We start from the raw sequence: 72089 nt of genomic DNA, 5'->3' as shown, positions 1-72089 counted from the left end.
AAAACAATTCCTAACTTTGTAAAATACCAGCCATCAATCGATTTTCTGGGTGTTCTGGGAGTAATAAATTACTGCAGGTATATACATTTTCCTGATGAGTTGAATTATCTTGGGTTGCTTCCACGAACTCTTGTTTGTGGTAATAAATTTTTTTACTTCAAATCAACATGACACTGGAATAACACTTTTTAAATAGAACCCACTATCTAATTGAAACTCTGAATCCGCCACTGTAGTCGAATGTGTAGTCGTATTGAATGTGAAATGAACCTATTGTTACATTCCCTAAAAAGGTAAATAAATTTATAAGAATTTAATCCAATATCTAATTCAATCCTTTAAATTTCAGTTGGAAATTACCCAAAATAATAATTTTGACAAAGAAACAACAAGAGTGTATAAAATGGGCGGTAAATATCCACTATTACGGATAATTAATGTCAATTATGATAGGATTTTTGTTCAGGTGCATTTAGAGGTAAAAAAATTATTATAAATATTATACAATTTGGCTGGGCAATCGATGAACAAATTCTAAAATTTGTTCTACTGAAAAACTGTTCTCTGTTAGTTAATCTATAGTAAAAACTACGGAAACGATTTTGATGAAATTTAATTTATATAATAGTGTATGATCAGACTGAAAAATGGTATATTAGGCTAATTTCGTTAGGTTTTGAGTACTCCTCTTACTTTAGCTAAATTTTCATAAAATTTCTGATTAAGTCTGAAAAAGTATTCTAGAAGAGTCCAAAAACTTGTAATAATAAGTTTTACATAGATCTTTTCAGTGTTTTTCATAATTTTTTAGACTTACTCATTCTTTTAAAATTGTTTTTCAGAACACTGCAAGACAAAACTAGACTACTGGCAGAAAATATTTCCACCAAGGTTCAGCCTCAGCCACCCTAACTTTGAAATTTCAAATCGCCTTCTACTTTGTGATACCTCAAAGGGCATAAAATTTTCTATTCAACCATGATTGGTTCAAAATTCAAATAAGTTCTTTCTAGATAATTTTAGTAGCAGCGTCGCACCCTATTTTACAATTCACTTAGTTCTTTAAATTTTTAGAGTTTACATTGCTATGAACAATTGAAAACAAGAATCAAGTATGACATGATGGATGTTTATTATAAAATTAATGTTTATACAATTCATTGCTATACATGGGATAATTGGACATCCAGTTGGGCTGAGGCGGGATATGTACGTAATTTTTATGTTAATATTCTAAATACTTATGAGCAAAAAAGTGGTCCAGTGGTCAAAGCAAATAAAGACGTCTTAACAAGTTCGGCTACTAGCGGTTTTTGCATGTAATTATGAAAATCGAGTGGCAGGCGTTATCAATTTACGAATCTACGGCAATTGTTTGGACAGCTTTTCAAAATTGTTGTAAATTTGCATTTTTAGCCGGAAATAAAGAACGGTATTTTGAATTATATATACTTAGTTTTAAATATGAGGACTGAGAACCAATACAACCACGTAGTTCACATTTCTAAGCGTCTCTGGGTTAATTTAATCAATGAAAAACTTTTTATGGTAAATATTAGAGTAGGTGTAATATTTTTACATACTGATAATCATGACATAAGCATAAGACGTTCCAAAACTAGAAAAAATATCAGGCGTTTTCCAATAAAATTCGGAAAAAATACATTACCTGAATCCAAAATTGTCGCGTTTTCCATTTTTGAAAAGCACACCCAGTAACAAAATGACCACAAGGTGGAATCTCACTTTTGGCATCTGAAACAAAGAGTTAAAAACGATTTTGGCCACGCAACTTTTCTCCCAAGTTTGACCATAATTTACGATTTAGTTACGGATACCAAGATGTTCACGAAGTCTTCGGGAAACACGCATGGAGAGCCTTACGTGTACCAAACATCTAGGCAATAAAACGGTCATAAATTTAAAAAAAAAAAAACGCACTTAGGTACGGCTTATTTATGGGTACCAGGCCATTTAGAAAATCCTTGGATATATGATCAGTGTAACTGCATCGTCTGCTAAAGACATAATAATGTTTCGATTAACTTCTTTCTAAGAGAGTAGTAGTATCACTATCTACCAAAGATATTTGACGCATAGTTTTTTTTTTAATTTGATTTGATTGATTTTTTTTGTTAAAAACTGCACACCTTTAAATTTTGCAGTTATTTGGCTGCCAAAAATTATGCACACCTCCTGGAATGAGACAAACTCGGATTACACGTATTTAGGACCAAATACAGATATTATTTAGGACCAAATTAGATTCTATTTGATTAGTCTAATATATAAAAAGAAACATTTAAAAAAAAATTATCAAAATCGGAGCTGCTATTGAGTATTTTCTAATAATGCTATTTTAGGCATTCCTTTAAGCGACTATAAATACAAAGGGAGCCACTTTCCAATAAGGTAAGATTAGCTATATTGGCTTATTTTGAGCTACCTTCTACGTATAATCTTTGGTAGATTATTGAATCTTAAATGTTTAAATATGAAACACTTATTAGTTGCATATTGGATGCGTGGGTCGCGTCTGTTTCAAACTAAAGTTATATTTTATTTGAATTGTAGATTGGTGATGTATTTAATAATGGTAGTTTTATGTGCAAACATAGAAGCACACTTGCACCTTATGGTAACATATACACATACTCCTTCAAAGATTTATATCTAGCTGAATCACTTGAATTCAGAGCAACAGAAACAACAACAACCAATACAACAATTATGTCTAAACATAAACATCAACATCAACATAAAATTGAATACATAAACAACTATTGGATTAGAAATATAATGATTGATATTCTGATCGTTTTCACAATTGCCATGATCTTCACTGCGATACAAGAATGTAAAAATGATAAGGTAGCTACTTATAAACCTATTAATTATAATCAAAACTAAAATATTGGAATTCAATAAGCGTAGCAACACTTGTTCGTAGCAGGATTTTTTGTTTTTTTTTTGTTTTTTTTTTTTTATACCATGTATATATGAAATATAGTATATTAAGTTTAGTCCCAAGTTTGTAACGCTTAAAAATAATGATGCTAGGAAAAAAATTTTGTCATAGGTGTTCATAAAATCACCTAATTAGTCAATTTCCGGTTGTCCGTCCGTCCGTCCGTCTGTGGACACGATAACTCAAAAACGAAAAAAGATATCGAGCTGAAATTTTTACAGCGTACTCAGGACGTAAAAAGTGAGGTCAAGTTCGTAAATGAGCATCATAGGTCAATTGGGTCTTGTCTTTCCCTACTAAATAGATTTTCTTTTAAATTACCTATATATATATATATATATATCTTATATATATAGGAGACTTTCTATAGATATAGATAGATAGTCACTCATCACGATATCTCTGAAACTATAAGACCTAGAGAATTGAAATTTGGCAGGAATATTCCTTTTGCCAAGTAGAGGTCAGCTAAGAAGAGGATTTTACGAAATTCCACCCACAAGGGGGGTTGCGGGGGTGTTCATGAATAAAAAATTCATATTTTTCAATTATGGCTTTTAATAGTTCAAAACTTGCTCAGAATGTTTTAAATTACATTTAGAAATTTTTTTAACCTTCGGAGGGTAGAAAGGTGTAGCGAGAAAGTGGGAGGGAAATATCGAATATTTACAAATATACCTAAGTGGGGTATCAAATAAAAGAGCATGACGTGTACATTACAAAACTGTTATCCAACGCAAGGAAATGTGGAGGGAGGGGTGCAAGTGGGGATGTTGCCCAGCAAAGCGGGTAGTTCCCAGCTAGTATATATATATAATTAATATTATATAATTTTTTTTTTAGATTATTGCACAATATTTAATTGATAATCGATGTGACGAAGAACATGAATACTATGTTATCGTTGAAACAGCATCTTTACCGAATTCTGGAACAACTTCTAATATCGGTATTCGTATACGTGGATCAAACGGAAAAAGTCGCGTAAGTAATTAATATTATTTTTAACATAATTCTATCGGAATAATGTTCATGTTCTAGAATAGACCTTTTCATTTTAAAAAGTGATTAACTTTTGTTTCGGACAGTTAAGTTTTTCGGCGTCTTTGTCCAACTTATTACTGTGTGTCGGAATCAATAATGAATCGTAATTGAAATGAAAAGGTTTAATTATTATTAGGTGTAAAGAGTCATTCAATTCATGACTCATTACCGCAAATAAGCTTTTGAAGTAAATTGAAGCTATTTTTTCTAGTAAATATATATAACCGAGTGTTAGTTCTAAATCGAAAAAAAAACCTGGATCCCAACCGCTTGGGAACCAACAGTCAACAGTAAGTTTATGGAGACACCTTTTACATATCGGAAACGCTACCAGCAGAGAAAAAACAATGGGTTTTGGGGTCTAATTTTCTTGATTCGACGCGCGTTTTTTCTGTTGGTAGTGTTTTCGGTATGTTAAAATATATACCTACTTGAGCTTACTGTTGGCTCTGAACGCTTAAGGAGTACTTTGTTCGATTAGGCACCCCACCTCTAACTAAAAAACTGCCACTCGCGAATATATAGGATATTTGGTAATTGGATACAAATTTTAAAAGGGGCTATATTGTTACGTAATATTTGTAACATAGTTGACCAATAAACCAGGGGTTAAAAATTTATGATATTTGAAGTGGTGTAATTTTTATCTTTTTTTTTTATAAAAGCTATGACTTTTCGGGAAAATAAATAGTACAATTTCATTTAACAGATCTGCGGTCAAGCGAAGTTTTTCTGTGAGTAATTTCAGAAAGGTTAAATATTTCATAAATACTAGCCAGTTTTAGTATTCAATCGTAAGAATATTCCGCGTTCTCAAAGTGGGGGACATTATTTACCGAATACTAAAAAGAAAATGCTCCGTTTCGCCGCTTAAGCCCTTATTTAATTCGAAGCCACCCATCGAATATTGTGGATAGGGTGCTCGCTCCTCAGGTCGAAACCCATACAAGTGAATTGATTTTCTTTAAAATTAAAAATACATAATTAATAGCAAATGGAACATAGTTCCAAGCGGGTGTCCTACCCCAAGACGCCTTTCGCCCTCTTTTTATTATTACGAGCAGTATTTTCAGGAAATTCGAGAACTACAGTAGCCAAATATTCCATAATTACAACCAAATATACTGGAGCAGCAGCACTCGTTCAGCATAATTCCTTTTTCATAATAATATGTGAATTCTTTTCACAGAAAATTGTAATCCTTAGCCTTCTAGGCTCGATCTTGACTTTGCCTTGCTCTTGTCTTACTACCTTTGATCGTAATCCAACGGGAAATGTTCATGACCAGTCTCCTAACAGTAACACAGCTCTGCAATACAATAATTTTACACAAGTGCATCGTACAATTCCAAGCTTAAATTATATCACTGGAAGATGGAAGTTGTGGATTCGAATCGCTCTCCGCTCGATTGTACTTCATGTTTATATTCATGTCAAAAATGTTACATTTTTAACTTTTAAAAATAAATATAATAAGTTAGATTATTCAGACTTGTTGACACAACGTGGTCAATGAATCTTCTATTCTTTTGGAATCGAATGAAACGCGAGCCTATGTTGATTTTTTTTAAATACTCTTTGCTGTAGTGCAATTCCTCTGCGCTATTACCTATATTCATTCTTCAATTTATTTTATGACTGCTTTTACGTCTATGTCAATCATTTTAAATCTATTGAAAATATTTTAGAGGCACATTTTAAAAGGTGTACAACGAACTACAATATTGTCAGCCGATTCAACGGATTGGTTCATTTTAACAACGAAAGAGTGTCTTGGTAATATTAATTCAATTGAAGTTTGGTCAGATTTTTCGGGATGTCGGCCAGAATGGTTAGTATGGTACCTATATTATTAACTTTTTTACTTTTACTCATATAAAGTATCCACAAATTAAAAACAAATGTACCCTGGCGGAAAAAATATTTGAAAAAAGAATAAGTCTTAATAAATTGTCTTAAAAACTCTCAAAAAGTCTTAGAAACTCTGAAAAAGGGTGGAAAAAATATTTGAAGAGAAGTCTTAAAAAGAATAACTCTTACAAAGTGTTAGAAACTCTGAAAGCCTTAGGAACTCTGAATAACTCATAATTTCTCAACGTTTTTAGACTGTCTAATTCAGAGTTATTCAGACTTATTTAGATAGTCCAAAAACGTTTAGAAATTCAGAGTTATTCAGAGTTCCTAAGGCTTTCAGAGTTCCTAACACTTTTTAAGAGTTATTCTTTTTAAGACTTCTCTTCAAATATTTTTTCCACCAGGGTACAGGGTAAGTACGTGTGGTTTAATAAAAGTCCAATAAATAGTCGAATAACCTTAGAGTTTAAGCTTGTATTCAATCGAATTTACAATTATTTATAAGTTGTAGAAGATAAAATTCTCTACAAATTTCGTTTGAAACCTTTTTTATACGTTGAACCGTTTTTGAAGTAGAGAGACAAATAGGGAGACAAAAAGATGGGAAAAAATTTTTTTGAATTGCCAGATACATTGCTGATAGATTTTAATAGAATGTTAAAAATACCTAGTGATAAAAACAGTTTGTGAAAACATCAGCCAGAAATCCAGGGATATCTGCGATCCAAGCCACCCCCAAGTGGAAGAATTGATTAGATAAAAACAACGGCCTGATCCGTGGCTGATGTTTTTACATTGCGGTCAAAACAGAATTTTGAACGTAAAATTTGAACATGAGCCAGCAATCCGAGGACAATAGCCTAACGCACAGAGCCGGAAGGAAAAAATTTTCGTGGCTAATGTAAAAGCATCAGCCACGTCTCAGACTGTTCTTTTGATTCAATCAATCCTTTCACTTGGGGGTGGCTTGAGTCGCAGGTATCCCCGGATGTCTGGCGTTGCAAAAAAAAAATTTTGTTGCTTTGCATGTTTGTGTCTCCACTCTGATCTACTGTCCCAAATTGCCTGGCTTATGTTCCGGCATTTGTTTGAGTAACCTTTAATCTTTATTTTGCGCAACATTCACGTACCTGTTCGCGAGTAAAATCTGCATATCCGTCTTGCTCTTTATTATACCTGTTTCACAATCACTTAAATTATTTATAGGATCTGTTATCGAATTACCATAAGAGATTATCATAATTATTATACATGTGGTAAATGGTATTCGCATTGTATACCTGAAGCTTCCGAAGAAACTCGAAATCGAGACATAAGCGATTTTAATGAATGGATTTTTACAGTTAATAAACGATTTTCAGTTGTTAAACGTGGATGTCCCTTGTATTATTTTATTCGACATTCAGATTCTAAGAAGAATTGCTGCCAACAACTGAATCGAAATTATTATCAACCAGATCATTATTGGTTTGGTATACGTCACAAGTAAGTACTAAGTACCAATTTACATTCTACACAAGTAAATTATTAATAGAGTACTACACCAAGGATTTAGATGTAAGTAGGGTCATTTTCATTAGAAAAACATTTAGAAAAAATTCCATCCACTCAATTTTTTCAGTTCTTGCCTTTTGGTTAGGGTATACTCCTAAAAATGAAAAACTTTCAAAGAATGAAAAAAAAAACTCCACAAACCACATTTTAAGTCATAAAACATGAAAATTCAACATGGCGAATTCAGTTCAATGATTATTTCAGATAATACCAGGATTTTTAACCCAGAAGTGCCAATTTTGCTTGGGAACCGATTATCTTGGTCCAAAAAGCTCGTACGGGAATTTTTGATAGCTCAATATCAAGAAAAATAAACGAGCTTTCGAGTGATATTAATAAATTTGTTGCAAAATAATTTGTAAATTTTAGGAATAACATTTCTCATCATTTCAACCCTTTGTGCAAAACGGCAAGAGGTGATACAAATTTTTGAGCAATAGATTCCGAAACAAGGGAGTACAAGTTTTCTAATGAGCATGATAAGATTTTAGATAACGCTTTTTACGCTTCTAAACTTTGTATTCTACAATCTTGGTAAAGAAGACTGTATTTGCCGATGTTAATTAGAACCTTTTTACATTGTAAAGTATAATATAAATTGTTGTATCTTTCGCAGAGGCTTTCTTGATGTTATGTCAAAAAAATGGAAACTTGTGCGACTACTTGCGATGATAGTGATACCAATGGCATGTGTAATACAAAGTTTTGTAGAAAAGTCGATTAAAATGGCAAAAATACGAAAGAAATTTTATATTGACCATCATTTAATGAATATTTATAATTTATTTTATGTAGAAAAAACACGGAATATTGATGATTATAAAAAAATACATTGGATGAAAATGGTTTTGGCAGGAATTAAAGCTCTTGTCGCTACGATGGTTGTCGTTTATACGTTTAGTTATATTTATGCGTTAGTAAATCAGTAATCTTTTATGTATACATTGCGAGAGTAGAGGTAGTAAATTTAACAACCTTATATAATAGAAAAACAATTTTAAAGTATAGGATAAACATCTACAATAAAGTTAATCAAAGTATCAAAAAAGTTGTAAATAATATCATATCTCATATAAAATACATATATGCTTTTTAAATTTGCAACCTTAAGTCAGCCATATTTATTAAGCCACGCCTCTATGCCAATTGTCAAGAGAGGTAATTACATTTCGCTATGGATGATCTTGAAATATAGTTATTTTCAATACTTTTGCCCAAAAACTTCCATTGCACACCAAAAGTCATCCCAATTATCACGTTTTTAAGCCATTGTAAGAAGACGTTCAGATTTTGGTGGCACTATATTAAATCCAAACTAAATTTTTTTTTCCGGATATTTTCAAGAATTATCTACTAGGGAGGGGGTAGTAAATTTAGGAATGCCGTTGATACGCAAGGGATTAAATCTAAAGAAGTTGTTGGGTAAAAGTATTAAAAAAAGAAGTGAAAATAAACAGGTGGCTGAAATATGATATAATAATTGTTGAAATACCCAAATATAGGCAGTGATTAGCGAAATGTAATTTGCTCTTTGAGTTTTAGAGGCTATAAAACGCTTAAATTATAGGCTTAATTATACTCTTATAAAAAGAATCATTTCACATTTTTTCCCCTTAAAATAATAACGCGTAAAAGATGTTCATTGCCTGAACAACATTAGTCCATGCAACTAGTTATTAACTAAAAATAATATTTAAAAAATTATTCTTTGGCCCCGCCAATTTTTTGATAAAAACATTCCTTATGTTGTACTAGAAGCATATTACGATTGAAGGTCCGGAACACACATTTCGCGGATCATTTCGAAAAACACAATGTTAATATACAGTGTGTTTCATTTCAAAAGTATATCCACTCTTAATAACTCTTGACATATGATTATAATTTTGAGTGAAAATACGTCGATTTAGATATCGAAGGGGAAGTTAAAAAATGTTACCTATCATAATTTTTTTCTAGATTAATTAGAATTTCACCTTGTCAAAGAGTTCGAAAAAGAATATTGTTTGGTATAATTGGGTAAGTAAACGTATTAAATCTGCTTCTGGTATAACTTCGAATGGTTTAAATTAATTTTTTTTTTGTTTTTTGATTGTAGAATGATTTTCATTGGTATCGTGGTTTTATCAATAGCATATATTTTAATATTTGGATTTTATCTGGGTATCACAAAAACAAATATGCTTTATATAACATTAATTGTATATTATTTACTTAGTATGTGTGTTGAAACAATTCATGCAATTATACGCCACTTTTTATGGTCAAAAGGTTGCAGAATTAATTTTTACAAGGTAATTATATTAATTTAATAACGATACTAAACACGATAATCTCGGAAACTGAACTTTCAGTTCACTACAATGTTGCCAGTGAGGCTTAGCAAAAGTTACGTTGGCTAACCTGAAAAGTTACATTTTTATACCATGTATATATGAAATATACATAGTATATTAAGTTTAGTCCCAAGTTTGAAACGCTTAAAAATAATGATGCTAGGAAAAAAATTTTGTCATAGGTGTTCATAAAATCACCTAATTAGTCCATTTCCGGTTGTCCGTTCGTCCGTCCGTCCGTCTGTGGACACGATAGCTCAAAAACGAAAAAAGATATCGAGCTGAAATTTTACACCGTACTCAGGACGTAAAAAGTGAGGTCAAGTTCGTAAATGAGCATCATAGGTCAATTGGGTCTTGGGTCCGTAGGACCCATCTTGTAAACCGTTAGAGATAGAACAAAAGTTTAAATGTAAAAAATGTCCCTTATCAAAAATTAAACAACTTTTGTTTGAAACATTTTTTCGTAAACATCACTGTTTACCCGTGAGGGCGCCAAGTAGGCGGAAATTTTATAATATGTACTATATACTTGATTATCAGTTGTGTGTGTCACATGTTTGTATGTGTAATGTGATAAAGAAATCAACACTGACTTTGCATGGTATTTCAACAATTAACTCAGTCAATTGTTTGTTTTGACTTTTTTTTTTAAATTTTCTCACCGTGTATTCGACATGCTATTTTCGTGGGAGGTTTCAGTATTTTCATCCACATTAAATAAATAATGCTGTTTAATGAAGATACAAAATAATTAGGTATCTTTTTGACGCATTCTTCAAATTCAATTTCAACAGTGTGTGTGGGAATTTTAGTACAATTTTATTTTAATAGAGTTGGTTCTCTAATTTATTATATTCAAATTCCTACACACACCCTGACTAAATCAAGTTTTGTAATTTGCAGCGAAGTACACAATTTATTATCTTGTATTTGTAGATTTGTAATTAAGGATATTTTCTATTGATTTAAAATTGATTTTAAAATTGAAATATTTCAGCACAAGCTAGTTCAAACAAATATAACTTTAGCAGACGTCAGAATATGTGAAAATCGTTGCATACAAAATGAATTTCGTTTAAGTGAAATGCGCTTAAAATATTTGAATAAAAGTTTGTACCGCCCTTTACCAATTCTAATACAAAAGGTGAGAAATGTTTGTGTTTTAATAATAGCACAATAATATTAAATCAAAAATTATGGGAATCAAGAAAAAAGTCTTGTATCTTTGAAATTTTCCACAGTTACTCGTGGCGCTGGCATCTAAGCGTTAAAGTCCCATACTTTTGTCTGTTATCCAATTTAATATATTATCGTCTTATTAGACTATTTCCGTATTTAAAAAATTAGACATAATTATGCAACACAAGAATGACTTTCTTTGATTTTATCAATGACAGTTATTCATGTTCTGGCGGACGCTTGAATTATTAGTTATTAATTTCGGAATTTAGGGCCAGTCAATGAGTCTTTATAAAAATTGTTCGACTACATTATTTAAAGTTTACTTAAAAAAGTTAAAATAAAAAATTTGTGCGATCTCGTCGAGGGGGTGGGAACCTTCTTGGGGGTGGAAAAGTATATGTTGAAAATCAAAACGAAAATCGACAGAAGGATGAATTCTAAGCAAAAAAAGTAATTTAAGCATATTTCGAAAAGTCAATACTTTCCGAATTATTGGCAATTGAAATTCAGAGTATTTTATGGGGGTGGAATGGGGGTCTATTGATTCCCGTTGTCATTTTCAACATAAATTTTTCCATCCCCATTAAATACTCCGAATTTAAATTGCAAATCAATCGGAAAACATTGACTTTTCGAAATATGCTTAAATGACTTTTTCTCTTAGAATTCATCCTTCTATTGATTCCCGTTGTCATTTTCAACATAAATTTTTTCACCCCCAAGAGGGGTTGACTTCCACCTCCTGAGCATGATCGCACAAAAATTATGTTTTTAATTTCTTTAAGTAAGCTTTAAACAATGCAGTCGAACAGTTTTTAAAAAGATACATAGACTGAAACCGGATTCCGGATACAAATCTTACGGCTTTTTACTATATGTGGTTTATTAATTTTGTTTTAATTTCGAACAGTACTTACGAATACGAGAAATGCAGTTCTATTACTGGCAAAAAAATATCCCAAAAATATTTGCTCGTATATTATTTTTATTGAGTTTTGTGTTGCTTTTTAATATCAAAATTGGACATGATAGATTTTATGCTAAAAACGATATATACACTACATTTGTACTTGGCGAATATACAGATCATTTTGGAATTGATCAAGTTCGTACCGATGAAGAGTAAGTATTCATTTTAAGCAATTCTAGTCATCCTACCATAATATTCAATGCATATTTTTTACCTACACTTTTTGACTAGAGTTCATTTTTGTCACAAAACTCTTTTGGTATTTCCGACAAAAATTTAAAAAAAATTTGTAGAGTAATGAATGAATTTGAAGACCATGAACTTCACATTCATAATGTGCGTTTAAAAATTGTTTTGTTTCAGCTTTTGGAAATATTTTAGATCTACATTAGTAAAGAGTATCACGGAAATAGGAGAAGAAAAAAATATGCTACCGAGCAATTTAACAAAAGTGATTGGAGCTGTTCGGTAAAATTTTTAAATAGTATTCACGAACCATTTTGTAGTGTTTGATCAAATTCATGCCAGATGACTGACTCTGAAAAGATAACATCTTTGCTTTATTTGAAATAATTCAATAACTTTCTAAACCGGGTGTTTCTAAGAAACTTCTCGTAGGTGTTTGTCTTATTGTAAATATAAAATTAAAAAGTTTTATATTAACCCTTTGAATTCGGTCGCGTAGAGAAAATCTCTCACGCTTATTTTAAATCGTAAATAAAAGTTTAAAAGCTCAAAGTATAAAGAAAAAAAAAAAAAAAAAAATTAACTGCTGCGAGATTTTTTATCATAACTTCTTTCCATTCAATAGTGGCGCCAAACCTGACAGACCCTTTATATTTTATTTAATTTCTGGATTCTACACGTACGCCAGTCATATTCTACATTAAAATCGCAAAATGCGATGTAAAGTTGCTTTTTGGTATATTATTTGGACCTTTTAGGGGAGTGTGCAATAATGTTTTGCCAGCAAAAAACAGTTGTGCCACCTGCGTAATACGTGAATAACTACAAAATTTTGGGACTTTTTTTCAATTTTTTCAGTTCAATTCAAAAACTATGAGCTTTTCACATTAGTTGCTATTATCTTTTTGAAAGTATTATATTAAATTTGAAACAATTGAAGCCAAGTCAAAGCAAATTTTAAAGTTTTTAGGCTTTGCTTATGTTAAACATTTAGAGATAGAACCAAAGTTTAAAAGTAATGTTCCTTATAAAAAATTAAACAATTTTTGTTGGAAACTTTTTTTGAAAATTTTTGCTTAACATCTTTTTTTTCCCGCCAGGGAGCTAATTAGGGCAAATTTTGGTGTTCATTTTCTCCTAAAATATAAAAAGAGATAAAAATTTGTAGGTAGCTTCAACTAGTGAGTTAGCTTCAATTGTTTCAAATTTAATATACTTTCAAAAAGACAGTAAGTAGCAACTAATGTCAAAAGTTCATAGTTTTTTAATGCAAAACTAACTAGACTAAAAATTTTGTAGTTATTCACGTATTAAGCAGGTTGTACAACTTTTTTTTGCTTGTAGTAGTTTCACACAACCCTAAGGGGTCCAAATAACATACCAAAAAAGCAGTTATACATCATGTTTTGTGATTTTAGTTTTTTTTTTCTGTTGGATTTTACTGGCGTAAAGGTTGCTTACTTAGGTTGCCTTAGGTTGCCCCAAGCATGGAGCGCGCATTGCTTAATGTTTTTGTATTTGCAGTAGTCAATGACGCTAGATACATTTTTCTCGAAAGGTGCTGAATGCACATCCGAGAATAGCGATACTTGGTTCAAATTTGTTGCAAAAAAATTTAGCAATCATTAGTAATTTTATTAAAATTTATTTAACAAATGCCTTACTATTTTGCCTCTTTTTTGTTTCTATTCATTTATTTTGCCTGTAGATTACGTATGCTAAAAGTTATTAAATTTCCGTGTTTTCCAATTCCCGAGTTTCCAAAATATATTCAAGAGGAAAATTTACGCAAGTTTTGTAGTCCTGAATATAGAAGATCTTTCCTGGATATACACAATTATACATACATGGATTGGTCGGATAGATTAAAGGAGGGAAAAGCTAGTACGCCATCTGATTCTGATGAACAAGGGTGGACCTATATGAAGTCAGAAAAGACTGGAAACTACATCACAATAGGTATTTATTTGGCAATCAAATTTTTAATAGGAAAATGTACAGCTCAGTTTAAGGGAGAAAAACGCATAGGGTTTGTTTTTATTCGTTGATTCTAAAAGGCTTTGCCTGTTAGGGCCCAGTGTCACATTTTTACAGTCTAATCAAAAAGCATGTCACAACGTGATCCCTATGATCCCACAGTTTTTTTTTGCATCTATTTCCCTTATTTTCGAAGATGAAAAATATTGTTGAAAAAATAAAACCACCATTTTCACAAAAATTCGGAAAAAATAATTGTCTATTGAAAAATTATTATTAAAAATTGCTAGGCTTTGTGAACATAAACAAATGTACCGAATTCAAAAATATTGTGCATCAGCTGATGAAGTCTTTTTGGAAAATGGAATCTCGAATTAAAGTAGATATTGTTATTTTTCAGATCTGACTACCATAATACCTGGGGGTGGATATGTTGTAGATTTATGGTTTGGAGACGGTTTGACAGGTTCGGTCGATATAGATATATCACAATTAGAAAAGGAATGGATAACAGAGGAAACTCGAATCATTATTATTTCTTTTACTACGTTTAATGATAACTTAAATATGTATAGTTCTGTTAAATTGATATTTCATAAAAGTGCTACTTCATCGTACATTCAGTTTTATCAGGTATTTAATTATAAATATACACATTGTGTTAGAAAGCATTGCTAATAGAGAATCAATGTTATCTATTATTTACTATAATAACTATAAACATTACTTAAAGTATTTCGGCCATCACATGACTAGTCAAGTTAGTATCTAATTTATATTCATTGAATTTAAATGTAAGTTATGAATAAAATTAATGTTATGAATAAAAGTAATATTTGTATCACGTAAAAGATTTTTAAATGCTTTAAAAATAACGTAAAAGATAAAATTTATACGTCAATTTGACTACTTTTCAAAAACCAAAATTTTTTAATGTTTCCTTTTTGGAAAGTGCCGTAAGATAACTTTTTTTTACATAAACAGAATCTGTGATATATTTTCTTCATGATGAAAACTTTTTTGAAGCTTAATCACCGATTAATTTTTGTACAATTAACATTATGATGTATTCTGTCATACTACAGATATGTATATGCCTAGATGGTACAAACACACATGGTATATCATTCGTATCGTATGGTATGCCGTCTTCACGAACTTGCGTACGAAATATTTCGTTAGTTGCTAGTGACATCTGCTTGAAACTTTCGCATTCTAAAGACCGTTTCACACTACGTATTATCTGATTCTAAAGGTCAGATGACACTACAAGAGCATGATTTTGTAGTAGTCATGGTTTTAGTTTTAGAATTTTATTTGATATTAATTTATTTTCTGTTAATTTATTTTTAATTTTTAGATACATACTGCTAAATTATATTGGTGGCTTGAAAAACACAACTTTATAGAAATGTTTACTCACTTGATGATATTTGGTTTATCAATATTATGGGATCTTCTACATATTGTAATCTATATCTATGGACGTGCTAAATGTTTTTCTAGTTATGCACGATCAAAACAGATCTTACGTACAACATCAACTTTCTCATTCACTATTGATATTATACAACCATTGATTGCATTATTATTGAATTTATTATGGATCATTATATTATTATTACGTAATAATATAGTATTAAAGCTAAGAGAAGAATGGAAAAGTACAAGAAATATTGATAATAAATATAAATATGAAGCTTATATAAAAATAGATGAATTAGTGATGATCGATTATGTATTTAGAATATTATCAATAATTATAATTATAATACGTGCATTACAAATATTAACTATATTTCGTAAAACATCTACATTATATCAATTAAAGTATTTAACGACTGAATCGTTAACATTTTTTATTTATATGCTTATTAAATTTGTAATATTTGCGTTAACATTTGGATTCTTTATTGAAGAGATCTATTTTGATAGTATACATTTTGGTGTTTTACTAAAACGTACCATAATCACAATATTACTCTTCCCATTTGGTTTATTACAAAATTTTAGTTTTCGAGTTTTATTTACAGAGCATGTTAATGTCACCCAATTATGTGTCTTACTTATCGGTTTCGTATACTTTCGTATGTTTTTCTTTCGAACATTTAGTTCAATACTAATGAATGCAAATTTACATGCTATCGATTCATTACGCAAGGATGTTGAACGCGCTTCATTATGGGATTATATACGAGAACGATTACTTTTTCGTGTTGGTCATAGTGAATCGTATCGATTTATTGGTATTTATTGTTATAACAAAGGCTTATTGAAACGATATATGTATAGGAATCGATATGATTTTATGCGAATAAGGTAGTTAATATTTGATGTACCTTGCTATTTTATAATGCAATCAAATTAAATATATACAGGATGTCTACTTATATTGGCTCCATATGGAAAACTTTTTTATTTTAAGGTTTTACGTCTATGGTATATTTATTTCTACGAGTTTTCTGAGAAAGGTACAATGAAGGTAAATAAAAAAAACGTTTTTTCTTTAAAATAAATGTATTTAAATATTAAATAATGTTAGTTTTATTATTGAAGATACTTTTTGTATATATTAATAATTAATTTTGATTCATCAGATCAAATAATTAATAAAATTTATAAAAAAAAAAAGCAACTAAATTTAGCTTCTCATTTTACATATTCAAAATTCAAAAAAGAAAGTATTTTAAAACAAATGATTCTTTTTGAATTTTGAATATGCCACAAAAAATATATATATAAATTTTTTTTGTGATTTTAAAGTTTTTCCTATTTGTGTAAAATTAAATTTGTAATGCGATTTATTAAAATTTTTGCGATAACTTTTTTTACATACAATAAATAACTTAACGTTCAGTAGTTAAAATTTCCCCCCCAAAAACATTGATTAATGTAATCAAGTATCATGAAAGTTGTGACTGACTTTATTATACATTCATTAAGAACTAAATATCTAGTATTTTCGAATAAGATAAGTTTACAGCCTCATTAAAGCGGTTCCTAAACGTACCTTTAAGCTTGTACAATACAACTTATTTGTAAAAAATTAAAAATAACATTTACGTATCTCCTTTTTACGAAATATTGAAGAAAATGAAAGATGGATTGTACTCATTTTTCAAAAAATAAAAACTGGATTTATTCTTATTTTTAGGTATCCGTTTCGATGAAGTTCTGAATGATTGCATATAAAATTGAGTCAAAAACTCTAAAATCAATTTTTTTTTTTAAATACGTATACCCAGTTCTACAATCAATTTTGTTAGTACATAATTTGTAGCATTTAGTTCCTATTCCTATCTGCATACATTATCATTCATAAATACACTTCTAATAAATATGTTATTGCTGTGTGCCTTTTTTATAAAGGGTGTTCTAATAAGAACGTCGGTGAATTGCGCACCATTTTTAGTCATAATTTGACATTAAAAAAGAAATGGCCGTTCGTTAGTAGACAACTGGAGGTTAAGTAAAATAATGATGATATGAAAATGAAATAATGGCTCCAAATGAAGCCGTTGTGAGAAGATCAATGAAAAAATTAGAGCAAACTGGGTCTGTAAATGGTTTTATCTTAGTCACTTGACTGAAAATATCGCAACAGTGCGTGCAAGTGTTGAAGAAAGCTTAACCACATCAATTCGGCATAAAACTAAGGAAATTGTTGTTTCCACAACCATACCGTAAGTTCAACTGACTCAAAAGCTGAAGCCGGAAGACCATGGATAATGAAAAGCGTTAGTCGATTGGATTTTGGAACAACGAATATTGAATGGTGATTTTTTAAACGAATATCATCTTCAGTGACAGGGTCCATGTTTGATGGCTTCGTTAATCGACCAAAACGTCACATTTGTGAGTTCCGAAAGTCCACGAATGATTCTTGAGAAACAGATGCATCCTAAGAGTCACTGTTTGGTGTGGATTTTGAGCTGAAGGTATCATTGGGCCATTTTTCTTCGAAAATCCAGTTGATCAATTATTAACTGTGAATGGTGTTCGTTATCGCAAAATGTTAACTAACTTTTTTGTGGTTTTGCATGTGGTTTAAACATGCTATTCAGTCAGACAAACTATTGAATTACTGCACGAGTCATTTCCTGGTTGTGTTATTTCTCGTTTTTGAGATCGGCATTGGCCGCCAAGGTCATGCAATTTAACACCTTTGTATTACTACTGAAATACCGCAAAATTTATGACCGCTAAAGTACGTCTGTATCAGCAAAGCCGAGGTGGTCATTTGTCCAATATCTTATTCCATTCAAAACCTCGTGATGTGAATTTCATTTTTCAGTAAATGTTTCAAGCTCATACCACAAACACAGCAATATCTAGAGGTGTATTTAAAAATGAAAAATTGAACAGGCAAATTGTTTGAGGTAAACAATTAGCTATAAAAATAATAATTAGCTTGTTCCCCCCTAGTTCCACCTATTACACCCAACTATTAATTAATATTACTGATAATACTTGTTTTAACACTACAGACCTAGGTACTTAATATCAAACTATATAACATTATTATAAAGATCTACAAATTTTATAAAGTTTTAAACAATAAAAATAAAATATATATCATTTTAATAAAATTTTTTATAAAATACACACATTTTAATGGGATTCTGGAATTTAAATATCTATTCTTTACACCATACAATACGTGCCACCCGCTAAATAGATAAACAGCGAATTATGTCTATCCGCAATGCGAAAAATTTTGCAATAATTAAAACTGTAAGGGGATTCGGATATTCAATTGCCTCATTTAAAAATATGTTTTTGTATAGGCCGGTGTAATTTTAGGAAACGAAACACTTATACAAAGTGTCCCAAAAAAATGTATACACTGCTTGGTGAAGTTTCAACCAGATTTACCAACGGGTTTTCACAATTACTTATTTGAGAGAATATTTTAGAGAAGAAAGAACAGTCCAAAGTACCCTGAAAATTTATTTCGAATGACCAGTTTAATCTGCTGGCTGTACAAAAGGAAGAAGAGTCATCTGATTGGTCGTAAACATACGCGTTATATCGTTGGATTCAGAATGATGTCTAAAACAATGTACCAGAAGCGTTTTTCAGTACACAAAAAATTTCAAAAGTTATGTTATACAAAATTAATATTTAAGAAACTTTTTGCGTCATTTTTAGATTGTTGTAATGTCGACAAAAACGAGTATCTCACAATAAACAATTTTTCAAGATATTAAATATTAATATTTTGTGTGCTGAAAAACGCTTCTTGCACATTTTTCTAGACATCATTCTGAATCCAACTAGCTAGCACATGTATTTTTACGACAAGTATTTCTATATTTCATCAATTTGAACTTCGACAACGCTTCTCTCTTTTATGCAGCCAGCAGATTAACCTGGTCATCTGAAATAAATCTTCAGGGCACTTTGGACTGTCCTTTCTTCTCCAAACTATTCTCGGCAAAATAATTGTGAAATCCGTTGGTAAACCTCGTTGAAACTTCACCAGTGTATAATTTTTTTTAGGTATAAGTGTTTTGTTTCATTAAATTACAACGGCCTATACTAAAGCATTTAGACTAAGACTAAAATAAATTTGAATAATAACTGTATTTGAAAACTCATAGCTTACTAGTAATAACTTTTAGAGTAAAATGTTTCAAATAATAGATTTTACCCATAAAAATTTTCTGTATCTTTTTGTTTTTCACTGGACAGCAGCAATATTGACTGTGTGATGTAAGAGTAAGATATAGATCATATGTATTCAATTGACAAGAATGCTTTAAATAATTTGCAATGAGGATGTATCAAAATTGTTTTTAATTTTAGCAACACTAGTTGTAAAAGATTTTGACATAGCGTGTAAAAGATTTTGACACAGATAAAGGAAAAAGATATCCTTAAATAATTACAACGTAAAAAACGCACATCTGACATTAGATATCTTTTTTGAGAGGAAAATTATGAGAATTGATTAAGCATAAACTGTTATAGACCCTGGGATAGAAAGGGTGCTTTGTTAAATGATAAATACGTACTTGAAACATCGTGAATGGCTTCCTTTTGGCGAGTCTACCAAAATCCTCTCTACGACTTTTTTCGAAAGTGTTGCATTTTCAAATGAGCATAATAACGGCATATTTAAGCTATCGATCTGTAAAAACCTCAGCAGGGAGTTTGTTAACAATTAATGATTAAACAATTCAACAAAAGTGAACCATGTAAGTATTCAAAAATAAAAATACTTAAGTACGGTATGTGCGAGGAGGTAGCCAATCGCTGCAGTATTTTTGACGTATAAAATATTTTATTGTTTAATAATTATTAATGTTATCAAGTGGTCATAGTGTTCGATAAATTACCTGCTGCGTTTTATCAGACCGATAGCTTAAATATGATGTTATAATTTGTAAACGTAGCACTTTCGAGAAAAAAGTCGTAAAATTGCAAGTATGTATTAATCATTTAACAAAGCACCTTTTCTGGCCCACGGTCTATTACCTTGACAATAGTCTCTCCAATTTCTCCTTTTAAAGTACCTTTATACTTAGCTTAGATGAAGTGAAAACTTAAAACTTGTTTTTTTATTTATTATTTTATATTGAAAACTGTGATTTCGTTTTTGGAATTTTTAAATTATTTATGAATAATACAAATTTCATAATTTGTAAATTGAAATTATTGTTGGGTTTAGAAAATTATTTTAAGTAATAAAAAAATCTTTAGACTGAATTGGATTTCGACCGCAGGTTTTTTTTGAATGACAGTCCAGCAGTGATACCACTAATCCACCAGGTAGGTTCAATTCAGATGGAATTTACCTATAGCGTTTAGTTTCGAACGTCAGCGTGATGGTCAGACGAGTTCAGGGCTTTTTCCCCATCCCAAAAGTTCCTATCGCGCCTAAAGAAGATTTAGCTTCCATAAAGATCTAATAAAAAAAGATATTTTATCTGATCGCGTTTCCAAAATGTGCTCTTGTCCTCGACCTTAAGTACAATGATTTTGATACATCCTGCAATAAATAATTATCTTTTAGGTTTATATATTTTATGTTTATTTTTACAAATCCAACTAAACGCTGGGAAGATTGATAATAATTGTGAGTTATTTTTAAATTTCCATCTTCTTTTACAGTTTTTGTTAATATTGGAAGGTCAAGCAGTAATGATTGGTTTGTGTGCACGTGCAAATATTATTTCATGATTATCTTTTTCATTTTGTTGAATTGGTCGTATATTTTTCTTGATGGTTTTCTTTTCACATCGATGACATGATTGTAATTTACGAAATATTGACACCTGTTAATAAACAAATGAACAAATTAATTAATATAAAATAAAACTTTGTAACAACAAATTGTATTATAGGAGTGCATAGGTAAAGTGGGGAAACAGCATCGATTTTAATGAAACATTTCGTAACGTGTTTATTGGACACCAAGGAACATTCAGTCAAATTAACTTATTCATAAAGGGCTATAGGGTCCCAGCGGAGGGCATGTATAGTCCAAATTTATTTTTAAATGCTTATTTTGGCTTAAAATTGTCATCTAGTAGGTATTATTGGTCGCTGAATACAAATGTGATGTAAAATTACACGAATTCTGTGACGCATTCGAAAAATCGTGTCATTTTTGACCCGAAATTCCATTTTTGGCACAAAAACGGAAAATTAAGTATTTTGTTGTCCAAACTGTTATCTAGGAGGTATTTTTGGTCACTGTTTACCAATCAGTCAGATTAACGGATTCTGATACGTATTCCGAAAATCGTGCCATTTTTGGCCAAGAATTTCTATTTATTGGCACAAAAACTGCAAATTAAGACTCACGTCAACGAAATCGATACATTTTTTTGTTCGCGCGATATCGACGACGAAAAAAATGACTACTTACGTACACATGTACGTACGTAATCATTCGTAAATATCTAAATAGGCTATTAAAGAAACTCGAAGAACTAACTCCAATGAGAACAAACCTGTTCGGCAGAAACGGTAATAGGATTTGGATAAATGATCCATGTTACATTCTCAGTATATGGTTCAGTGGTCAACGATCCTTGATAAGTGTAATATCCTTTGCAATGTGCTTGTGGTTCAAACCAAGCCATACAATCTATAAAATAAACATTTATTTTGTTACACTTTTTAAAATAAATTTTATACCTTTGAATTTATTATCACTTACCAGCTGGTACATCTGTAGTTGAAGATATTTTCAATATGTTTGGAATATAATCACTTAATTTTCGAAATTCTGAATTATCGTTATCATCCAATGCCTGCAAAGTAAAAAATAATTACAACACATGCTTTTAAAAGGAGGCGACGACGCTCAAATTCTCTCATGAACAAGTTTTTGGTAAAAAATTTTAAAAAATGTATATATGTAGGTAATTACCTGTAAGAAAAATGCAACAACAGCAAGGCCATCAGGTTTGTCAGCGGCTTCGGCAAACGATCCGTATTTAGAATTGTAATGTACGGCATGAGCTTCCATGGAATATGCACGTCCTTCGAAAATATGTTCACATCCAGATTCATCATCCTCACTCCAATGAAAGTGTAATTGTTCAAAATAGTATTCATTATGTAATGGGCCACCCATTAAAGTTGGTAAAGTGTCACGTTGAGTTCTAACTTGAGCTGAAAAAATAGTACGATGCTTTTGCTTTCATTACGATTTAAATATTCACGGAAATAGTTCTCAAATTCGAGAATGAAAATTGATTATCTGTTAGACGGGAATCAAAAATTACAAATACATCTACTGTTTAAAAACAATTCTAATAGAGAATCAATGTTAAATTACTAATTGAATTTATATTAGGTTTTTGGTAATACATACTGGTTGTGTTCCGTAATATTCACCAGTATACTGGCCAGTGCTCATGACAGCAGAAATCGACGCCATATTGTGCTGATAAAACGGACATGATAGTGTACATGTGGTCACCGAGTGTTTGTGAAAGAAATTTATTTATTTATTGTTCATTAAGAAGGAATAATGGCGTCTGAAAAGGACTTACTCGTAATTGACGAATACAATAAGAATATATATTTAAGAATATACATACACGCACTGGCTAGTATATTTCGGAACGATTCACCAGTATGGCGCCGGGTTATGGCGTCATTAGCACTAGCCAGTATACTGGTGAATATTACGGAGCATACCCACTTTATTATAATAAATAATTAAAATAATAAAAAATAATTTTATTATTAGTGTATGACTACAAGTTTTTTTTTATTTTATCTCACAATTTTTTTTTTTTAAATTAAATTGAATCTCTTGAGAATGAACGCAAGTTCGAAAAATTTTGAGATCAAATAAAAAAACTTGTAGTCATACTAGTCCATTGAAATGTTACATTGACTGAACATTTTTGGGAGGACGCGATTTTATTTATGGAACATGTAGGGAGGGTCAATACAACCTTAACCCCAAGTTTGTGGGGTTGGCGCCCTTGTCCCCCGCCCGCCATCTTGAAAAAAGGGGTGGAAACATATTTTTAGCTGTATCTTGTAAACTATTGATTTCTCCAAAAATTTGTAAAGGCATAATTTGTAGCAAATTGTCGTGGCTACAATTTCGTCTATGTAATTTTTTGCAATAAACTTAAAATTTAAAAAGTTATGAGCAAAAAAGTGACAAAATTTTGATTCTCTATTAGCAATTCTATCTAACACAATTTGTATATGCAAAACTTTTTTCTTTTTGGAAATTTATTATAGATGTGGAGAGAGACATTTCGAAAAAGATATTGTTTTTTAACATTTAAAAGATTCTAAGAGCTTTACTTTACAAATAAACATAAAAACAAACCTGTGGTGCCAGTATTAGTGAAAGTAGCTGTTCCCACGTTGTCCCAATGGCCATGAAATTCAAGTGGATCAAAATGATCATGTTTCCGTGATCGTTCGTGTTCAATGGCAATTGGTGATTGAACGCTTACGAATAAATGTAAACCAGGATGTGGAAGAATACCCGCCACAGATGCTTCATGTCTATTGGTGTCCAAATTGTAATCTGTAATTATTTGATTTGTGGGTAGATTTTCAAGGTTTACTTTTATGAATTTTATGTTACCTTTTAAATCATTGAAGTCTGGGTCATCAATGCAAATGCATTCATTTTTGGTAATTTCTGGAAAAAAAAAGAAATTTTAATTAAAGACACAAGAAAGCAATTCGAAATTAATCATTTGAGTCATAATATTTAATTCTCAATTAAATTATAATAGGCTAGCAGATACCCACCCGCTTTGCTGGGTAATTTCTACTTTAAAAACAAGCGTAGGTATGAGGGCCATACCGCGTTATAGCCCTCACTTATCTTCCCTTTTGTTCACAATTTTATTAATTTTAATTATATTTTTTTTGAAAATGAGATTTTGCCCATGATACTCGCAGTGATGGATTTAGGCCCAGGTATTGAATATCGTTATAATTTTCATTTAAAAGTGCCAGAACATTTTTTGTTTATAAATATAAATTTTTTTGATAATTTATCTGAAATAGACACGAATGAATTAAAAAATCTTGCCAATAAACTAATCAGTAAGTATCCTGATGATTTGGAAGAGACGTTAGGCAATGAATGCATTCATTTACATTGTCAACTCAAAGATTCCTTGGCAAATATGGAAGATGTACGCTCTGCACAAAAAATATGCAATGTATTGCATTCACGGAATCTTCGAGATGTTTATCCGAATGTGGACATTGCTCTCCGTATTTTTTGAGTATTCCGGCAACAAATTGTTCAGGAGAAAGATCTTTTTCTACTCTTAAAAGGGTAAAAACCTATTTACGCGCAAGCATGGGCCAAGGTAGACTTAATGCACTTGCATTACTGTCTACTGAAGCCCAACTAGTCCAAGAAATTAATTAATCTCTTCGTCTAGACTTTTTCGAGCATGATATTTTAGCAGCAAGTGAAATTTTTTAATTTTTTATGCCGAAATCGGGCCTCAAAAAAGTGCATTTTTTGGGATGGGTTTTTTGCGGCAAAAAGTAAAACTCGTAGAGTACTTTTTTGACGCCTGATTTCGGCAAAATAAATTGAAAAATTTCCTTGCTGCTAAAATATTATGCTCGAAAAAGTCTAGACGAAGAGATTAAGCCCCGAAAAACCGCTCTACCATAGTCCCTCGACCAAGAAAGTGTTTTTAGCCGCTGATCTAAAATAAATCACGCAACTTTTTAACTAAGACTAAATCATGCGTTTATCATGCATCAAATGTTGAAAAATTTTGAAGAACAAAAAGTTTTTTTAAATTTAGATATTGAACTTGACTTTTGTACTTAAAGAATTTCCCTGACTCACTTTAAATACACTCATGTGTGATGTGTGGACGGACAACTTATGATAAATATTTAATTTATGTTATCAATTGCACCAACTTCTTATCAATCATTCGATGTTTGGTAGATCCCCGTATGTTGAATCAGTGGCAGTTTTTTTATACGGAGACTTGAACGACGTCTCGTGGTTTAGATTTCATTTCATCACGTCAAAACACTCATTTACGAAAACTAAAAGTTAATTTTGTTCTTACTCGCAATCAGTTTTGGAGTTTGTGTACTGATTTTGACAAACGGTTTGTGGTGAAAAAAGAACTATCGTAACGAGTACGCCCACTGCCAACATAATTTCTATATGAAACGCCACTGATTCTGAGCTGTTATCAATTAAAATAAAAAGTTATATTTAGTAATATTAAATATATTTGTGATAATTATTTTATTTAACACACATAATATAAATTGGTAATTTTGTGATCGAAAGTTATTGCTTTTATCCCGAAAATGATATTAAATATTGTGTCATACCTGAATCTTTTGAAGAGTCCTATCGTTTTTATACTCTGTAATAATAATACTAAAACAAAAGAGGGGTACCGCAAGTGGGTCGCTAGCACCTAGACCAAGAGTCCTCTGTGCCCTCCTGTCAGAAAGTGAAAACGACCTGTCACCCGAAAATGAGATGTCTTCGGGTAGGAGGCGCTTTTAAAATCGGATGAAGCAAAGGATTTTGTCGAGGATAAATGAATCCAAGGTGTCGGACCTGAACATTCTGAATCTAACGCCCTGCAGATTTCTGCACTTGCAAATAACATGTATGGAGGTTTCGTCATCCTCCATACAGGCTCCCTCCACAAGTAAGATCCTCTGTTATGAAGGTGATTGTTTAATCGACAGTGTCCTATCAAGAGTCCTACCATCCTTCTCAACTGTGCTCTAGTAAGTTTCAGACGAGCACAGTCGAATGGCCTAGCTGTGGTTATACACAGTGACCCGGTAAATTACAGAGCATCTTGCTATGGGAATGACAGGCTCAGGAGAAAGGGGCGTTTGAGATGACCCCTCTCGTGCCAACGAGTTTTCTGTTTCGTACCGGTTAACGCCAGAGTGACCCGGAACCAAGATCAGCGTGACTGTGCTGTTCAGTGCCAGGTAATTCAGCTCTTCAAAGCATTCATAAACTATTCTTGATTAGAATCTTAACGCTTCAAGGCTCCGAAGAGCGGCCTGACTCTCTCAGTAAGGCGAAGATTTCCGATTGAAAAACTGTCGCATATTGACCAAGAAGAATCGATTACTTTATTCTAGGTCCATAAACCCCATCACCAGATAGATATCCGGCTCTTGGTCCATGCGCATAAAGACATGGTCCGGGAGGGGGTGAAAAGTTAGGCGCATCTCGACCTCATTCTTCATGGAAAGGAACGATTACCCGAAATTTGCGAATAAAACGGTAAAGCGGAACAGTGGAGTTCTGTACCATTTCCACAAGTGGGGTCACAGTCTCCAACCTGTTCATTATATTCGCATGACCTGTGTTTGTCCTACAATGCCACTGTCCACAGCTCCTAAGTAGTTAGGCAGCTGTCATGGTTTATACCCTGTATATATGAAATATATATCAATGTATACTAATTTTAGTCCCAAGCTTGTAACGCTTAGAAATATTGATGATACGAACAAAATTTTGGTATAGACGTTCATAAAATCATCTAATTAGCCCATTTCAGTCTGTCCATCTGTCATCACGATCACTCAAAAACGAGGATATCAAGCTGAAATTTATTGCGTGCTCAGGACGTAAAAAGTGAGTTTGAGTTCGTAAATGAGTAACATAGGACCCATCTTGCAAACCGTTAGAGATAGAACAAAAGTTTAAATGTAAAAGTTATTTCTTCTAAAAAATAAACAACTTTTTTTTGATAACATTTTTTCGAAAACATTACTATTTACTCGTAACGCAAATTAGGACAAAACATTGGTCTTCATTTTCTCCAAAACTATAAAAGATAGGGAGTTGAAAATTTGCTCTACTAGTTGAGGTAACTTCAACTAGTGGTCTTGTGGAACATTCTCGAAAAACGAAAAATATTCTAACAAAAATTACATTATTCTAATTATTCTAATTCCACATTGTGTTGGTTTTTTAAACTTTTCTTATTTATTAAAAATAATGCAAATACTGATATTCTACACTTTCTGTACAGGGTATTTCAAGAATTACGATAAAATAATAGACTAAAACGTTATGGAACTTTGTTAAGGGATGTGCAAAGAATATTTATTTCTTTGGCAACATTAAAATTTTTTGTTTTTTATATTATTAATGACGGTTTAAAGAAGGCCATTTTTTCGAACTTTAAATTCTTAATGTCTCTATAACTACTACTAGTTTTAGAGAATTTTCTAAAGAGAGACCTTTTTTGTTTTAAATTGTCCAAATAACATTAAAAATTGTTAAAAAAATTTTACTACCATTTTTCCAACCTGATAACATTTATATGATCAGTAGGACACTTTAAAAATAATCGTATAAAAAAAATTGAGGTGGAATTGTTGTTATAGAACTCATGCGCCGATTATTTCTGGACTATTATCATTTTTAACCGACTTCAAACCAAAAAAAAAGGAGGTTCTCAATTCGACTTTTTTTTTTTTTTTTTTTTTTTTTTTTATGTTTGTTACCTCAGAACTTTTGACTGGGTGAACCGATTTTGATATCTATTTGAAAGCTGGTGCTTCCCGTGTGGTCCCATTTCATTTTGGTCTAGTTCTGACAACGACATCCATGAGAAAACCATAAAAGACTTAAATTTGCATTCATTATGCACGACAAGAGTACTAATTACTCAATATCACGTCAACCGATTTCGATGATTCATTATCTATTTGAAAGCTAGTGCTTCCCGTGTGGTCCCATTTCATTTTGGTCTAGTTCTGACAACGCCATCCATGAGAAAAATATAAAAGTCTTAAATTTGTATTCGTTATGCACGACAAGACGACGAATAACTCAATATCACGTCAACCGATTTCGATGATTTTTTTTTTTAGTGAAAAATTAGTTAGTGTACTTCAGATTCACTAAAAATCACGAAATAAAAAAAACTTTTAACAAAAAGAAAACCGACTTCAAAAGAAAATCTTTTCCAAAACAAATGAATATGCACTAAAAAGTAAAAAAATAACGATAATATAATGCAGTTAAAATTATTGTTTTTTTTGGCAAACTGTTCTGTCAGAGCTGTTTCCTTGGCTGACACCGACTCCAAAACTAACAATAATTTTAACTGCATTATATTATCGTTATTTTTTTACTTTTTAGTGCATATTAATTTGTTTTGGAAAAGATTTTCTTTTGAAGTCGGTTTTCTTTTTGTTAAAATTTTTTTTTTATGTATGGTAAAAATGAATATTAACTACCAACTAGTAATGGTCTGAGCCTTAAGAGCCATATACACCACACCTTTTTTGCTAATCTGCAAAGTATTATAACAATATTATTATTTGATATAACATACGAACAATAATGGTGTATGTTACTAATAGTCTAGTCAACAAGTTCAAATTGTTAACTAAAACAAGTGAAAACAAACAATTGACTGAGTTAATAGTTGAAATACCATGTATAGACAGTGTTGATTACTCTATCACATTACCTACACATGCATACATGTCACACATATATAACTGATATTCCCATATAATACATACTATACAAGACACAATCGTTCGTTTTTTTTACGTTAAGTAACGAATGATATCCACTGTTAGACAGCGACACAAAAAAAAACTGACATTCCCATATACTACATATCTTATATATTTAAACGAGCAATTCTTATATATATATATATATATATATATATATATATATATATATATATATATATTTATATATATATATATATATATATATATATATAAATAACCCCCCCCCCCAACTTGACCAGGCCACGTGGTTTATAAACCTTTCCTTATCTAAAACAACGGATTCGGAAATCCATCTGCGACATATACATACCAACAGATATTAATTATCACATACAATATTATATTTGCAATTTAATGACTCTATATTTTATCAAATTAATTACCTGATAGATATTATTAAGAAAATATATATGTACATATTTCATAGACATCGCATTTCAAAAATCATTTTTAAAACTTTCCAAAATAAATTATAGTTTGAAAAACCTTCTACTAAGTACATACGACTTTAATAAGATGTTATCCACTTAAGGATGTATGAGCATGGTACAGTGGGGGCACAAATTTAAAAATAGATATTTTCAATTTTGATGATAAATTTATATTATTACTTGACGATATAAGACGAAAAGTAAGAATAAAATTTTTCGATATCTTGCTTAATTTTCAAAATATCGAAAATTGAAAATTTTGTTTAATTATTTAGCTTTCGATATTTCGAAAACCAAGACACATATCGAAAAATTTTATTCTTATTTTTCGTCTACATTCATGAAGTTATAACAAAATTCATCATCAAAGTTGAAAATAAGATAAAAATAATTTCAACCCTTAATCTACCCTGCTCTTACATCCCTTATATGGACGGTAACACTTAGTTTTTTTCTTTTCTAATTCATTGCTAATATGTTTACTTTCTATTAAAAAGTTTTTTTTTAATTTTTATTACATATTCTTTGAGTAAAAGACTACCTACAAACAAATTTTGAGCCTTTAAATCAAACATTGTTGTCATGCTCATACATCCTTAATACCCAAATAAAAATATTTGTTCAAAATCATTATTTTCTAGTTTCAATTGAGTAAGATGCTTATATTTTTTTAAATAATAAAAAAATAAAATATAATTGGATTTAATATTGTAACGGGCTGGTGATTCTTATTTCTTATTAATCGTATGCAAGATCAAAGAGATCCATGGTTACCATCTCGTATATATTACTTTGGTTACATAAACAACCAATTGCTCTCAGAAACTGGATTTAAAGTCAAAAGAGTACTTTCGGTAGTGAAAAATAAATTATGAAATTAGATAAAAATTATGTAGAAATATACTTAAATGTTCTGATTTTGAGTCATCAAAGCACATAATTGTTTTATTATATTAAAATTTAAAATCGTAATTTTTAAACTGTATATTGTGACCTGAAACACGAGCGATCCTTGATGTGATGCTATATAGACAAAAACGATAGAATATTATACATAGATAACGGGAGGGATATGCTAGCCTGTAAGTGGATGCGATATGATGAATGAGAGAGAAGACTGCCATTTAGTTCATATGTGTCCTTGTCATAGTCATATGTCATAATCATATTTTCTGGGATGAAATGTAACAAATGCAAATGGGGGAAGCTACTGGTACTTCAAACCCTATGGCTGGCTGCGGCCTTGTTTAGAGTGCTTGGAATGACCTTCATTTTCTTTTCTATATAAAAATGTAGCCAGCAACCTTTAATTCTTAAAAGTTCCATCACATGTTAATATATTTCTTCTTATACCAATTATGACCTAGCAGAATGACGTCAATTTATTTATTTTTTATTTAAATTTTAACTATTTAGACCGAAATTTATTGTTTTCACCACGAAAAAATAAACAATTGTACCGTCTACTGACTATATCCAATTGTACTTTTTACCTGACTATAATGCAGTCAACTTAGAACGTAGCGAGTAACAGTTTTGAGGGTCTAGTAAACAAACCTAGAAAGTATTTTTAAGGTTCTTAAAAAGAAAATAGTTAATGACAAACTTTCCAAAAATTTACAGTTATGTTCAAAAAATAAGGAAAGCCTAGAGAAAATATGAAATAATCTCTGTTCTTGGTTTTCGTGAAATACAATGTTTAATTTACTAGTTTAAGACGTGTTATTACATTGCATTATAAGGAAATGACACTAATTTAAGGTTCCTAGCTTCAGACTATAAAACTACCATAATATTTATTAAAGGCTTATTTATAAATAACTAGAAAACATTTCTGTTTTTAGTTTTTGAGATAATTAACTTATCTTTTATTATTATAAAAAATTATCACAAAATATATGAAATTTCATATGTTACGCTTGGCAACATTGCAATGACGTGCTGAAGATATGGCATTGTATTGTCAGAAACAATTTTCTTACGTAATCTTTTCTGGGTTATGTTATCATGAACTGATCGTAAAATATTCACATAAACATTTCAATGTTGTCAGGCTTTATACGTCACAATGTAACACGTAGCGATCGTTCTCCTTCTTTATAACCTTCATGGTATGTACATTAATTTATTTTATAATTAAACTTATTGGTATGGTGTCTGTAGTCCATACTCACTACCTATGGCTTATGTTTTTTCTTTCATTAGTTAATTTGTTGTTGTTGTATGAATGAGTCATTATTAAACAAAGATACATACACATGACTGAATGATATGTGATGTTTCATTGAATAAAAAAGGATATAAATATCAACAAATAAAACACTCAATAAAAATATAAATACGAGTATTAGTGATGTACCGACTCTGACTTTGGCCGATTAGTCGATTGTAAAAAGGCCGACTTGTCGGCTACGCCGATCACTCTTTCGGGGGTATGCGGTAATCTCCGTGGCGCTTCGTATACAGCTTATAGCTAGTATGTCGCATTGTGTTTTGTTTACTTCGCATTGTCTCTTGATTGCAGCGTTGCCAAGTCTACCAACTTTAAGGTAAATCTACCAACTTGGAATATTCTTAGATTAGAAAGTTGGTAGATTACCAACTTTGAGTAATTCAAATTAACTAGATCTAAGATTATATCTTCCAACCGATTAGTTGCCGAATACGAAAGTGGCCGCATAGTCGGAACATCGTTAATAATAATATATTGTATCATACAGAATTATATTAACATTTTACGTAGGTCTAATACTACAATTCTTTCCATAATAATAATAATAAGGGATGGGTTTTTTTTAATCAATTGATTATTTATAAGTATACTACAGACAATCAAGAACCTTTTATTACATTAAGGAGGGTCCCTCACCAGTAATAGAAAAAAATAAATTAGTAGAAAATGATCCAAATTTTTAGTATGTTGTAGTTAACGATACATATTATTAAATCAAAAAAAAATTTGGGTTTCTTATCGATCAATTAAGAGAGTAATTAATTAATTAAAAATACACTAAATAACATAGCATGATATGAGGATGATTATGTTATTTAGTGTATTTTTAATTAATAAAAACTCTCTTAATTGATCGATAAGATACTTTCGGATCCTTATCTAATTCGGATCCTTATCTACTAATTTATTTTTTTCTATGACTACCGAGGGAACTTCCTTAAGTGCTCGATTAAGGAGATAAAGGCCAAAACGGTTTTTATCAAAATGGTTACACTCCCGTCGTCCAGATTTGTGCAATTAATAGGCCTTTTCATCATGTCACATGCGCAAGTGCAGAGTTTATTTTTTCGTACTGACAGCAATAAGTAGGACTAAGATAGAAGATATTTGTTATGCATTTTATCACATTGGTTATCATTTAGTACGAAACAAATGTGAGTCGTGATTTTAAAATGAAAAGCCCTATTGAGTACGTGATCATAAATCTATCTAAATAAAATAATAATTTCTATAATTGAGTGCATTATGGACAAGAGTAACGGACTTGCTTCTTTGCTTCTCTATTGCCTGTAGTAAATGTTTTTGTGAATTAACAATGTTTATTATTTGTTTACAAAAAAGAAAGCTGTTGTCCATGGTACACATTCAAATCAATAGACCTTTGATTAGTGGCTACACCAGGGTTACCAATTGTACTGAAGAAGTCTGTCTACCACATACACATCCTGATCTGATTGTATATATTTATTTAATAAATAATTAATTCTTATTTATTAAATAATATAAGCAAAATTATTAAATTATTGTGTGTTATTAGTAATGATTAAATTGTTGTTGTTTGATCGATGTATCGGTTTCAACATAAAGCTGTAAATACATTTTTATCACCATTGACGGTCTCTGTTAGCTGCTATAAATTTTCAAAATTGTCTATATTTAACATGTATAAAAGACAGGAATCCATACTATTTATAAGACAATTTTGACATTTTAAGTTTGGGTTTTTGCTACAGAAAATAACTTTCCAAAAAAACCTAGGTATATGTAAATAAACAAATTAAGGATGCTTTGCGCCTAATTAGAATGTAATTGACAGTTTAATTTACGAAAAAATATTAAAAAAGAATTACCTTTTCTCTGAATATTTAAACTTATCCAGAAATGAATTGTAGAAGCGACAACGATGTTGAATTTACTTTGTGTTCTGTGATTACATTATGTTTGCACACAGTATAAACAAATGGACAATGTATGATAGTACTAGTTTAAGCATTGGCAGATTTACTGAAGTAATACATTACTATTTAGAGAACTATATTTTTCTCTTTTGAAGATATCGCGTTTTCTCTTAAATTATTTCAAAATACCTTGAGATAACAGTGCAAGGATTTAAAACATTTCGACGTTACGGTTTTAACATTAGTTAAAAAAATTAACAATTGTATCGGATCTAATGGCCATACACGAACTAGAATTTACTTTTTATCGAAAATCATTTTTGAGTTATACATATACTGATTAATTTTTGAGAACTCAAAAACGGTCATTTTTAAAGTTGAAAATGCTTCTCGTGAAAAATAAAGTAAAGACAACAAAATATAATCTAATTTATCTGGAAATTTTCAATAAAATCGGTTATGTTTCAGAGAAGAATCATCATAGCCAATATGTAGGCTCTCTGTGTACTGATAGATCAACAACGGTTTGGTACCATTTAACTGACTACAAACAAGTTGTTGACATTAAAACTATACAATATTATATATTTATATCCTTTGAAAATTGAATCACGAGACAATTGATTAACAACCATCATCTATTAAAACCAGTTTTATCTGAATTTGTCCTAGAAAATATTAATGGATATTAAGTGAATATAAAAATAATCATCTATATTATATATATAAAACTTTTAACAAAAAGCAAACCGACTTCAAAAGAAAAATTTTTCCAAAACAAATTAAAATGCACCAAAAAGTAAACAAATAATGATAATATAATGGAGTTAAAATTATTGTTATTTTTGGAGTCGGTGTCAGCCAAGCTAGTCAAGTTCTGTCAGAGTTGTTTCCTTGGCTGCCACCGACTCCAAAAATAACAATAATTTTAACTCCATTATATTATCATTATTTGTTTACTTTTTGGTGCATTTTAATTTGTTTTGGAAAAATTTTTCTTTTGAAGTCGGTTTTCTTTTTGTTAAAAGTTTTTTTTATTTTGTGATTTTTAGTGAATCTGAAGTACCTAACTAATTTTTCACTAAAAAAAGAATCATCGAAGTGATATTGAGTTATTCGTCCTCTTGTCGTGCATACTTAATGCAAATTTAAGACTTTTATGATTTTCTCATGGATGCCGTTGTCAGAACTAGACCAAAATGAAATGGGACCAAACGGAAAGTACCAGCTTTCAAACAGATAAAGAATCATCAAAATTCACCCAGTCAAAAGTTCTGAGGTAACAAACATAAAAAAAAAAAAAAAATACAGTCGAATTGATAACCTTCTCCGTTTTTGTTTGAAGTCGGTTAAAAAGAAATTAACTGATTGATCAACGCACACCTTAAATCGCGAACCCTATCTAGAAGCATGAAATCTTGTACACACGTTTTTTAAGTGACGTAAATGTGCATTAAGAAGATATTTTTGGAAATTCATTCCCGAAGGGATTAAAGAGGGGATGAAATAATTTTATAGACAAATATAGATCAATGTTTGCTATAACGTCATGTTAAGGTTTTTTTTTTTTTTTAACTTCATGTGGTTTATAATATACAGAACCAAAGCATTAAAAAAAATTGAAAATGGTGCAAAATAGAAATAATGCTCTTAATGATGTCTAGAAAACTGTGCTGGAAGCGTTTTTTAGCCCACAAAAAATGTAAAACTTAAGAGTTAAAAATTTTTAGAAATTTTTTTATTATATTCTTTTTAATTTAACTTAAAAAAAATTATTATCAGCAAAGTATTAAAACAAAAAAAAATTGACATGATCTTGTTAAGTATATATAAGAAGAGCCGGGATCATCTTTCTCATTCAAATCGGAACGGTTAGAAATAGTAAATAATATCAATTACCTAAGAATGACAATAAGCTCATCCGGGACCTTTTTAAACGCAGCTAGGAATATGGTTTCTAAAGCTAATGTGGCACTACAAAATTTGAAATATATTTTATCAAAATCACAAGTCGACTCAAATGCGACCCGTATATACCTGTATGATTCCCCAGTTTTGAATATTCTTTTATACAGCTCAGAAATATGGACGCTTTCTTATCTGGATATTATCGAGCAAATGCAAGTCAATTTTATAATAATTATATTTTTACTTAAGGATGTATGAGCATGACAACAATGTTTGATTTAAAGGCTCAAAATTTGTTTGTAGGTAGTCTTTTACTCAAAGAATATGTGGTTAAATTTTCAGCTTAGGTATCCGTGCAAATTTTTAAGAAAAAAGTCATAAAAATCGATATAAAATACATTGGATCTTATGGAGGAATCTCAAAAAACGACATATTTTGGAAGTTTTTGATAATTTTCATTTGGAATGAATGAAAACAAATTAAAAAAAACTTTTTAATAGAAAAAAAACATATTAGCAATGAATTAGAAAAGAAAAAAACTAAGTGTCACCGTCCATATAAGGGGTGTAAGAGCAGGGTAGATTAAGGGTTGAAATTATTTTTATCTTATTTTCAACTTTGATGATGAATTTTGTTATAACTTCATGAATGTGGACGAAAATTTTTCGATATGTGTCTTGGTTTTCGAAATATCGAAAGCTAAATAATTAAACAAAATTTTCAATTTTCGGTATTTTGAAAATTAAGCCAGATATCGAAAAATTTTATTCTTACTTTTCGTCTTATATCGTCAAGTAATAATATAAATTTATCATCAAAATTGAAAATATCTATTTTTAAATTTGTGCCCCCACTACCATGCTCATACATCCTTAATAAATCAACTTCAGGTTATATTGTTAGATCGGAATTTAATTTAAATAGTCTGTGCACTCAGACATGTTTTCAAGAGATCCTTGAACTGATATTTGTAAAATTTTGAACATGTCCCCGAATAGGCTCCCAAAACTTTGTTACGACCGACAACTTGAATTAAGTAAACACACCTCCAACAGTATTAAATACAACAGCTTAATAAATTGATTGTTCACGGTCGTGTTCAAAACAATACAAAAAAAAAAGTTAAATAATTGACAGTAAATTTTTTTTAGAACATAAAAATTAACAAAACAGATATTACTCGTACGTGCACATTGTTGAAGGTTAAAAAAAAATATCAACTAAAATATTTAAATGTAAACATTATTTATTATTATTGAACTTTTAATTGCATTTTAAATGTAGAGTACAAGCGTGCTCATTTTATGATTGATTTATTTAGCGACTTATTTTTATACCATGTATATATGAAATATACATAGTATATTAAGTTTAGTCCCAAGTTTGTAACGCCTAAAAAAAATGATGCTAGGAAAAAAATTTTGTCATAGGTGTTCATAAAATCACCTAATTAGGCCATTTCCGGTTGTCCGTCCGTCCGTCCGTCTGTGGACACGATAACTCAAAAACGAAAAAAGATATCGAGCTGAAATTTTTACAGCGTACTCAGGACGTAAAAAGTGAGGTCAAGTTCGTAAATGAGCAATATGGGTCAATTGGGTCTTGGGTCCGTAGGACCCATCTTGTAAACCGTTAGAGATAGAACAAAAGTTTAAATGTAAAAAATGTTCCTTATCAAAAATTAAACAACTTTTGTTTGAAATATTTTTTCGTAAACATCACTGTTTACCCGTGAGGGCGCCAATTAGGCGGAAATTTTATAATATGTACTATACTTGATTATCAGTTATGTATGTGTCACATGTTTGTATGTGTAATGTGATAAAGAAATCAACACTGACTATACATGATATTTCATTAATTAACTCAGTCAATTGTTTGTTTTCACTTGTTTTTATTTTACAAACTTGCTTTTGTTTGTAGGATATGTGTGTGTGTATGTGTGTGTATGAAGGAAATTTGAAAAAATTCTCAATTATTTCATGTTTAAATGAAAAGCACTTCTTCACATTCTACGAATTTTCTCAAAAAAAAAACAACAGTTCTCGTATAGAAATCAATGAAAATATCTGTTATTTTTTGCTCAGATCATAAAAAATATGCATTGAACATAAATTTTCTTCAAATAAAACTTATCTTTTCATACCATTACAAGTATATATGAAATAAGTTTCGTCCTCTTGATATCTCTTTTCGTTTTTGAGTTATCGTTTCGACAGACAGACAGACGCACAACCGAAAAGAGACTAATTAGTTGATTTATAAACACCTGTACCAAAATTTTGTTCGTAGCATGAATATTTGTAAGCTCTGAATAAATAAATATTTTTATTGCAATATTTACATTTTAAATGAAATAAATTTTATGCAATTTTTAATGAATTCAAGGATTTACACCTGGCTGGTTTGTTCTAAAACTTGCATTAATCTTGCTTAAGTCACTACCTTCAGGTTATTTCAAAGCTATCTTAATTAATTTTTATTTTAAGTCGAGCATGTTGATAATAGTCCAGAAGAAATAAGCGCTAGAGTAAAAACAACTATTTCAACTCAATTTTTTATTTAAGATTCTCTTCAAATCGCTCTACTGATGATATAAATATATTTTTTCAGGTAAGAAAAGTTGTTGGAAAAATTTTCAAACAATTTTCCTTAATAAAATTGCATAAATGGTTATATTGCTCAAGGAAAAGTTTTTATGGTTCTTTGGACAATTTTAAAAAAATTTTTGTTTTTTCATATTGTTTTTCAGGATTGAAAATGGTTATTTTCACATTTTTTGCAACACTCATTTTTCGCTGAATCAATTATGCAAGAGTCATATTTTACTAAATTTTCCATTTCACCTTAGAAACTGTTTCCCGGAGATAATAAACAATTTTTCCAATTTTATTAAGGAAAATGGTTTAAAACTCTGTTAACTTGTAAATTATTTTTAATAAATTAGAAGAGTTTAAAATACCAACACTATAATTATTTAATTATATAATTTATAATTATCTTGGTATGCGTGCTTACAAACTGCCGAAAGTATCGCGCATACCAAATTTTAACTCTTCGCTTTTTAAAGGTTTCTATATTTCTGTAAAGAGTGAGTGAGGCAGAATTTTTTTTCAAGTTGAAACCTTGCATGAGTTCGTCTCTTTCTATTCCCTACGAATTTAACATTTACCTGCCTCAAAGATACACAATACCGTAAAATGAGGTTGTTCTACGACAGGGCTGCATAGTGTTATCTCTCTTACTCCGGTTTCTTTTCAAGTCCATAAGACTGCTCCAAGAGTAAGTGAGATAAGAGTAACATCGAATTTATGTTAAAGTTCCATAGGTCTTTCTCTCTTACTCCGAAAAGGTCACAGCATACCTACAATGTCCTACAGCATTTGAGGGTTCAGATCATTTCGACATTTCAGTCTGCTGTTTTCCTAACTGTCAAAAGTGTCGTTATTTTGTATAGCTTAATAACGTTAACTTTTATTTTTTATTAAAAATATTAGAATCCGTGATCACGGAGCTTTCAGGATTGGTGGCTCCTTGACTATGAGTCAAACAGGTCACTTGAGTTACCTTAACTTCTCCTCCCGCTTGTTTTGTAAGCCCCAATCTACCTGTTCTTACGGATGCATGTTATAATTGTTGTTGCTCTCGATTTACCGTGTTATTCAATTTACGTTTACTGTGTTTTTAGTGAAAAAAAAAAATTGAGGAAGAAAATGAAATAATTGTGTTTTAAGACGAATATGACTAAACAAATTTTTTTATTATTATTGCCAAATAAAAGGTACTCTTGCATCAAAATAGTCTTTTGAATCAATTTTGAACATAAAAATCAAAGACATCTGTATTATAGAATATTATATGTTATAAGTTCTTAAAATTCAAGTCACACCCATTAAGGATGTATGAGCATGGTAGTGGGGGCACAAATTTAAAAATAGATATTTTCAATTTTGATGATAAATTTATATTATTACTTGACGATATAAGACGAAAAGTAAGAATAAAATTTTTCGATATCTGGCTTAATTTTCAAAATATCGAAAATTGAAAATTTTGTTTAATTATTTAGCTTTCGATATTTCGAAAACCAAGACACATATCGAAAAATTTTATTCTTATTTTTCGTCTACATTCATGAAGTTATAACAAAATTCATCATCAAAGTTGAAAATAAGATAAAAATAATTTCAACCCTTAATCTAGCCTGCTCTTACATCCCTTATATGGACGGTGACACTTAGTTTTTTTCTTTTCTAATTCATTGCTAATATGTTTACTTTCTATTAAAAAGTTTTTTTTAAATTTGTTTTCATTCATTCCAAATGAAAATTATCAAAAACTTCCAAAATATGTCGTTTTTTGAGATTCCTGCATAAGAGCCAATGTATTTTATATCGATTTTTAATGACTTTTTTCTTAAAAATTTGCACGGATACCTAAGCTGAAATTTTAACCACATATTCTTTGAGTAAAAGACTACCTACAAACAAATTTTGAGCCTTTAAATCAAACATTGTTTTCATGCTCATACATCCTTAAAATTCAAGTCGCACCCATTTAAGTGGATAACATCTTATTAAAGTCGTATGTACTTAGTAGAAGGTTTTTCAAACTATAATTTATTTTGGAAAGTTTTAAAAATGATTTTTGAAATGCGATGTCTATGAAATATGTACATATATATTTTCTTAATAATATCTATCAGGTAATTAATTTGATAAAATATAGAGTCATTAAATTGCAAATATAATATTGTATGTGATAATTAATATCTGTTGGTATGTATATGTCGCAGATGGATTTCCGAATCCGTTGTTTTAGATAAGGAAAGGTTTATAAACCACGTGGCCTGGTCAAGTTGGGGGGGGGGGGGTTATTAGTTAAAAAGTTGCGCTGATCTACGTCAGGGGAGAGTACTGAAGACAAACAACGTACTTTTCTTGATATATTTTCTTCGCATAATGAAAATAATTTTCAGTTTAAGTTGCGATATATGAATATTTAATTTCAAACATTGGTTATTTTTATATTTTAAGAGCGTTATATTCTTACAATGGCAAATGTACGTGTTGCATATTGTCATATATTGTACGGGTTATATGGATTTAGCACGTTTGAACTAGCCTACGCACCGCGGCGAGCAGGTATTTAACCAAATAGTTAATAATCAAAAACTACGGTCCATACGATGGGAGATGGAAGTCTCTTCGGAAGACTAAAAGGAGGGAGGGTTTACAACGTGGGTGGAATTACCATATAGTTTATGGACGCTCTCTAACCATCACTTGTTTTATAGAAGAGTTCCGTTATGTAAAACAGCTGAAATACGTTTAGCGGTTTGTTTATAATTACTGAACTGTATCACGCAAAATTGCAAAAAAGTTTTTGCATAAACCAATGCAGCGCGTCAACGATATGAAGTTAAACAAGTGAAAACAAACAATTGACTGAGTTAATTGTTGAAATACCATGCATAGTCAGTGTTGATTTCTTTATCACATTACACATACAAACATGTAACACATACATAACTGATAATCAAATATAATACATATTATAAAATTTCCTCGTAATTGGCGCCCTCACGGGTAAACAGTGATGTTTACGAAAAAATGTTTCAAACAAAAGTTCTTTATTTTTTTATAACGAAAATTTTTTACATTTAAACTTTTGTTATATCTCTAACGGTTTGCAAGATGGGTCCTACGGATCCAAGACCCAATTGACCTATGATGCTCATTTACGAACCTGACCTCATTTTTTACGTCCTGAGTACGCTGTAAAAATTTCAGCTCGATATCTTTTTTCGTTTTTGGGTATCGTGTCCACAGACGAATGGACGGACAACCGGAAATGGACTAATTAGGTGATTTTATGGACTAATTTGTTTGTAACACTATTATTTATTCTTTTTTTATTTCACCATGATAGCCATAAACGAAAAGCTTAGTGTGAAATAAACCATTCTACAATCAATCTGAACTTGGGTAGTAATTGGGTAAACGTATAATGACAATTCAACACAAAACAGAACTGTTTTGTAAAACAAATGATTCGGCAATCCATCTGCGACATATATATGTCCGTAGGTAATAGGTATTTATTATTTTATTTGTATTTTGATCAATGATTCATTTATAAGTATAAACTGACGTATAAAGTTTCAAAAAATAAAAAGTAATTTGATAATGATAATGTATTATGTTTGTATCATATAATCCATACTAATATTATAAATGCGAAAGTAACTCTGTCTGTCTGTCTGTTACTCTTTCACGCCTAAACGGCTGAACGGATTTTGATGAAATTTGGTATGGTGATAGATGATAACCTAGAAATGGTCATAGGCTATAAATAATCACGCCATCGTTCTTAGGAGGTGGGCAGTAGGCAGATAACTAAATTGAGTTAGTGATTTTTAGTCGTTTTTGTTGGGACTTTTGCTCTTTCACGTCTAAACGGCTGAACAGATTTTGATGAAATTTAGTAAGGTAATAGATGGTTACCTAAAAACGGATATAAGATCAAAATGATCACGTCATCGTACTTAGGGGGTAGGAAGTAGGCAGAAAACTGAATTGAGTTAGTGATTTTTTTATGGTTTTTGCTGGGAGTTTTGCTCTATCATGCCTAAACGGCTGAACGGATTTTGATGAAATTTAGTTAGGTGATAGATAGTAACCTAGAAAAGGATATGGAATATGGGGGGAGGGGTGAAAGTTGCCCAGCAAAGCGGGTAGTTCACAGCTAGTCTTATATATTTTTACTCTAGCAAGTTTTTTTCTTTTTCTACCCTTATCTTTCTTATTCTTTTAACAAATTCCATGATTCACCTCTCATTTTCAAGCTTATTATGTATAGTTTTGACGAAAAATATACTCGCGGTCTAAAAATATACCGCTCAGGAAAAAACACACTTGAAAAATAATTTCAACGAAAAAATATCATAAATTTAAATAATAAGTGTTTTATATTTATAATACATACATATAATACTCAAAACATTATTAGGCAAACATGTTAGTTTTTACAGAAACTCTCATAATACTCTAGCCATACAATTATTATTTTTAATAAATGTTTCCTAATATTAATTTAAGAACTTTTGATTTTTTTCGTCTCTTTTCTACGAAATTGGTTGTTTGTTGTTTTTAGCCACAAGTTACGTTAATTACGGGCGCGGAATTCTTCACGGGTCGAGCTAATATGTATTTTACTGATTATGAATATATATGAAATGTATTTACGTGCTGCATGCGTTGGCTAATATTTATCATCAAATAATAAAATAAATATAAAAATATTTAAACATTAATTAGATTGAATTTAGACATAATTTTATAATATTAATTGAATCGAATTTAATGACAAAACTGTATTCAACCTGATTCAATTATCAAAACATTAAACAAACAATATGTCTAATATGTATATCTAGTTACTAATCAAATAACTGTTTCATGACTATGTAGTACTTATATGTATTATATATACATGTTAAGGTCAAAATCCATAACCAGTGAAATTTGGTTCTGACTCTGAATCTGAGGTTGATATTGACTGAAAAATATTGGTTTTGACCACTTACAGTGAATGATTTAGGCTTATTTTCGGCGCTCTCACTCTATCTCATAGGTTTCCATATACATTGCTCTCACTCGCACGGATACGTTTTTCGCTCTGGCAGACTGTTGGTGATGGAATTTCGTTCTGGCATTAAATATTATGAATTATTAATATATTTTCTTTATACTGTTAAAATTTCAAGACTGATGGTAACAATTAAGAGTGATGTTAATGTTCTGGCAAAAATTGTATGAAGTAAAAATATTGTCGAAAGTAATTTCCTAAAATTTTATGACTTATACTTTAACAAAAATGAGCCTTATTTCTTACCCTCTTTACAAAATTAGGGTATTTCAACCCGGCCACACTGAGCTGCCAGAAGTGGCTTTTCAGTATCTGTAGGTATTGAGGTTTTTTTATGAAAAGTTTCATGACTTTTGAAATGACAACCTTAAATTGGTCACTGGCTCTCCGTATAATTGTAATAATAATTTTTTTTTCAGTTAGAACCCGTTCTTATTGGTTATGTATTTTGACTGTAACATATATTTGTGATATACATATTTACATTTAATTCATAAAATAACTGTAATTCCAAATATATTAGTAAACATATTTTTTACAAGAGGTACTTTTTTTAAAATAATCAAAATACCTAATTATTTAAAAAATATACAAGTTTAATTAACTACTACTAACAGATTCCGGTACATTAAATCTTACCTGTGTAACATGAAACAAACATACGATCGAATAAAAGAACATACCAAAGCTCTCGTACTTAATTGACAATTTTCGCACTTTTTGCATATATGCATATATTGGAATATTCAATTGAATTATTAATTTTCATTCTTCTCAATAGCAATATGTTGATTTATATTTGAAATATAAAATTTTATTCGTATATTTATGTCCAGTAGCGGATTTACCGGGAAGCAAAGGAAGCAATTGCTTGGGGCCCCGCTTGGACAGGGGCCCCAAAAAATGGAACTCAATTGGAACTTCAAATCGTTGTCTAATTTAGTTAGACAACGTCAGCTTAATGTTTCATGTAATCTCATCGACAAGGAACGGGAATACTGGATAGAAGTACTTAGGCGTGTTTTCGGAAAAAATCGTTTCTTCCGATGATCGATTCCTTGGCAACCAACTTGCGAGAACGCGCTACGGCGTACACACATCGCGGCTAAGTTTTCTTTTCTTGTCAATTTAGCCGCGTCGCAGGAGGAAATCACATAAAGTTTAGAAAGACTGATTAAAGACTATTCAAAGGATGTTAACATGAACTGTGTGACTGAAATCCAAAATTTTCACATTTATGTGAAACAGGTGTACGGAAATGAGCGTAAAACATTTGTTGAATTGTACCAAATCATTTTCAAGGAGGAACTGTTTTCAGCGTTTCCAAATGTTGAATGCCTCATCAGGCTATTCCTTACAATACCGATAGCTAACAGTACAGGGGAGAGATCGTTCAGCGCATTAAAACACGTCAAAAATTATTTACGCTCATCGATGTGTCAAGAAAAAGTTAGTGATTTAGGCTTACTGTTTATCGAAAAAGACAATCTTGAAAAACTTGACTTTGATGATGTCATTCATCAATTTGCGACTGAGAAAAGTAGAAATAAAGTTGTAATTTAGATAGTAAATTATAAGTTAACTGTAAAATATATTGATTATGCAAAATTAACTAGTTATTCATTATTTTGAAATATCGGGGGGGGGGGGGGTATTTTACAATGAGGGCCCCAAAAACCTGAGGTTGCTTGGGGCACCGTCAGAGGTAAATCCGGCACTGTTTATGTCGCAATAAATCAATCTATCTGTATCTCAATAATGGCTTGTCTTGTACGCCATAGATAACTCGATCATAGTTTAAGAAAAATTAATCTAATTTCATGTTTATGTAAATTTACGATTTAATATTCTCTAATCATTAATTAAAGTAACAATAATCCTGAAGGGTATATAAAATTCGAACGAAATAAAATTCCGTTAATAGGTGATCATTAATCTCAATTGTATTAAATAACTTACAGATTATTATTGGAAATCTAAATGATTGGAAATAATCCTTACCTAAAACAAAAACAAAAAAAGTATTAATAATCAAAAATAAATACTAATAACACTAAAATGTACCCTTTAGAAAGGTCGTATTTTCTATTCTCAAAAATATGGAACATTTGGCTCAATATATATATACGCGATTACTACAATGATCTAAGAATTAAGTACAATGAAACTAAATATCTATAAAAAAAACTTTTAACAAAAAGAAAACCGACTTCAAAAGAAAATCTTTTCCAAAACAAATTAATATGCACTAAAAAGTAAAAAAATAACGATAATATAATGTAGTAAAAATTATTGTTTTTTTTTGGAGTCGGTGTCAGCCAAGCTAGTGTAGCAAACTGTTGTTGGGTTGGGTTGGGTTGGGTTGGGTTGTGTTGGGTTGGATTGGGTTGGGTTTGGTTCAGAGTTGTTTCCTTGGCTGACACCGACTCCAAAAATAACAATAATTTTAACTGCATTATATTATCGTTATTTTTTTACTTTCTAGTGCATATTAATTTGTTTTGGAAAAGATTTTCTTTTGAAGTCGGTTTTCTTTTTGTTAAGTTTTTTTTATTTCGTGATTTGTAGTGAATCTGAAGTACACTAACTAATTTTTCACTAAAAAAGAATCATCGAAATCGGTTGACGTGATATTGAGTTATTCGTCCTCTTGTCGTGCATAATGAATGCAAATTTAAGACTTTTATGGTTTTCTCTTGGATAGCGTTGGCAGAACTAGACCAAAATGAAATGGGACCACACGGGAAGCACTAGCTTTCAAATAGTTAAAGAATCATCGAAATCGGTTGACGTGATATTGAGTTATTCGTCCTCTTGTCGTGCATAACGAATGCAAATTAAAGTCTTTTATGGTTTTCTCATGGATGTCGTTGTCAGAACTAGACCAAAATAAAATGGGACCACACGGAAGCACCAACTTTCAAATAGATAAAGAATCATTAAAATCGGTTCACCCAGTCAACAGTTCTGAGGTAACAAACATTTAAAAAAAAAAAAAAATACAGTCGAATTGAGAACCTCCTTTTTTTATACCATGTATTATATATGAAATATACATAGTATTATAAGTTTAGTCCCAAGTTTGTAACGCCTAAAAATATTGATGCTACAAAAAAAAAATTGGTATAGGTGTTCATAAAATCACCTAATTAATCCATTTCCGGCTGTCCGTCCGTCCGGCCGTCCGTCCGTCTGTGGTCACGATTACTCAAAAACGAAAAGAGATATCAAGCTGAAATTACAGCTTTTACAGCGTGCTTAGGACGTAAAAAGTGAGGTCAAGTTCGTAAATGAGCAACATGGGTCAATTGGGTCATGGGTCCGTAGTACCCATCTTGTAAACCGTTAGAGATAGAATAAAAGTTTAAATGTAAAAAATGTTCCTTACAAAAAAATAAACAACTTTTGTTTGAAACATTTTTTTGTAAACATCACTGTTTACCCACGAGGGCGTTAATTAGGTACAAATTTTATAGTATGTATTAATATAGGAATATCAAAGTGAATATCTTTTGTTATTTACATGACGTCAAAAAAACAAACGATTGCGCATCAACACTTGCGCATTATATGAGAATATCAGTTAAATATGTCAGATATGTATGTATGTGAAATGTGACAGAGTTATCAACACTGCCTATACATGGTATTTCAACAATTAACTCAGTCAATTGTTTGTTTTTACTTGTTTTGGTTTGAAGTCGGTTAAAAAGGAAAAACTGTTGGGGGGTTAGTTGGGGAGTTTTAATCAGATTTTTACAAATTACAAAAAAGTATAAAGTTAAAAAAAAACTTCTAATCAAAGTTCTAGTTGCTTAATTTTTGCACATTTAATTTTTTTTCGACTTTCTAGCTTCAAAATTGACCGAGAAATGTCAATATTAAAATTATGCATTTTATGGCCATTCAATCAAATGAAAAAGCACCCTGAGTGGTTGATTTTTTGGTACTTAAAGATGCAACACTTTTTTCTTTATTACCTTGATTTTTTATTTTGTTGTTGTGCTAATTGGGGCGAATTGGATTTTAATACTTTACTTAACCAGAAATTTATTGGTCTGATTTAGAGAGATTATATTCACCACCAGTTATAATGAGCTCGTATTAATTGTTAATAATGTTTTTAAAAAAAATTTTTGTGAAGGTCAAGTTACATGTAATTTCCATCCATCAACAAATTTTATAGAAAACAAAAAATGATTAAAAATCTATTGAAACTATAATTAAAAGTTATGTAATAAAAAAAAATTTAATTGAAATATCCCATTCAAAAAAAAATGCGACAATCTATCAAAAATTCATCATATAAAAAGTTTGATTTCGAAAGAAATTTCAATATAGTTAGCTAAAAAGGATCTAAATATAAATAATTTTGGATAATTACAGCTAAGTAACGAAGTTAAAATTCCTTCACTCACTCTCCAAATAGCTTTTTCTTATACATGAATTGTTTGTAGACTGTCGCATTTTTTTGAACGGGAATGTACCATCAATTACACGTATAAACAAAACATTTTTTGTATTCATTTATTGCAATTATAAAGAATATCCGGATCATTCGTGCTTATCTAAGCATTTATTATACCATGTATATATGAAATATACATAGTATATTAAGTTTAGTCCCAAGTTTGTAACGCTTAAAAATAATGATGCTAGGAAAAAAATTTTGTCATAGGTGTTCATAAAATCACCTAATTAGTCCATTTCCGGTTGTCCGTCCGTCCGTCCGTCCGTCTGTGGACACGATAACTTAAAAACGAAAAAAGATATCGAGCTGAAATTTTTACAGCGTACTCAGGACGTAAAAAGTGAGGTCAAGTTCGTAAATGAGCATCATAGGTCAATTGGGTCTTGGATCCGTAGGACCCATTTTGCAAACTGTTAGAGATAGAACAAAAGTTTAAATGTAAAAAATGTTCCTTATCAAAAATTAAACAACTTTTGTTTGAAACATTTTTTCGTAAACATCACTGTTTACCCGTGAGGGCGCCAATTAGGCGGAAATTTTATAATATGTACTATACTTGATTATCAGTTATGTATGTGTCACATGTTTGTATGTGATAAAGAAATCAACATTGACTATGCATGGTATTTCAACAATTAACTCAGTCAATTGTTTGTTTTCACTTGTTATTTTATATATATAATATAAAGTGATTCATTTAATAACGCTGCCACAACTATTTTAAAATACATGTATACAGACGGTGTGGTGTACTTACAGGACTTTTATCTTTTCAAATAAAAATAAAACTGACATTTCTATAAATGATTTTAATTATTTATTTACAAATTGAGTTTGGTCCAATTTGAACACTGTAGCATGCTGCCTGCCTATACACCTGAGTTTAATGACTATTTATTTATAGTACTGTACGACTAATTTTAGATGGCACCGAGAATTTAGCACAAATAATGCATATATTTGTTACGCACTATTTTCATATAATCTGGACGTATTCAATTTTTTTTTATATAGAAAGCTATTCTTCCATCCTGAAAATATTAACAAACAAGTGTAAACAAACAATTGACTGAGTTAATTGTTGAAATACCATGTATAGACAGTGTTGATTACTCTGTCACATTACTCATACATACATGTCACACATATATAACTGATATAGCCATAACATACATACTATACAATAGTAACACTTAGAATGTTTTAAAACGAGCATTTTTTTTGACATTGAGTATACATATATGATATACATTTTAAAATCTAATATATAAAAATCTTCTGTAAATAATTTCATGGACAAATATGGAACAATGTTTGCTTAAATGCCAAGGATACTAAGGTTTTCTTAACTTTAAGTGGTTTATAATATTTACAAAAGAGAATTCTAATTATTCTTCTCACAAGCAGTATGTTAGGAATGTTTCTTTATAAATCGTAAATCGGAAACTTAAATAAATATTTTATCTATCTAATATTGTAAATTGTAAAATATATTGCAAACAATAGGTACAGTATTTGAAAAAAATAAATATTCTTTTGAAATGCGTTCTATAGAAGTGAAATGCTTTGAATAAAAATTCTAGAAATGCTTTCAAAAATTTTTTCTTTCTTTAGAATTTATTTCGTTTTTCGACAATGTTTCACTGGCGACTAGTTGAAGTTACATACAAATTTACAATTCCCTAGCTTTTTAATACAGTAATCATGTCGTTTGAAAGTACGGAGAACGTTACTTTGTCAAAAATCGAAAAATCCGTAAAAATTTTGGCGCTTATAACCCTAAAAGATTAGTTTTTGGTAAATCGTTTTCAGAACTTTTTTAAAGCAGACTAAATTTGCTACAATATGAGTCGAGATAAAGAAGAGAGATAAAACAATTTCTGTAGACCCGAGATAAAGCCTTTCAAAATTTAACGACGTAACTTTATACATCATCTGATTCGGATTTTTAGCAGTCTTGTTTCAGATATTGTCCCAGTGAATAATCCAAGTTTGTGATATTGAACGTCGAACGCAACTTCGCTAAAAATCGAAAAAAAAACCCGTGAAAAATTTTTTTGTCTGATCTAGATGATTATAACCCTATGCGTGTAGTTTTTGAAGTATCTTTTTAAACTGAATGAAACCCCCAATTACCCCTCCCCCCCCAACCAATGGACTTAAGCAATTACTACCCGAGTGTCCGATTTTTTGGTACGAAGTTTTTACAACCTAATATACAACTGTGAAAAATTGAAAAAGATGAAACACTTTTTTTTTGATTACCATGATTTTTTAATTAATTTTGTTGTGACAATATGGAATGAATCTAATGAAGTCTCATAGTCACATGTTTATTGTTTTCTATATAGATTGACACTTGTCTATTGGTAAATAAAATTTTTAACATGATTTTTCCGGAAATACCAGTTAAAAACATATATTACAGAAGGTTGCTTTAAAAAATTAATTATAAACTATTAATAATAACAATATTTTTAATATTTCCAATCACGCAATGTATACGTCTGTAATATGTAAACACTAACATCAATCATACCGATCTTGCATACCGGGTGTCAATCAAACCATTTTGACCCCAAACGAAATGAGTTAATACACAGAGTGATATAATTTCAAGGAAAAAATATATTTTTGTATGACTCGAAATATTTTTGTGAAATTGCACTTCCTTGAATGTGTGCACCGAATTTTATTTATTGTGTTCTGTTATGCACAGATAATATAGAAAAAAATACATCTTAAAAAATTTCCACCCATGTTGACACAAATTTTTTATCATAAAAAAGCAAAAATATTTTATTAAATTTTTGTAACTGTGAAACTGCGTTTGCGAGTAAAGAAATACTTATAATACTCACTGCTCATGCAATAGGTCGTTGGGTCAGATTTATTTTACATTCTACGCTAAGCGAAGTCCCTCCTCATAAATCTAATATTGCATTGTTAATTTTTCACGAATTATTAATTCGAAAACTAAGCATCTAGAGAAAAAATTATAGGATTGCTTAAAATTGATTAAAAAATACAAAAATTTTGTTTACATTACATTTTGTTCACAATTTTGTTTACATTACTTTTGAATACAAAATGCACTCTGTACATAAAATTGCAACGGATATATATAAAGATAATTTTTAAATGATAAAAATAATAGAATAGTTTTATTACTATGCAAACAATTATATTTAATTATATTGTAACATAGTTTTAACAAGTGAAAACAAACAATTGACTGAGTTAATTGTTGAAATACCATGCATAGTCAGTGTTGATTTCTTTATCACATTACACATACAAACATGTGACACATACACAACTGATATTCAAGTATGGTACATATTATAAAATTTCCACCTAATTGACGCCCTCACGGGTATAAAACAGTGATGTTTACGAAAAAATGTTTCAAACAAAAGTTGTTTAATTTTTGATAAGGAACATTTTTTACATTTAAACTTTTGTTCTTTCTCTAACGGTTTACAGATGGGTCCTACGGATCCAAGACCCAAGTGACCTATGATGCTCATTTACGAACTTGACCTCACTTTTTACGTCCTGAGTACGCTGTAAAAATCGTTTTTGAGCTATCGTGTCCACAGACGGGCGGACAGCCGGAAATGGACTAATTAGGTGATTATATGAACACCTATGACAAAATTTGTTTCCTAGCATCATTATTTTTAAGCGTTACAAACTTGGGACTAAACTTAATATACTATGTATATTTCATATATACATGGTATAAAAACTGTATCCCAATTATAAAATTTTTTAAAGTTTCTTCAATTATATACATAGAGGTAACGTGATACTTTCCCTATATGTTTTTAATTCCTAATGAAATTTTGATATGTATCGTAGGTAGGTAGGTAGGTAGGTAGGTAGGTATTAGGTAGGAATTACTTTGATAATAGCGCGATATATTTCTTAATTACTTAATTACTTTATTAAGTCTGATAATTAAGACGTAGAATTAAAATTTCCAAGGATATTACAACATGCATATACTTACTTGGTTCTAATTCCATAAATTCTATAGAATTTCAAACATAAATTCTATAGAATTTCAAAACATTTTATATAGTAGTCTAAATTATTAAATCAACTTTTATACCATGTATATATGAAATATACTTAGTATATTAAGTTTAGTCCAAAGTTTGTAACGCTTAAAAATAATGATGCTAGGAAAAAAATTTTGTCGTAGGTGTTCATAAAATCACCTAATTACGTCCATTTCCGGTTGTCCGTCCGTACGTCTGTGGACACGATAACTCAAAATCGAAAGAAGATATCGAGCTGAAATTTTTACAGCGTACTCAGGACGTAAAAAGTGAGGTCAAGTTCGTAAATGAGCATCATAGGGCAATTGGGTCTTGAGTCCGTAGGACCCACCTTGTAAACCGTTAGAGATAGAACAAAAGTTTAAATGTAAAAAATGTTCCTTATCAAAACTTTTGTTTGAAACATTTTTTCGTAAACATCACTGTTTACCCGTGAGGGCGCCAATTAGGCGGAAATTTTATAATATGTACTATACTTGATTTTCAGTTATGTATGTGTCACAGGTTTGTATGTGTATTGTGATAAAGAAATCAACACTGACTATGCATGGTATTTCAACAATTAACTCAGTCAATTGTTTGTTTTCACTTGTTATATATTTAATTTTTCTTAAAACTGAATTTTGGGGAAAAAATATTTCACTTAAAAGTTATTAAGCGTTAAATGTCCTACCATCGGCATATTTTGATTTTCCCAAATATTTCGAACTAATTTTTCAAGTTAATTTTACATAAAAAACCTGGGCAAGACAGACAAAGTATGGACCAGATAATTTTCTGAAAAAAATATGAAAAAAAAAACCCAATATAAAATAAAACAAGCCGTGAGTAGGGTCTGATGCGACCCTTGAGGATAATCATTTGCAGAGTTTTTATTATTGTTAGTTACTTTATCCACCATCTAAAAATGGTTAAGTGCATGCACGAAAATTTTTAAATCTCTTTTAAAAAAAAACATGATTTAAAAGTTAATTTTAAATTCAATTAAAGTTTAATTGAGCAAATCTAAACAATATACTCAATTATAAAATTACTGCGTTTTAATTTAAATATTTAGATTTTGAAAAATAATTTACTTGGTCGACCTTGATCACGTAAGAAGGTATATTCAAAGAAAAGCAAGTTTATCAGTCAATGAATATAAAATATTCGTTGTGTGCGTAGTCATGGTAGGGACAATAAAATCGATGCCAGCGCTTCCAGTGAAAAATTTTGGCGTTAAAGGTGGTTGTTATTACTAATTTGCAGTTCATTACATGTTAATGTTATAGAAATGTCAAATTAAAATTATTGTAAAACACGAATTAATTAAACTTAATGCATTAAAAATTGTGAAAATAAGAAATCAAATTGCACAAATATTATTTTTCAAATGTAAATTATCATAATTATTTATTTAAATTTGTGAGACAATAATATTAAATTTTCAATGTAAGTCTTAAATGCAATCCATACAATTATATATGCATCCATACAATTCTATAATTCAAGTAGTGTATCGTTACCATGGAAACGAAACTCACGCACGGAGCGAATAGGTGTTTTATAATTATTTAATATTCAAATTTATTACGTGATATGTATGATATTTAAATACTACAGACACTTCAGACATTTCTTATAAATCTTTAGGTATCGATATTTCGGAAACTATGAACATATATAGATAAATTTTACTCTTAATTTTCCCAATTTTTAACAGGGTCGTAAGTCTTAAATAATTTTATCATTTCGAGAAACGTCCTTAAGTACATGAATCAGAAGAATTTAGCGACATTTTAATACAAATAAATCTAATTATTGGGCGTCCCATCAATGGTAAAAATAAAAATGCAATAATTTAAACTTTTCCATGATAAAAATTAATGATTTCAATTATAAATTTAATATTTAAAAAGGTACAATTTGTTTTGTCGGCGAATGACTCACATGTAAGTGGATTTGAAAAGAAATACAGTCGACAAAAAACTGGAGGTTTCTATTTGAAATTGAAAGTTTCCCTTCATAGGACCTTCCATGAATCATTTCAAGGACACTGTTATATGCTCACTAGTTAGATTTTTTGAACCCTTGAAACTTTTAACTGGAACATTTTTCCAAAAATTGCTTGACTGAAAAGTTGTTGGAGCGTGTCGTTACTTTTGATACACTCAATATATACAAGTACAACATAATATGTGAGTGAGGTCAATTGAATATTTTCTAGAAATAACAAACATTAATTAAGTTTATTTTTTTTAAAACATCATGTTTCCGTTTTAATTTTAATTCCATATCAATTCAATTCAATTCATTGTCAATGCCATTTAAATAAAAATCATTCATATCAATATCAATCAAATAATCAATCAAATGTACAGGCTGTCCTATCTACCTATCATGTACATATCAAACAACATAGCTGATCCTCAAAAATAGCATAACAACATAGCCAATCCTCAAATCTTCAAAACTATATTGTGAGAGCCTAAATGGCCGAGCGGTCTAAGGCGCTAGTTTTAGAACGTTTGACTATTTAGACATAGGTTGCGGGTTCGAATCCAGGCAGCGGCAGTGTGAACAATTTATAATTAATGGGAGTGCAGAATGGATCACATTGTCATCGCTTGGATAAGAACGAAGTAACCGACTCCACCCACATCAAAAATGTAATTGTAAATATGTTTGTAATTTAAGAAATAAAGATTAACAAATAATGATGTGGGTGGCCTCTGTGATTAGACATGCGTCGCAAAAACGGAGGTTAAACCCCCATTATTATTATTATTATATTGTGCGCTATTATTATGTTACAGTCAAATTCTTATCCGATCAAAATTATTTTGAATTGGCACTATAAATCAAATCAACTTTTGAGCAGCTTCATTGGGCAACTTTGACTGTTATGTCGGGCAAAACTACTTTTGCCCAATGAAGCTGGTCAAAAGTGGTTTTGATTAACTGATTACTTTGATTACTTTTATATCAGTCAAAACTTTTTTTAAAATAACAAAGAAACGCATATACAAAATGTATTAGAAAAAGTAAAAACAAACAATTGACTGAGTTAACTGTTCAAATACCATGTATAGATAGTATTGATTACGAAATCGTTTGTTTTTTCACGTCATGTAAGTAAAGATTGAGGTCGAGTTCGTAAATGATCAAAATAGGTCAATTGGGTATTGGGTTGGTAGGACCCATCCCGTAAACCGTTAGAGATAGAACAGATGTTTAAGTATAAAAAATGTTCCTTATAAACAAAATAAACAACTTTCGGTTGAAACATTATCTTGTAAACATCACTGTTTACCCACGAGGGCGCTAATTAGATGCAAATTTTGTAATATGTATTAATATGGGAATATCAGTTATGTGTGTGTGGTTAAATAAGAGTGGAAATCTTTCTTGATTTACTTGACGTCAAAAAACAAACGATTGCGTCATCAAAACTGTCTTTACATGGTATTTCAACAATTAACTCACTCAATTGTTTGTTTTCACTTGTTATACCATGTATGAAATATACATAGTATATTAAGTTTAGTCCCAAGTTTGTAACGCTTAAAAATAATGATGCTAGGAAAAAAAATTTGTCATAGGTGTTCATATAATCACCTAATTAGTCCATTTCCGGTTGTCCGTCCGTCCGTCCATCTGTGGACACGATAACTCAAAAACGAAAAAAGATATCGAGCTGAAATTTTTACAGCGTACTCAGGACGTAAAAAGTGAAGTCAAGTTTGTAAATGAGCATCATAGGTCAATTGGGTCTTGGGTCCGTAGGACCCATATTGTAAACCGTTAGAGATAGAACAAAAGTTTAAATGTAAAAAATGTTCCTTATCAAAAATTAAACAACTTTTCTTTTAAACATTTTTTCGTAAACATCACTGTTTACCTGTGAGGGCGCCAAAATTAGGCGGAAATTTTATATGTACTATACTTGATTATCAGTTATGTATGTGTCACATGTTTGTATGTGTTATGTGATAAAGAAATCAACACTGACTATACATGGTATTTCAACAATTAACTCACTCAATTGTTTGTTTTCACTTGTTTTAATACTAAACTTAGTATACCATATATACAGGGTTTAAAAACTGTAAACAAGGTAATAGTAGTTGTTTTGAATACAGCAGGTATAGGTACAGCATGCATATTAAGTAAGAAAAGTAAGTAACCTTGAATTAACAATATAGATACGTACGCGATAATAACCCTGGATGTTATTTCAATCAACTTCATTACATTTTCTATGAATAATAAATTTTTATTGTTCATTTTTTTTTTTAATTTTATTTTATTTTACTTTTATTAAATACAAAAAAATTGACAAGCATCAACAAATAGATTGATTGTGATATTCATTCAAATAGAAACACAATATAGGGTGTTATATACCATGTGTGTTTGTACCATCTTGGCATATACATATCTGTAGTATGATAGATATGACATCCGTTTAGTAATGCATCTAAGCGAGAGGTATTATATACATGTAAGACTACAGATACCATACGACAGACCTTCTGTTGTATGCATGCAGAGAGTGGGAGCTTTGTTCCATACTTACTAGTTATCTGTAACTAAAAAACTCCCACTCTCCAAGCGTCTTCCAACTAATGTTCAATACATGTATATAATACCTCTCGCTTAGATGCATTACTAAACGGATGTATTCTGTCATACTATAGATATGTATATGCCTAGATGGTACAAACACACATGGTATATAAATTCAAGCATACTCATCGATCAACGCACAGCTCAAACCGCTCGATCTAGAAGCCTGAAATTTTGTACATACGTTCCTTGAATGACTTGGAAATTCATCCCCAAAGGGATTTAAAAGGGGATGTGTATTTCGAATTTTAATTATTTTGCTATCTTCTCACAAGTGGTATGTTAGGCAAGCGTCTATATAATTTGAAAGTTTGAACCTATATTTTATCGTTGTACGAAATATTTGAAACAATGTTGATACAACTAAATAAATATGACTATAAAGTTTGAACCGACAGAAAAAGTCGAGGGTTAACGATTGAAGCTAAAAAATTGAATTATTGCTAAAAAACAGGTATCAAAAACTTTTAACAAAATGAAAACCAACTTCAAAGGAAAATATTTTCCAAAACAAATTAATATGCACTAAAAAGTAAAAAATAACGATAATATAATGCAGTTAAAATTATTGTTATTTTGGAGTCGGTGTCAGCCAAGGAAACAGCTCTGACAGAATAGTTTGCTACATTAGCTTGACTGACACCGACTCCAAAAATAACAATAATTTTAACTGCATTATATAATCGTTATTTTTTACTTTTTAGTGCATATTAATTTGTTTTGGAAAATATTTTCCTTTGAAGTCGGTTTTCTTTTTGTTAAAAGTTTTTTTTATTTCGTGATTTTTAGTGAATCTGAAGTACACTAACTAATTTTTCACTAAAAAATAATCATCGAAATCGGTTGCGTTATATTGAGTTATTCGTCCTCTTGTCGTGCATAATGAATGCAAATTTTAGACTTTTATGGTTTTCTCATGGATGCCGTTGTCAGAACTAGACCAAAATGAAATGGGTGCACACGAGAAGCATCAGCTTTCAAATAGATAAAGAATCATCGAATTCGGTTGACGTGATATTGAGTTATTCGTCCTCGGTCGAGCATAATGAAGGCAAATTTAAGACTTTCATGGTTTTCTCATGGATGTCGTTGTCAGAACTAGACCAAAATGAAATAGGACCACACGAGAAGCACCAGCTTTAAAATAGATGAAGAATCATCGAAATCGGTTCACGTGATATTGTGTTATTCGTCCTCTTGTCGTGCATACTGAATACAAAGATAAGACTTTTATGGTTTTCTCATGGATGCCGTTGTCAGAACTAGACCAAAATGAAATGGGACCACACGGGAAGCACCATCTTTCAAATGGATAAAGAATCATCAAAATCGGTTCACCCAGTCAAAAGTTCTGGGGTAACAAACATAAAAAAAAAAAAAAATACAGTCGAATTGAGAACCTCCTTTTTTTTGGTTTGAAGTCGGTTAATAAAATAGGTTTTTATGATCAAGTAATGTAATTAGTTGATTTCCGTAGATGCTCTTATTAGTATTTTATGAGTAATGCGTATTTGTTTAAATATAGACAGACATGCATACAAACAATTAAAGAACCTAATTACTTAATGAGCATTTTAAATGATATTTTATTACTTGTATCTAGCCATTAATGATAGATGATTACTTAATCCAAGTTAACTAACTATAATGACAAGTAAGTATTACTTATTAACTCAGACGACTGTTTTTAACGTATTTTAAGAAGTACCCATTCAAATATTAGCAAAACAATATAATGTTTATAAAACAATTTGTCTGAAAGACAATTCTAAAAGTTATTGTCAGGGTTGCTCTAAAAATACATTCATCACAAATCTTGGACACTAATTCTAATATTAACAAGTGAAAACAAACAATTGACTGAGTTAATTGTTGAAATACCATGTATAGACAGTATTGATTTCTTTATCACATAACACATACAAACATGTGACACATACATAACTGTATAGTACATATTATAAAATTTCCGCCTAATTGGCGTCCTCACGGGTAAACTGTGACGTTTACGAAAAAATGTTTCAAACAAAAGTTGTTTAATTTTTGATAAGGAACATTTTTTACCATTAAACTTTTGTTCTATCTCTAACGGTATACAAGATGGGTTCTACGGACCCAAGATCCAATTGACCTATGATGCTCATTACGAACTTGACCTCACTTTTAACGTCCTGAGTACGCTGTAAAAATTTCAGCTCGATATCTTTTTTCGTTTTTGAGTTATCGTGTCCACAGACGGACGGACAGCCGGAATTGGACTAATTGGGTGATTTTATGAACACCTATGACAAAATTTTTTTCCTAGCATCATTATTTTTAAGCGTTACAAACTTGGGACTAAACTTAATATACTATGTATATTTCATATATACATGGTATAAAAAGTAACTTATAGTACTAGCTTTTGATGTTACAAGTCAGTTTTATATGAGGTTGTAATGAAGAAATTGCTAATGAAAGACAAACTTGCCAAAAATTCACCATCAATTATACATAAAATAAGTCCAGTAGTCTAGTTCAAATTGGTGAAATATAGAAGTGTTTTTCAGCACATAAAAGATTGCAAAACTTATTAAACAGTTCAAGAGGAAAAAAACAGAATATAGATTTTCGCCAACATTTCATAAAATATTATTATTAAGGAAATTTTTCTTAAAGGAAAAGATTCTTGTAGAGGAGGATATTCCCAATAAAAGACTTCTACTACCGGAAGACTCTATCTCTACTATTTATAATTTTAATTTAATGCTGAAAATAAGTCTTTTTGTGTCACTTTTAGGTTGTTGTAATAGCATCAAAAACGAATATCTCACACTAAATAATTTTTTAAGGTATTTAATATTAATTTAAAATTTGAACAAATTATGATGTACAGTTGTTATTATTATACCATGTATATATGAAATATACATAGTATATTAAGTTTAATCCAAAGTTTGTAACGCTTAAAAATAATGATGCTAGGAAAAAAATTTTGTCATAGGTGTTCATAAAATCACCTAATTAGTCCATTTCCGGTTGTCCGTCCGTCCGTCTGTGGACACGATAACTCAAAAACGAAAAAAGATCAAGCTGAAATTATGACAGCGTACTCAGGACGTAAAAAGTGAGGTCAAGTTCGTAAATGAGCATCATAGGTCAATTGGGTCTTGGGTCCGTAGGACCCATCTTGTAAACCGTTAGAGATAGAACAAAAGTTTAAATGTAAAAAATGTTTCTTATCAAAAATTAAACAACTTATGTTTGAAACATTTTTTCGTAAACATCACTGTTTACCCGTGAGGGCGCCAATTAGGCGGAAATTTTATAATATGTACTATACTTGATTATCAGTTATGTATGTGTCACATGTTTGTATGTGTTATGTGATAAAGAAATCAACACTGACTATGCATGGTATTTCAACAATTAACTCAGTCAATTGTTTGTTTTCACTTGTTCTTTATAAGTTATAAGCAACGTGACGTGATAGCTGTTCGATTTTTTGTGCTCTAAAACTCTTGTTTAAAACTATTTTTGTAAAAAACTTTTTTTTCTCGTTACAATAACTCAGTTTTAAGTTAGATATGCAGGACACCCTGCCCTCAAACGTTTATTTATATACATATGTGTAATAACAATAACAATTACAATATTGCGGTTTTTTTAATATCCAAGAATAAATAATTATTTTGGAAATTTTGAGATTTAAAAAAATTTTCCTTACATAATCAGAAAAAATATTTCTAAGAAAGACTCATAATTGAAAAGAATGTGATGAACTGGCTAACAATTAACAGAGGGTGGAAGCCATTATATTGTTATTAGGCCATTAAATACGCTTATTAGCCATTACACCAGGCGTGGGCGAGTGATTTTAGGTCAAAGCCACCATTGTTATAAGTTTATTATGTGCCTTAAAGTTTATTGTGTGTCTCTTTATGCAAGTTGCCGCATTGCTCATAGAGGAGGAAGCGAGACAGGTATACGATTTTTTTTTTTTGCAGACTTGTTTATGATGTTATTCCAATGAATAATTGAAGTTTGTGACCTCGAGCGTCAAACACATCTTTGCCAAAAATCGAAAAAACCGTGAAAATTTTTTATTTTGGCGATTATAACCCTAAAAGACTAGTTTTTTGATGAAACTTTTCCAAAACGTTTTTAAAGTAGACTAACTTTGCTACAATATGGGACTAGAATCGTCACTTCAGACCCAAAAGTTTCCGAGAAAAAGCTATTCCAAATTCATTTATTCTAACTTCGCAATTTTTAGCAATATTTCAGACATCACTCGAACTACTCTAGCTGGAGGTAGTTCCACATACCTCTGACGGAGTGTGTTAGTATTGTTCTGCGTCAAAAATGAGCATCATGGGTCAATTGGGTTTGGGTCCGTAGGACCCATCTTGTAAACCGTTAGAGATAGAACAAAAAATTAAATGTAAGAAATGTTCCTTATCAAAAATTAAACAACTTTTGTTTGTAACATTTTTTCGTAAACATCACTGTTTACCCGTGAGGGCGCCAATTAGGCGGAAATTTTATAATATGTACTATACTTGATTATTAGCTATGTATGTGTCATATGTTTGTATGTGTAATGTGATAAAGAAATCAACACTGACTATGCATGGTATTTTAACAATTAACTCAGTGAATTGTTTGTTTTCACTTGTTTATATGAACTTCTGTATTTATTTTGTGCCAAGCACTACTGAACACCTTGTACTTAATTCCGTCATTGCATTAATATCAATAAGATTTTTTATCTACTGTGGATACAACAAATGCAGGTAATAAAATGGCTAATAAATTTAAAAACATATTAGCTCATTGACAAGCAATGTTCAATTGATAACATCAAAATACTTTTTATTCAAAGTAGTTCGGCCGGCCTATTAATAATGGCCTCATACTTTTTTTAGGGCGTATTTCCTTCGAAAGCATTCTATTTCCGCAAAAAATGTTTCAAATAAGTTATTTTTTATTAGGATCGTCATTCAACTAAGTACCAGATAGGAACTTTAGTTGACTAATAAATGGCCACGAAGACAATTAGAGATCAAAATAAGATATCCTCTTTCAAATCGGATAATTATTACAGGTCAAAATAAGAGGCCCTATTAGAGGTCAAAACAAGATGTCCTCTTTCAAATCGGATACTTTTTGTTTCAACCAGACATTTTATATCTGGTGTATTTTAGGATATTTCAACACATTTAGGATATGATCAGTGCCGGATTAAGCCCATCGGGGGCCCTAGGCCAATAAAATTTTGGGGCCCCCCTTTTTTGAATAATTGTAAAATTAATCGTTATTTGTGTATTCATAGCATTCGTACAAGAATAAAAGAATTAAAAGAATAAGTGAATAACTATTTTTGAATATTTTGAGTTTCAAAATACATATTATCATGAAATAAATTGGTTGAAAAAAAAAAAAATAACTTGAAATTGAAAATTTTTGTTCAAAAATAATCATATCAGATTTTCGTGGGGGCCCCTGCCCGTCGGGGGCCCTAGGCCATGGCCTAGTCCGGCCTAATGGGTAATCCAGCACTGGATATGATCAAGACACTTTTAAGGATACCTCAATTATCAAATTATGATAAGTAGCTTAGAAGCTAGGTGGGAACAAATGAACATACATACAATACATGCCGGTCAAACACAAGCCTCGACATTGTATAGTCGAGGTAAAAAATGGTCTTTATAGATAAACAAGGCAATGTTATTGGAAAATTTTGTTCGAAGAGTGCCTAGCTTCCGCAGAAGACATACCATAAAAACAATTTTTGGGTGAAACTTTTCTTTTCCTTTCGTTTTTGCCTAAACTATACGGTTTGCGAAAATTTGTTTCGAAAAAAAAATGTTACTCTTTTAAGCAATAACAATTTTCTAATTTAAAGTGTTCCTCTATATTGATTACCACTTATGCAGAAGAAGGAGCGTAGATCAATTTTTATATCTGCAAAAGTTGTGCGAGTATAGACAGTGATGGATTTAGGCCTAGGCCCGTGAGGCGACAGAATTTGAAGGGCGGCAAAATTCATGAAATGCCAAAATTTTAGAGTCACAAAAAAGTAAAGACAATCAATTATAAAAATTGGTTCAGAATAGTTTTTATAAAAAATTTTCGATAGAAAATATTATAATCCAATTCATTATCTACTTCTCAATCTGTGTCGGTAAGATGTTAATTTTTTAATCGATTAATGATATTCTTTATCGAGTAATGTTCTTTACTTTCTGTTCTTTTAGTGAGATTAATCTCACGTGTATGAGGCTTCACGAATCTCAAGCTGATTTATCATCCGTCGTTCAGATCTATAGTTCTCTGGCTCTATTTCTTCAAGACATGAGAGACAAACAATTTTCTGAATATGAAGAAAAAGCCAAAGCACTATCTGGAGTTCACGATTATTATTGGCAATGAATGCATTCATTAACATTGTCAACTCAAAGATTCCTTGGCAAATATGGAAGATTTACGCTCTGCACAAAAAATATGCAATGTTTTGCTTTCACGGAATCTTCGAGATGTTTATCCGAATGTGGACATTGCTCTCCGTATTTTTTTGAGTATTCCGACTACAAATTGTTCAGGAGAAAGATCTTTTTCTACTCTTAAAAGGGTTAAAACCAATTTACGCGCAAACATGGGCCAAGATAGACTTAATGCACTTGCATTACTGTCTATTGTAGCCCCACTAGTCCAAGAAATTAATTACGACGACATAATTGACGTTTTTGCACGGACCAAAGCCAGGAAAAAGATATTTTCAAATTGATTAATATTAAAAGAAATATGAATTATTTATTTGTCTAAAGTTTATATATATATTTATCTGTCTTGTTTATTAGTAATATTTAAAAAATTATATTTCATAAATTAAGTTACTTTAAAATAAAAAACTGGATCAAAATTAATGAAATTCATTCTATCAAAAAGGGCAGCGCATCGAACGAGGCCTAGGGCGGCAGCAAGCCTAAATCCGTCACTGAACACACATCAATAATAATTTTAAAAAATATGTTCACATTATTTTACCAATAATCAAAATAAAAAAAACTGTTTTATTGTATTAATTTTTATTTAAAATAAATTTTAAAGGGTAGACATTATCTTATCTTATGTTGAATGGTAGAAGTAAATGAACTTTAGATGTAAACAAAACAAGAGAACATTTAAAAAAAATTAATTTAAATATGTATTTTATAAAACTTACTATTGTCATTTGAAGATGTGGATTCTTGATTGTTGCTCATGTTGATTGTTTTTTTTTATTGAAACACTTAATAATAACACACTTAAATAAAATCAAATAAAAGAAACAAGTTGTTTAAAAGTTTTCTGTTACAATTCAAGATGGAAAAGCCGCAAGTGAAGTCAATGATTGTTTTATTAAAATTATAATATAAGTATATTTTAGTTTATAAGTTATGTTGAATACAGAACAGAACCAAACAGGTCTCACTACACGAGCACGAGTCAGAGTGTTGTGTTGTGTTGTGTTTATAAAATAATAGTTACCAACAACTCTAAGCTAACTTCAAGTTTTCAAGTCAACCATACCATTACCATGTGCTGCTGGTGCATGCATTCAATTAATACTAATATGAAAAAAATAAATCTTTATAACATCATGTCACATCCATAATACAAACGTAACTAATTAGTGCCGGAAAAATTCATCATTGAGAATCAATGACGGATTTAGGCTTGCTGCCGCCCTAGGCCCCGTTCGATGCGCCGCCCTTTTTGATAGAATGAATTTCATTAATTTTGATCCAGTTTTTTATTTTAAAGTAACTTAATTTATTGAAATATAATTATTTAAATATTACTGATAAACAAGACAGATAAATATATAAATAAACTTTAGACAGATAAATAATTCATATTTCTTTTAATATTAATCAATTTGAAAATTTCTTTTTCCTGGGTCTGGTCCGTGCTAAAACGTCAATTATGTCGACGTAATTAATTTCTTGGACTAGTTGGGCTTCAATAGACAGTAATGCAAGTGCATTACGTCTATCTTGGCCCATGCTTGCGCGTAAATAGGTTTTTACCCTTTTAAGAGTAGAAAAAGATCTTTCTCTTGAACAATTTGTAGACGGAATACTCAAAAAAATACGGTGAGCAATGTCCATATTCGGATAAACATCTCGAAGATTCCGTGAATGCAATACATTGCATATTTTTTGTGCAGAGCGTATATCTTCCATATTTGCCAAGGAATCTTTGAGTTGACAATGTAAATGAATGCATTCATTGCCTACCACTCTTATTGCAGGCCACCCTTTTTCTAATGCGTAGCCATGCATCATGGGACATACAAATCTTCGGTATTTTTATTTCACACTAAAAACAAATTGAGAAGTCATTTGGATTAAATAATTTCAAAATGCTCTTCATACACGTGAGATTAATCTCACTAAAGGAACCGAAAGTAAAGAACATTACTCGATAAAGAATATCATTGATCGTTTAAAAAATTAACATCTTACCCACACAGATTGAGAAGTAGATTAATGAATTGGATTATAATATTTTCTATCGAAAATTTTTTATAAAAACTATTCTGAACCAATTTTTATAATTGATTGTCTTTACTTTTTTGTGACTCTAAAATTTTGGCATTTCATAAATTTTGCCACCCTTCAAATTCTGCCGCCCTAGGCCCGGGCCTCACGGGAAGAAAATGGTTTTTAAATTATTGCCATAAATTTAAAATGGTTTATCTTTTTTGTAGCTCAATTGGTGGACATACTGTATATTTCGTATAAGTAAAAAGGTAAAGCTTTCATAATAATTAGACTTCTTGATATATTGTCTTTCTTCTCTAGCTCAGTTAAAAACATCAAATAGATTGATTAGTGATAATGGAAGTAACAATATTTGTAAAATACATTTTTATTAATATTATGTGAATAGAAATATGTATATTAATGTGTGTGTGTGTGTGTGTGTGTGTGTGTGTGTTGTGTATGTATGGATCAAGTCAAGTATACTCACTTTCAATAAAATTTAATCAACTGATAAATTAATTTTCGATCATATTTTATTGATAAAAGGTTAATACATAAATGTATTTATATTAGGTCAAGATCAATTATATACATTCAAGTGTGTCTAAACTTATTTTACAAATTTAACTAACTTTCAAAACAAACTTTATATCAAAACAAGTGAAAACAAACAATTGACTGAGTTAATTGTTGAAATACCATGCATAGTCAGTGTTGATTTCTTTATCACATAACACATACAAACATGTGACACATACATAAATGATAATCAAGTACAGTACATATTATAAAATTTCCGCCTAATTGGCGACCTCACGGGTAAACAGTGATGTATACGAAAAAATGTTTCAAACAAAAGTTGTTTAATTTTTGATAAGGAACATTTACATTTAAACTTTTGTTCTATCTCTAACGGTTTACAAGATGGGTCCTACGGACCCAAGACCCAGTTGACCTATGATGCTCATTTACGAACTTAACCTCTCTTTTTACGTCCTGAGTACGCTCGATATCTTTTTTCGTTTTTGAGTTATCGTGTCCACAGACGGACGGACGGACGGACAACCGGAAATGGACTAATTAGGTGTTTTAATGAACACCTATGACAAAATTTTTTTCCTAGCATCATTATTTTTAAGCGTTACAAACTTTGGACTAAACTTAATATACTATGTATATTTCATATATCCATGGTATAAAAGAGGAGAAAGAGTAAAAGAAATATCAAGTTAAAATTCTCAGGGCGTAAATCTTTTTTTTAACAAGTGAAAACAAACAATTGACTGCGTGAATTGTTGAAATACCATGCATAGTCAGTGTTGATTTCTTTATCACATTACACATACAAACATGTGACACATACATAACTGATGATCAAGTATAGTACATATTATAAAATTTCCGCCTAATTGGCGCCCTCACCCCGTCAATTTCCGCCTAATTGACAACCGGAAATGGACTAATTAGGTGATTTTATGAACACCTATGACAAAATTTTTTTCCTAGTATCATTATTTTTAAGCGTTACAAACTTGGGACTAAACTTAATATACTATGTATATTTCATATATACATGGTATAATAATTCTTATTTTTAATGTTCACAAGCAGGTCCGTGTGCAGAAATGTTCCAAAGGGAGGGGGGGGGGTTTTCAAACTTTTGTTCATCATGTTACGTCATAAAGTCAATAAAAACAAGAGAAAACAAACAATTGACTGAATCAATTGTTGATTTACCATATATAGAAAGTTTTAAATATATCAGTGCTTGCTTCAGTTTAAAAAACCAATAAAATTATTATAAACAAATTATAAGAAATTTAGAATGTTTCACAAGACCACTAGTTGAAGCTAATTTTCAACTCTCTAAAACACAAAATTTAAACAAAATTTTTGTTCTAATTTGCGTCCTCAAGGGTAAACAGTGACGTTTACAAAAAAATGTTTCAAACAAAAGTTGTTTATTTTTTATAAGGAACATTTTTTACATTTAAACTTTTGTTCTATCTCTAACGGTTTAAAAAATGTGTCCTGCGCAAGACCCATTTGACCTATGTTGTTCATTTCCGAACTTTTTACGCCCTGAGAATTTTAACTTGATATTTCTTTTACTCTTTCTCCTCTTTTATACCATGGATATATGAAATATACATAGTATATTAAGTTTAGTCCAAAGTTTGTAACGCTTAAAAATAATGATGCTAGGAAAAAAATTTTGTCATAGGTGTTCATTAAAACACCTAATTAGTCCATTTCCGGTTGTCCGTCCGTCCGTCCGCCTGTGGACACGATAACTCAAAAACGAAAAAAGATATCGAGCTGAAATTTTTACAGCGTACTCAGGGCGTAAAAAGTGAGGTCAAGTTCGTAAATGAGCATCATAGGTCAATCGAGTCTTGGGTCCGTAGGACCCATCTTGTAAACCGTTAGAGATAGAACAAAAGTTTAAAGATAAAAAATGTTCCTTATCAAAAATTAAACAACTTTTGATTGAAACATTTTTTCGTAAACATCACTGTTTATCCGTGAGGGCGCCAATTAGGCGGAAATTTTATAATATGTACTATACTTGATTATCAGTTATGTATGTGTCACATGTTTGTATGTGTAATGTGATAAAGAAATCAACACTGACTATGCATGGTATTTAAACAATTAACTCAGTCAATTGTTTGTTTTCGCTTGTTAAGTGAATAAATACGATAACCTTGAAACTATAAAGTAGCTAACATGAATGAATAACAGATTATAAATTTTCTAAATAAACAATCAGTTTTTACGTATATTAAATATTTTAACAAATTATTTATTTATTTACAACTTTTATATTATAAACATACCGGCTGTTGCTTTTGAATTTAACACCTTTTTATACCATGTATATGAAATATACCAAGGTATACTAAGTTTAGTCCCAAGTTTATAACTACAGCTTATAAATATTGAAGCTACGAACAAAATTTTGGTATAGGTGTTCATAAAATAACCTAATTAGTCCATTTCCGGTTGCCTAATTATCGTCTGTGGTCTGTCCGTTTGACATCACGATTACTCAAAAACAAAAAGAAATATCAAATTTTTATAGCCTGCTGAGGACGTAACAAGTGAGGTCGAGTTTGTAAATGAGCAACATAGGTCAATTGGGTCTTGAGTCCGTAGAACCCAAACCGTTAGAGATAGAACAAAAGTTTAAATGTAAAAAATGTTCCTTAGCAAAAATTAAACAACTTTTGTTTGAAACATTTTTTCGTAAACATAACTGTTTACCCGTGAGGGCGCCAATTAGGCGGAAATTTTATAATATTTACTATACTTGATTATCAGTTATGTATGTGTCACATGTTTGTATGTGTAATGTGATAAAGAAATCAACACTGACTATGCATTGTATTTCAACAATTAATTCAGTCAATTGTTTGTTTTCACTTGTTTAATTCTACTTTTTTCGTATAGCAATTCAAAAGTAATAATTTAGTCTTTCAATTTTTATACAATTTTTGAAAAAATAACTGAGGCGCTGGGATCGCTAAGTGGTATCATTAAATGCGGACTGTTGTGCGCTAATATACTACTTACCGACGACAGCGCGGCTGGTGGCTGAAAATGAACTATAAATTCTACAAATTTTCAGGGACAGGTGCGCTAATCCTTTTGTACATAGCAATCGTTCTCCTTCTTTATAACCTTCATGGTTCCAGCGTTCAGTAAAGTATACATAAACCAGTGTATATGCCTTTCCACTCAATGGAATTTAGCCATTTTTATAGACATAATGTATATTAAAATAAGTCATTATGTAAACAAAGATTTAGGTAAGTGATAAATAAATAAACATGTGTATAATTTAATTATTCAGATTGTTATGAATGAAAACATGTTTAAATCAATTTCATTGTAATAGGATTGCATCTAATTTAATTAATTCATAATAAAAGTTTGTTTGTTTGTGAGTGTGTCATCACATTTATTAACTCAATTCTAATTAAAAAATACAATAAAAATTTATCGCTAATCAAAATAAATAAAAAATAATGAAAGGAAATGCAATCACAGGAATAATTCACATAGAGGTGACGATTTACATTTAGGCAGAGTCGAATTTAAACTTTGCGTCGCCCTCAGTGCCGGATTTACCTCTGACGGGGCCCCAAGCAACCTCAGGATTTGGGGCCCTCATTGTAAAATACCCCCCCCCCCCCCGATATTTCAAAATAATGAATAACTAGTTAATTTTGCATAATCAATATATTTTACAGTTAACTTATAATTTACTATCTAAATTACAACTATTTTCTACTTTTCTCAGTCGCAAATTGATGAATGACATCATCAAAGTCAAGTTTTTCAAGCTTGTCTTTTTCGATAAACAGTAAGCCTAAATCACTAACTTTTTCTTGACACATCGATGAGCGTAAATAATTTTTGACGCGTTTTAATGCGCTGAACGATCTCTCCCCTGTACTATTAGCTATCGGTATTGTAAGGAATAGCCTGATGAGGCATTCAACATTTGGAAACGCTGAAAACAGTTCATCCTTGAAAATGATTTGGTACAATTCAACAAATGTTTTACGCTCATTTCCGTACACCTGTTTCACATAAAAATTTTAATCAATCATAGTACAATTCTGGTCGGCCCGCCCTTGGACATAGTAAAAAATGCCGCCCAGTACCGAAATAATTTCTCATTTATAGCTGAAAATTTAATGTAAATCGCGTCTAACTTTTTGATTTACAAATTGATTAATTCAATGTTCACAACCTGAGCGTTGAAGAAGTTGGAAAGTGGAGCGTTGGAAAATGTCCAGGACCCCGACATTTAAAGAGCCCCCAAACTATTGTTAAACGACTTTAAGATTGCCTGTAAAAACAGAATCCGAAGGTAGCAGGGTAATAACAATAAAAAAATCCTCGCGGACTGAAGATTGATTCGACTCCAAAAAATAGCACTGCTAATATTTTATAAGGGCTCCATGAGCCTAAAGTTTCCAAGGGGGCCACCCTTTTTGATAGAATGAATTTCATTAATTTTGGTCCAGTTTTTTATTTTAAAGTAACTTAATTTATTGAAATATAATTTTTTAAATATTACTGATAAACAAGACAGATAAATATATATATAAACTTTAGACAGATAAATAATTCATATTTCTTTTAATATTAATCAATTTGAAAATTTTTTTTTTCCTGGCTTTGGTCCGTGCAAAAATGTCAATTATGTCGTCGTAATTAATTTCTTGGACTAGTTGGGCTTCAATAGACAGTAATGCAAGTGCATTAAGTATATTTTGGCCCATGCTTGCGCGTAAATAGGTTTTTACCCTTTTAAGAGTAGAAAAAGATCTTTCGCCTGAAAATTTTGTAGCCGGAATACTCAAAAAAATACGGAGAGCAATGTCCACATTCGGATAAACATCTCGAAGATTCCGTGAATATTCATTGAATACTTTTTTCTTTGTCTCCAAACTTTTTTTTTTTTTTTAATCAGGGACATACAAATCTTCGTTATTTTTATTTAACACTAAAAACAAATTGAGAAGTCATTTGGATTAAATAATTTCAAAATGCTTCATACACGTGAGACTAATCTCACTAAAGGAACAGAAAGTAAAGAACATTACTCGATAAAGAATATCATTGATTGATTAAAAAATTAACATCTTACCCACACAGATTGAGAAGTAGATAATGAATTGGATTATAATATTTCCTATCGAAACTTTTTTATAAAAACTATTCTGAACCAATTTTTAGAATTGATTGTCTTTACTTTTTTGTGACTCTAAAATTTTGGCATTTCATAAATTTTGCCGCCCTTCAAATTCTGCCGCCCTAGGCCCGGGCCTCACGGGCCTATGCCTAAATCCATCACTGGTTTAAGTATAGTCTAGTCAACAAGTTCAAATTGGTGAACTATTGAAATAATGGTCTTAAATATACGTGTCATCGCTTGCTGGCTTCGGAATGATGTCTAGAAAAATGGGCCAGAAGCATTTTTCAGCACATAAAAATTTCAAAGGTTATAAATTCGCCAATATTTCATAAAATATAAATATTTAAACAATTTAAAAAAAAAGATTCTTAAAGAGAAGGAAATTTCCAATAAAAATCCCAGAACTCGATCTCCATTATTAATAATTTTAATTTAACGCCAAAAATAGGTCTTTTTGTGTCATTTTTAGTTTGTTGTAATGAAAATTGAAAATTTTCTTTAATTATTAAGCTTTCGATGTTTGGTAAACCAAGGCTGGTATCGAAAAATTTTATTCTTATTTTTCGTCTACATTCATAAAGATATACTAAAATTCATCATCAAAGTTGAAAATAAGATAAAAATAATTTCAACCCTAAATCTACCCTGCTCTTACATCCCTTATATGGACGGAGACACTTGGTTTTTTACTTTTCTATGTCATTGCTGATATGTTTACTTTCTATTAAAAAGTTTTTTTTTAATTTGTTTTCATTCATTCCAAGTGAAAATTATCAAAAACTCTCAAAATATGTCGTTTTTTGAGATTCCTCCATAAGATCCAATGTATTTTATATCGATTTTCAAAGACTTTTTTTTCTTAAAAATTTGCATGGATACCTAAGCTGAAATTTTAACCACATATTCTTTGAGCAAAAGTCTACCTATAAAAAAATTTTGAGCCTTTAAATCAAACATTGTTGTCATGCTCATACATCCTTAAGGTATCAAATACTGACTTAAAAATTTATGGTGAATTCTTAATACTTGAAAGAATTTATTACCGCTGCGGAAATTGATCTTAAAGTAAATTTTTCAACAAGTTAAACAATGGTTTATTAAGAAAATTTTCTGAAATTCTATTTCACCAATTTCTTGAAGATGTTGACTACTCTAGTAATGTTTGTTACAAATTTAAAACTGACCTTTCTCACAAATACAATTTCTTGGTGGTGATTTACTAATAATTGTAGCCTTATCAAAAGATTGCATTTTCTTTAACAATAGTACCTATAGTAAAGTGTTTGCGATCGATAATCAAAAATAGTTAATCGATGTATTTAATTTAAACTACAAACTTTATTAAGCACTCATCACAATCACAGTTATTTAACTATTTCATGTACCTATCTAATTACTTATAGGTATTTATAAGTTTTATTTTCTTAATTGCACAAAAATTGACTCTTCTTTTACCAAACATACTACAAATTATAAATTTAGAGTATAACTTCCGAAGTACTTTATCTACTTT

The 72089-nt window shown here is 30.5% G+C and overlaps 1 protein-coding gene across 2 annotated transcripts; it reads right to left on the bottom strand.

Moving 5' to 3' along the window:
* Window positions 1-20716: 20716 nt before the first annotated feature.
* Window positions 20717-71856, bottom strand: LOC123290928 (carbonic anhydrase 2). 2 transcript variants are annotated; one of them, XM_044871311.1, is made up of 7 exons: window positions 71761-71856; window positions 24150-24206; window positions 23886-24089; window positions 22458-22702; window positions 22245-22338; window positions 22036-22172; window positions 20717-21354 (listed from the first exon to the last, which is right to left on the bottom strand). In XM_044871311.1, the coding sequence occupies exons 1-7, from the start codon at window positions 71825-71827 to the stop codon at window positions 21211-21213; spliced, it is 948 nt and encodes a 315-aa protein (XP_044727246.1). In that variant the 5' UTR covers window positions 71828-71856; the 3' UTR covers window positions 20717-21210. The 2 variants fall into 2 exon arrangements, with proteins under 2 accessions (XP_044727246.1, XP_044727248.1); XM_044871313.1 differs by lacking the exon at window positions 71761-71856 and adding an exon at window positions 63558-63883.
* Window positions 71857-72089: the final 233 nt, after the last annotated feature.

The sequence above is a fragment of the Chrysoperla carnea genome, chromosome 1 (assembly GCF_905475395.1).
Source record: "Chrysoperla carnea chromosome 1, inChrCarn1.1, whole genome shotgun sequence".
Lineage (NCBI taxonomy): Eukaryota > Metazoa > Arthropoda > Insecta > Neuroptera > Chrysopidae > Chrysoperla > Chrysoperla carnea.
The sequence above is the reverse complement of the archived record's forward strand: the minus strand, read 5'-3'. Positions and strand labels throughout refer to the sequence as shown.

What these genes read in the sequence shown, in the direction of transcription:
- LOC123290928 (XM_044871311.1), bottom strand. Translation starts at nt 71,827, where the DNA reads ATGCAATCTTTTGATAAGGCTACAATTATTAGTAAATCACCACCAAGA. An exon ending in AGACTTCAATGATTTAAAAG is followed by an intron (nt 24,090 to 24,149) that starts GTAACATAAAAT and finishes AAATAATTACAG; the next exon opens with ATTACAATTTGGACACCAAT. An exon ending in TTGTTGCATTTTTCTTACAG is followed by an intron (nt 22,339 to 22,457) that starts GTAATTACCTAC and finishes TTTACTTTGCAG; the next exon opens with GCATTGGATGATAACGATAA.